Source organism: Alexandromys fortis, unplaced genomic scaffold, assembly GCF_014885135.2.
Source record: "Alexandromys fortis isolate MF-2015 unplaced genomic scaffold, M_Fortis_MF-2015_v1.1 scaffold_85, whole genome shotgun sequence".
NCBI classification, from domain to species: domain Eukaryota; kingdom Metazoa; phylum Chordata; class Mammalia; order Rodentia; family Cricetidae; genus Alexandromys; species Alexandromys fortis.
Window position 1 is genome coordinate 5,890,100 of NW_026067975.1, and position 71,284 is coordinate 5,961,383.

The window sequence follows — 71,284 nt, forward strand, 5'->3', positions numbered from 1 at the left end:
TGTGACTTCCACTGAAATTCATGGTCCATTTACTCAGAATGGCCACCATTCGCTCATTTTGATCAATCAAAACATTTCAGGATTTCTTGAAAACATCAAAAATGGTACTAATAATTTCTTTGACGTCTTGTATTTTAAGGCTTTATCATCTTACAAATGTCAAAATAGGTCTAAACTTTCAGGCTGTTGATGGATGGCTCGTGTTTCCCAAGTTTTTCACTGATAGCTTCCATAAACACAAATATATGTACATATATATATATTCCATTTTTTAACTTAGTGTTTATTGAAACCATTTTTCATTTTATGTAATATTTAATTTTCATATTGCATAGAGGAGTATTCTGGCTATTTCTTTCTTTCCTCACTTATTTTAATGCTACTTATAGTAATTCTTCATTGGTTTAAGGTGACAACACAAGAGTAATCTCCCTATATATAGGTACGAGTTGTTTGATTTATTTCATATTTAATCTTCGACCTCAAACCCAATCTGTCAGTACAACACTCTTGTATTTTAATTATTTCACTTTATAGTACTTGCTCTGTAGTTCTAATTTGCTTTCATTGTTAAGAGTTTATTTTAAACTGTGCATATGCGTGTATGTCTGTGGTGGATATGCGAGTGTGAGTGTAGTTGCCTGTGGAAGTCAAAAAGGGTGTCAGCAGATTCCCTGGGGATACAGGAGGTTGTGGGCTGCCTGGTGGGGTGCTGGAAATTGAACTTGGGTTCTGCAAGAGCATGATGTGTTCTACACCTCGAAGCCTTCTTTCTAAACACTCACCCCTCTTTCCCAGACATTTATCAAGATAAGTATTTTAATTAGAATATAGAGTTCAAAATACTTTGAACAGTTCCACCTATATCCACACCTTTGTAAATCTTTACACTTTTAGACTGTGAATACCTCAACCCTCATCAGAGAGGCTTCATTTTGGAGTTAAGCTGGGAGTCTTCCGAAAGTGTCTATCTCCATTCTCTTTCTTCTGTCTTTATATTTTACTTTCAAAATTTATGTTCACATTTTCCTTTCAGCGTAATTATTTCCGATACACCAGGCTCAGCTTGAGCTGATAAATCAAAAATGTGGAAGGAGAAAGTCAGAAGAGCTTACATTAATACTTCAAATTTTCAGGAAACTCACTGCTTTCTCTCATGCTTTTTATGAATTTCTAATTTCGCCTAGTCTACCTTTTCTTCTTATCACCCTATTAGTTTTCATGAGAGGTCCAAGAAGAGCTCAACATTACATTTCTTCATCCCCTCCCCTCCCGTTAGTCTCCATTCTCAAACCTGTAACGTTTGTATATTTTTTTAATGGTTCAGTTATCCAGAGTGGTAGATTTTCTAAGCAAAAGTATCGTTAGTTCATTATTGATGCTGGCTTTCTGTTGCAGATGTTTAGAACATTTCAGGTAATATATGCCCTAGTTATTCCAGGCCTCTGCTTCATCTCTATAAATGAGGTTATCTTTTAGATAGCTGGAGTGCCATGTTTGAGAGAGCCTGAGACTTCCTGTGGCTGGCTCTTGCTCTCAGATCTCAGTGACCTTTCAACTTTCATTATTAGCTCTCAGAGCTTGTTATTCTTTACAAAGAATGATAACTTTAGTATCATACAGCAAGGATCAGAAAGTCCAAGGAGCACACGTATGTGCCAAATTAATGGCACTGTGATGAATGTATGAGGAATTCCAACGGTTCCACGTGGGAAGGAGATAAAGGACTGTTCCTGCCCAACTAAGAATGACAGAATGTTCAACAGGAACTTGCAATCATTCAGCATTCTTGGTGACAGCCACATTCCAAATATCAGCAATCCTGCCTTCTGCCTGGAAGGAGATTTAACGTGACTTCTTCCCAAGGTGAGAATGTCCCCTATAAGCTCACACTGAAGGATGAGGATGTCCCCTATAAGAAGATCACAGCGAAGGCCTCTAAGTTAACAGTTAAAGCCTTTCAATCCTGAGAGACTAGAGGTAATTCTAATTACTGTGAAGCTTTTTCTCTGCCTCTGTTTTTCTATCATTGCTTATCCACTTTAAAAGATAGAGGAAGTAGAAGCTGGTTTGTTCATAGATTTCATTGAGTTCCATGAGTTACTCTAAGCACAGAGCTATTTTGGTGATTTACCTAATCTTCAGGAAAGTCCTGGGAGGAGTTTACAACCATTGCGTCACTTTTATAGATGAATGCTCTGACGCACCCAAGTGACTCAGAACAGAGCTCACATTTCCTTTGCTGGTGATGTAAATTGTTACTGATTATTTTTTTCTTTCCTCATACAGTACATCCCGACCCACGTTCCCCTCCCTTCCCTCCTCCTCTTCCTGTTCCATCTGTTAACTGATTCTTCAGAGAACATGAACTCTATACTCTTTTCATCATCCTTTCCCAGACAGCCTCAGCTTTGGTGCAATACTAATGCTTGAATTTATAACTGTAGTGTCTGTCACCTACAGGAAACAGGAGCACTGGAACACACAGTACCACAGCCACCCTTTGTCATAGACAGACTTTTTTGTCAGTTCTCTCAGGAAATCTTTGATTTCCAAGCGATCACTGGAACTTTTGCTTAAGTAAAAGCCTTCTTTTTTCTTTTACTGTTGACATACCTTCTAATAAAGTGCTAACAATTATTTTTAGACAACTTCACTAAACATTTGCTTAATTTCTTTTTACAAAAAACAAAACAGATCTGAAATTAACTGCATGTAAGACAAAGTGTTCTATGCCCAATGGAGACCGTTTGAAAAAAAAAAAAAAACAGAAAGAAATGCAGTGACACAGGCTTCTCAGTCAGCTCAGTTCAGCAACAGTGGAGGAGAGAAGTGGAGCAGGGACTCCACACAATAGAATAGGGTGGTTTCCAACAATAAGCTTATCATTGTATTTACAGACACGAAGAGAATGGAAGGTAATGTACATGGATTGAAAATGAGAGGGTAGCTTTGAGAGAGAAAGCCTTTCATCATTAAACAAAGTAAGGAATTTGGACACATAAAAAACGTGACGATATTAAAGAGTGCAGAAAAACGTTCACAAATGTGGGTGGGATCTCTATGGACCTGGAGGATGTTTGAATTTGAATAAAGCAAGCTAAGCTGTGTGTATTCAAAATCTAGATGCCATTGTTTGAGCTTTGAAATTAAATTTGAAAGTTTAATGCTAGGATTTCGAGTTTCTATTTGGAGGTTTTACTGCGTCTCGCCAGTTTGAGACAGTTGAACTGCAAATTCTGTTTTTGCTTTTGCAATTACATAGAATGTACAAAGCATAGAAATCCATATCTGCATCATACAGAGTGACTGTGTGTGTGTGTGTGTGTGTGTGTGTGTGTGCTACAAAGAGACCCAAGGTATACTCCTAAATTGTTCTCTTCTTTCTTTTGTGAGACAGAGTCTCTCACTGAACCTGGAGCTCACTGATTAGACTAGATTTGCTCACCAGTTAGCCTAAGGAATCCTTCCTGCCTTTTTATCACTGGCGTGACAGGTATGTGCTGTGACACTTGGCTTTTTATGTGGATGCAAATGATCCAAACTTAGGTTTATGTGCTTTAATAGTAAGCACTTTTCTGAATGATCCATCTCCCCAGCAGCTGGATAGTGATTTTCAAGCCTTCCTCAGCCCTAGCATCTACTCCATTTGCTGTCTGAGTGATTGAAGTATTCTACAGAGATATTTACATGTTGGCCATTTTTTTTTAGGGTTTCTCTTGCTGTGAAGACATCATAACCACGGTAACACTTACAAAGGAAAGAATTTAATAGAGTGACTTGCTTATAGTTCAGAGATTTAGTCCATTATTGTCATGGCAGAAGCAAGGCAGCATGTAGGCAGACATGGTGCTGGAGAGGGAGCTGAATTCTACATCTAGAACAGTTTCAAGACTGCTAGCTGAGGTGACCAAGCCTCACAGAATTTTCCAGTCAGGACTTGACTATAATTCTAAATTCTCTTCAGATGCCTGTAAGATTATCAGCGTTCCCAATCAGCCAGAAGTAGCCTGGAAAACTAAGCCTACATCCCCCCCCCCAATGGATTATGAATGTTTTTCTTTGTTTAGAGTGTTGGTTACAAGTATGAATAATGGATAATAGGCAAGCGAGATTCGATTCAGAGTTCTTGTTTTGAAATTAAAGTGGGGGGAGAAGTGCTGTGGGACAATGGTTTTACCCTGTGAAGATTTGTTTCTTGTGCTTGTTTAATAAATCACCCATCGGTCAGTAGTTAGTCAGGAAGTATAGGTGGGATGACCAGGCAGGGAGTAGGGGCAGGGCAATGAGAACAGGAGAATTCTGGGAAGAGGAAGGATTTAGTCTGCAGTCATCATCCAGACACAGAGGAAGCAAGATGTAACTGCCTCACCAAAAAAGGTACCAAGCCACGTGGCTAACATAGACAAGAATTATGGGCTAATATAAGTTATAAGCATCAATAAGAAGTTGTAGCTACTAGGTGAATCAGTTTATAATTAATGTAGATCTCTGTGTATTTCTTTGGGACTGAATGACTGAGGGACCTGGTGGGACAGAAACCTCTGTCAACACGTGTGTGTGTGTATGTGCGTGTGTGTGTGTGTGTATGTGTGTGTGTACACACACAGCATTTGGGATGATAATGCTTACCTTGAGAGTCATAGACTAACAAAAATACCAAGATTAAACCTAAGGAACCACCTTTTGAGTTGTTGGTCAAGGTAATCCAAGAGACTTCTAAGACAATATAGGTTATTCCTGTTTCCCTTTGTTGCCTGCCAGAAATTGAAGGTAAGTTCCCATGTACTTTAGACATGCGGCTTGGAAAAGTATAGTTGAATAGAACCATAGTGTCTCCTCCAGGAGGACTAACTTTAATAGTGCTGGAAGGTGCTATGTAAGTTGCCAAAGGAGGAAACCATTAAATAGTCTTACCAAGCTTTGATTCCTATAAACTACAGTAATGATCAGCATGGAAAGATATTCCAAAAGGTGCAATAATTTCACTCACATCTTGGCGGTAACCAAGTAATTGTACTTAAGGTTTGGTGTGTGAGGTCCTTCTTTCTATGTGTTGCTTTCATTGGTTAATGAATAAAAAAAAAAAAAACAAAAAAACAAAAAAAAACTGGCTTGGCCTGATAGGGTAGAGCAGAATTTAGGTAGTTGAGGAAAATAAAATGACATGCTGGAAGGAAGAAGGCAGAATCAGAGAGAGAGGGAGGGAGGGAGAGAGAGAGAGAGAGAGAGAGAGAGCATGGATCCGATGCCAGAGATAGATGTGATGGAACTTCGCTGGTAGGCCACAACCTTGTGGTGATACAGAGATGAATAGAAATGGGGTAAATTAAGATGTAAGATTTAACCAATAAGAAGTTAGGCCTAATGGGCCAACCAGTGTTTTAATTAATACAATTTCTGTGTGATTATTTCAGTTCTGGGAGGCAGGGACAAACAAGCAGCTGCCTCCTACAAAGGTTGGCTTCACAGGAGGCAAATCATACTTGTAGTGTAAACCTAACCAACTACATGGGGCTAGTAAGGTCATGGAACTTAGAAGACAACCTATAACTGACACCTTTCTTAACAACTGAATTCCTGAGTGTATTACAATCTTTATACCTAGAGATGAGTGCAGATCTTATCGCTCATCAACAAAGTTTGTTTTTATAGCAGAAGGAGAACATCACAGAAAGCACAACTCATCGAAATATTGAGGAAAAACTCACTGAAGGTTGCCTGGCCCCAGCTGATACCTCAGTAACTCAAACTCTATTACCTAAAGCTCGGGGTTCATTGCCAAAGAGAGGGTAGAAATGTTGTAAGAGCCAGAGGAGTGGAAGTCTGCTGTGAAATAAATCTTTGATATATGAGAGGGAAGCTGCACCCATGAAATCTCAACAATATGATTGCCTGAGCAAGACCTGAACAGTGACAGCACCAACTGCCATGCTAATGTGGATGTGGGAAGTCTCATGGGGCTCACTCCAACATAATAAGATACAAACAACTTACAACTGCTGAGAGAGGGAACAATTAGTCCTCCACAGGGATGAGCAACCTAAGTGGCTATCTGTTACCAAGTGGTCAACTATAGAGACATATACATACAAGCCACACTAAAAGGACTCAGAAGGTTGTACAGCTGTATGTTTGTGTATGTATATGCATATATGAATATATATGTATATATATGCAAAAGACTATCCTTTTGAGAGGGACATGGAGAGGCGTAGGAGAGGTTGGTGAGAGGAGAGAGATGGAGAAAATGCTGTTGTTATTTTAATTAAATCTGATACAATGTAGAAAGTTGTGCTGGAGAAGCAGCTCAGCCTTAACAGTGTCTACTAATTTTGCAGAAAACTGGAGCTGTTTGCAGCCCCCACTCTGGGTCTCACAGCAGCCTACAAACTCAGTTCTGGGGTTCACACCTCTGTTTGCCTCAAGTACTTGCAATCAGATGCACACACCCACAGACAGACAGACAGAAAGACACACACAGATACATACACATACATTAAAAATAAAGCTAATCTTAGAAACATAACTGAAAGAGTAATATGTGGACTTTGCTCATTGTTTTACTTATTAGATCATTTCTTAGAAATTGAGCCCAAACTGCACATTCAAAAACAAATGCGTAAATTTTCTTTGATCCTAAATTATCATAGTAATATGTATTTGTTTTCAAGAGTCCTTTTCTTTTCACTTTACAGTTTCCCAGTTTTCCTTAATAAATATAAAAATGTCTCCATTTTCCATTGCACAGCAGAATATTGTTTTTTAATGTTTTATTCTCTTCCTTTCCCCAGACTGTAGTTGTTTCTTTACTGGAACAATAGATTGAGAAAAAAAGATTTAGTTGTGCATGATCTTAGATCTCTGCTCTATCTGTCTCTGTTATTTACATATGTGTATATGTATATAAATGTATATATGTATGCATCTTATTGTGAATATGTGTATGTATGTATGGATACATGTACATATGTGTGTTTATATGTATGTATGTGTATTAGTCAGTGTTCTCTAGAGGAACAGAAATGATAGAATGAACTAACATATATATATATGCTATACACAAATATATGTTATACACACATACATATGTGTGCACTATACACACACATATGCAGAAAAAGGATTTATTAGAGTGGCTTATAGGCTGTGGTGCAAGTAGGCCAACAAAATGGCTGTCTCCTGATCAAGAGGCCAAGGATCTTGTTGTTCCTCAGTCCATGAGACACTAGGTGTCTCCGGAGTCACAGTCTGGTGCTGAAGTCCTAGGGAAGTCCTGGAGAGCTGCCTGTTTTCAGTCTGTGGTGGAATCCCAAAGAAGTAGGTTCTAACACAAGCAAAGGAGAGTTTCAGGAACAGGACAGATGGGATTTCCTACCAGAGTGAGGGAAAGCAGGCAAAAAGCAAAGCAAGTCTTTCTTTCTTGAATGTCCTTTAACAAGGCCTGCCACCTATGTGGGCTGCCACTAGAGGGTGTGACCCAGATTTAGGTTGGGTCTTCCAACTCAAATATTCCAGCTTTAGGGTAGATTTTATAGTCCAAGTAATCTAAAGAAGAAAAATCCCTTACAGTGTGACTAGATGCTTGGGTTTTAATTAATTCCAGATATATTCAGGTTGACAACAAAGATTAGCCACCAATGTATGTATATAAGTGAATGTGTGTACATGCGTTTGTGGATGTATGCATACGTATGTGTGAGTGAGTGTGTGTGTGTGTTCATGTGTCTGTACAGGTGTATATGTGTATATACGTGTACACAGATATTATAATGGTACTTAGTTTTCTCATGTTTAAGAATAGAAGGCCAGGCGGTGGTGGTGCATGCTTTTAATTCCAGAACTTAGAAGTCAGAGGAAGGTTTTCTGTGAGTTTGAGGCCAGCCTCATCGATAGAGAGAGTTCCTGGACATCCAAGGTTGTTACACAGAGAATCCCTGACTCAAAACAAACAAACAAACAAAAAAAACAAAAAACACCCCCCAAAACAAAGAACCCTAAAAACAAAACAAAAACCAAACAAGCAAAAAAAAAAAAAAAGAAGAAGAAGAAGAAGAAGAAGAAGAAGAAGAAGAAGAAGAAGAAGAAGAAGAAGAAGAAGACTATTGATGTCGTTTTCTATAATGCCTGTTTATTTTTCTGTTAGATGGAGCAACGCGGAAGAAGCAGTTATTTTTTAGAGAAGTCTAAGACCTGGAGGGTAGAGGTATTTTGGCTGTCATCCTTTTAATCCCAGTGCACACATTTTATGTGGCTTGTGGATGAACGTGTAGCTGTGTTTCTGCTGTTGCAAACAGGCAATTTGACCTTCTCATGCTATTTACTCACCTCATTTCTCTCTGCATGTCATGTATACAAGGACTACAGCTAGTTTTTAAGTTAATTTTGACAAGATGCCATCTGAAAATGCATTAACCAACCAAAACACACAATGTTTGTTCTTAACTAGAAGGCGAAGAAGCAATTGCTAAGTTTGTGTTCTGAAACAAAGTGTCTAAATTCTCAGAGTTCTCCTATGAGAATTCTGAGAAATTGTGAGGGCCATTAGCTCTCTTGTGGCATTGAGAGTTGTGCCAAGAATCCCCAAGAGGTGGCTTCCTATCTGTGCTCCTGTGTCTATTTCTTCTGAGTTGGGTGGACAAGGACGAGCTCTACCTTTTAGCCTCATTTTGCCAACTCAAGTTCAGAAATATAGCTCCAGGAATTTTTTCTCTGAAAAACAAACAAAACAAAACAAAAGCAAAAACCTAAAACACACACAAAAAAAATCCAAGCTACATAAACTTTTTTTTTTTCTGAAATTAGATCTAGGATCTTAATATTTCTGTGAGATCATTACAGCAGCGCTGTTAGAGCTATACAGGCTTGTTCAGGTGTAAATTACACTTTCAAATACTTTGTAGTGGACCTGTGTCTTACCTGTCATTCTGTTAACTGCATAGCTGAAGAAAATGAATATCTCTTTCCTTTAGATGGCTAACTTCTACAATAAGGAAATTAGATTCCCCCCATACTTTTCTACCTTCTCTCTCTTCTCTGTTTCCATCTCTCCCTCTATTTTTGTATGCAATTTTTTTATGGTTTTGCAAGCAAATTGTGGTTCTGAACATTTGTATAGCTCAACTTGCTTTAGTCTCTTATGAGTTGTAGATGCTGTCAAACATTTATATTCATGTACATGTTCTTTTTTTCTTTCTAGAGAGTTTTTGTCTGTGTAGCTTTGGCTGTCCTGGAACGTGCTCTGTAGCCCAGGCTATCCTTGCACTCAGAGATCTGCTGTTCTGCCTCCCAAGTTCTAGTATTAAAGGTGTGTGTCATGTGTCACCATTATTTACAAGTTTTATCTATTTACAACCTAACATAAACCTGAATAAAGTTGTTTAATTTCTAGTTAATTATTAATTTCTAAGTGTTCTATGTATGAGGGAGGCATCAACCTGCTCACTTCTAGTGACTGAAACCCTCTGAGTTCCTATGAGGTCAAGCTCAGGACAGTATCTGCAGAAATGCTTTGAAATGCTGGAAGGATTCTAGGACATGAGACGACATTACTAATAGTATAGTTAGTTTGCAATTGCTGCATCTTCACACAGATCCCTGAGTACCATGAATCCACTAAAAGCTTATTTACTGAAGCTTTAGAATGATAAATGTGGAGTTTGGACTCAAACTAAATTGACGTTTTCCTTAACATTGCATAGGTAGCTACTATTCTAGAATTTTTAGATAGACTGTTTTTGTAATAGTATACAATGACAAGAAATTTGGTGCACAAACTGAAATTTAACTGGTCCACAAAGAGGCCTGGAAAATGGCATTTAAGAAAATATCTAACCATGTGCTTAAATACATACTTGGTTGAAAATCACTTGTCCAGAATAGAGCCATTTCTCTCTATTTTAATTCCCCTTTTCCCTTCTGATGTCACAGCTGGCTCTGCATGGCGCATGCATCATGGTTTTGTGCTCATACTAGTTCACGATCTTAAATGCTTATTTTTACATCAATTCACTAGCAGACCTCCTAACGCTAGCTTGATGATTGAATCACACCAGGAAAGAGATCTGAGCTGATGCAGTAGCAATGGCCATTCTGCACAGGCTTCCGACAAAAGTCTTAGGAACTTTAGATTTTTGCTTAAGGTTGTTTAAGTCTTACTGACAATCAGAAATAAGATTTTGAGACCTACTTTTATCTAGTTTTATGCTTGAATTTTTTTTTTTAAACATAGACCCTTGCTGTGCTGCTCAGGCTGCTTTGGGGTTTACTCACTATATCTAACAAGCTGGCCATGAACTTTCTGCACCTTTCTTGCCTCACTCCCTGGGATGACAGGAGTGATCACACCCAGCTCCTGAGCTTGACGGTTACTGTTGTTCTCACTTTACTTGTTGGACTAACACTATCAGTTTTCATGGAAAAATAGGGAAGATGGGCACTTACAGGGTTGATTGGGATTTTATTGCATCTATTCCCTGAAAACAGAAAGTCCAAAACCTCGGCGGTGTGCATCAAGCGGCTAGAAAGACGGCCTGCTTCTCTGTTGATAAGGAAATGAACATCAAAGTTCACCCTCCCACTGCCGAAACCTGCATGCTTTCGCAGATTACAGAGAGCACAAAGTGAATCACTAATCGAAATGTGCTTTTCCCAGATTCCCCCTGCCTAGCTACAGTGTGTTCACCGTAATGTGAAGTGTTGCTGCCATCTGCAGCATGGAAAAATTACTAAAACCATTACCTTTACCTCCCTTTCATTATTGGGCTTTCAATAAGTGCCGTGGGTTTCAAAGTAAGAACTGTTTCATTCTTTTTACTCTTCCTCGGCATTTTCTATTGCTACCGTTCAAGGTGTTTAAAGACAGCCTGAAATGCACAAAGGACTCGAGAATGAAGTCTCAGTAGTGAAATACTCAGCTTATATTTACTGATGATTTAGTTAGGCTAAATTAATTTTGAGCGTCAGGGAGATGGCAAACAAAAGGAGCATTCAATAAGTTACATCAGGAATTATTCTTCAAATCTACTACTGTTGGCTCAATATGAATATTAATCTTGCCTAAAGTTTTTAACAAAGAGAACTTTTCCAGTTTATGCATTGGCTGCTCCTTCCAGTGCGGAAGTACGCAAGCATGCGCAGATGAATCCCACAACTGTTGGCAGTGTGTTTCTCATTTATTGGGCGCTGCTGTTCCTGTAAATTGACAGAAAGATGACTTCTTCCTTTATTGTGTACTTCTGGCGAATAAAGGACGTCTTTATAGGCTAGCCCTTGTTCCATGAAATGGTAAGAAACTTAGAAGCCTGTTTTCTATCATTAGCTAGCCGGCAAGGCAATTAAGGACAAATTAGCTAGACTGGGTGACTCTCTGTGTATGGATTGCAAGCTAGACTTTTCACAGCTATTATTCAAGGACGGAGGTGCAGATGTCTGGTTTGTTGAACCAAAGTCTTTTAGGTGGGGAGGTGGGCAGGGAAACCAAATCACTTGCCAGTTTCTGTTGCCAGGTCCAGTGGATAACTGCGCAAGACATTGGAACTGACGAAATTCCTTATGCAATTAGCACCTTGCAAGAACTTCTAACCTCAATTTATGATACAGGATCCTAGGCTCAGACAACAAACCGCTTACGTGTAAGTCTTGAAATGTATACGTGTAACAGGTGAAAGCAATTAACCAATTAGCCAGGTCCGGAGGGAAACAGCTTTACACCAGTCACTGTGGGAGAGAATTCACAGACGGCCAGAGAGTGCCAGATAGAGCCTGGCCTCACAGCCTCCAATAAAAAGTTACAAACTTCCCTCCTTTAATTTCCTCCTTACCCTGTGGGCTACATACAGGATAAGAAAATATATTTTTGGATTTGGGACGTTTTCTCATTGTCAGCCTTTCTGCCGAACGTGCTGATACATTCTTTCGCCCCTTGCTTTACGCTGGTTGTCATGGTTACTCACAGGCCTACCCCACCCCCACCCCCTTGCCCATAGATTGCCCATAAACTGCTTTCAGCTGTGCAACACTGTCCTGTCAGGACAGTGGCTGGGTTTGGGATTAGGGAAACACACCTTCAGGCTTTATTAATCTAAAAGGTTAGCTTATACTGCTAATCACAGCAAAGAAATATAGGTTAGTATGCGGCCCCTTCTGTGATTCCCCTATAGTTGAGGTTTTCTCCCTTGTAACTCTGGTAACCTGCCTCTGTTAGAGATAACACCTTAGCCAGAATTCTCTTTTACCCCACCAATCCGACAGCTAACAAGCACTCTCCGTTTGTCCCTTATTCCCTTATCGTTTACTCAAGGAACACATTGTGACCCTGAGAACAGGTTTTGTAACCCCCTTTAAAATGGTCTGAAGTCTGTTGTATTGGATGTATTAAAAACTGCATGAACAAAGAGGCTTGAGAGAACGAGAGCTGGAAATAAAGAGTGCAAGACCTTAAGATCATGAGTGAGTGTGTGAGTGAGTGTGTGAGAGAGAGAGAGAGAGAGAGAGAGAGAGAGAGAGAGAGAGAGAGAGAGAGAAAGGGGAGGGGAGGGGAAGGGAGGAGAGGGGAGGGGAGGAGAGGAGAGGGGAAAAGAGAGTCCTCCCTCCACCCCCGCAGATGGGTAGAAACTTATTCCTAAAGACCCTCAGACAAATTCCTTCCATTCCCACTGCTTTGAAGGCATTTTGTTGGCACCCTGGGTGCAGCGCTGGGGGCTGGTCTCACAGGCTGCAGAACTCCAGTTATGGAGGAGTCATGCCAAAGCCCACTGCTAAGGGGACAATGTAAACACACTGTCCTCAGAGGGAAGATTCTAAGTTCATTGTTCGTGTTGCTTTTCCAAATAAGACTGGCAGGCAGAGTGGAAGAGAATGCCGCTTCTTTCAAGGAAATGAAGATGCTCTTTCCCTACACGTCCAGATTCTCATTCTGTGTTTAAAAGCCCCCGCTCTCCTCCATTTTCTGCCCCCTCCTATTCGCATCCTAAAAAATAGAAACAAGTTGATCAGATCTGTGACGTCGGGCAGGTTACTTAACATCTGCTGCTTAGATTGATTTCTTCATTCAAACCCGTAACTATTTTTTTTTATTTTACACAAAAATTAGATGAGAAATGCATAAAAAGTCTTGTATTCTAAAATGTTCATTAATGCTAGCTTTTTATGTATTTATGAAACATTTTTTATCGTGTTTTTTTTTGTTTCAGGCGAGATAACAAATGTTAAAGCTTTAAATCTCTTATAGTCCAGGGTATATGATCTTCTAAAAGCAGACATTTACAGACAGAGACTTCCCAGGAAGTGAAATTGGATATTAGGCACCAACAATAATGGGCAGCCACACAGCAGTGGCTCAGTAAACGAAACCCTCTGCATTTTCCTCCTGTTCTTTAAGGAGACTTCAATCAATTTAGTTTTTATTTATATCTGCAATATCTAGATCTCTATATGTGACTTCTAGTGGGTTAAGGGCTGACAACCTGCCAGAGGTGGTGATGCCCAGTGGTTTGTCCCCCTCACTTTTTCCTCATATCATGTCTCTGTGCTGTGATCTCCAGTAGAAGTGTAATTCCACATATCATCTGCAGTTAGAAGGAGCCTTAATACTCATGACTGAGTAGTCTTCATTCATGTGATTTCAGTGAAAAAAAAAATGTCATATAATAAGTAGCACACAAAATTTGAGTAATTTTTTCAGACAATTTTTATTTAAGAGCATTTTTTTTCTTACAAGGTAAGCCATAGGTTTAAAAACGTAGTTGTGAAACTCCTTGACCTTACCCTAGGACCGTACACACACACACACACACACACACACACACACACACACACACGTAAAATTATTGGCCCTGCTTTGCTTAGCCACCCACTTTCTGAATCCTGCCTAAGCATCCACATAGGCAGCAGCTCCCAATAAGAATGAGACCCTTTGGCTCTTATACCCATACCCCTGCCCTGAAGAGTTGCCAAGCAACCACAAAGGTTGGTCTAGGTAGAAAAAAAAATCCTTGGGTCCACCCATCCTTACTGTTCTAAGACTTAGCCTAAGCAGCTGCACACAAGGCCAATACCTCAGTCACATGCCTCAGTTTCTTCAATTTTTTATCCTGGGGCCTTGCCCAAGGAACCCTTATGTGTGCACCAATGATATCAAACAAAGCCCTACATTGTCTGTCCCCAGGACTTTGCTCAACTGGTATACATGAAGCCAGTAAGACCCCAGGGATTCTATTACTTTCTGAAATCATCCTAGCCTTTTCACTTACAAACAACATTGAGGGACCAAAAGACTGAATTTCAAGAAACCCCAACATTCTCCAAAACCAGTCAAGTTAGGGTAACAGCAAAAAGAAAATGACACCACCACCCAGCACATGTAAGCAATAAACTCACCAACAACCTTACTCTAGTTTTCCAGGTCCCTCTGTAAAAACAACAGGTAATACAAAAAAATCAAGACAATATAGTCCCTAAAAGACGATCAATCCTACAGCAATATTCCTCAAGCAGACAATGTAGATGGTCCTTAAGATGCAGGTTAAGAGAACAATTATAAGCAGGTTCGAAGAGCTCAAGTTCAATATGGACATTAGTAAGCCCCTGAGTGAACCTAAGGAGGACAGGATAAATGCTGATTAAGTCCAAGAAAACACTGTTGAAATAGGAGCGGCGGGGCTGCGTCCCCGGCACCCGGCCGCCCGCATGGCTAGTTTATACCCAGAAATAATTACATGGAAACTGTATTCTTTCAAACACTGCCTGGCCCGGCTAGGTCCAGTTTCTTATTGGCTAGCTCTTACATATTGTTCTAACCCATTTCTAATATTCTGTGTAGCCCATGAGCTGGCTTACCAGAGAGGATCTTAACCTGCGTCTGTCTGGAGTGGGAGCATCATGGCGACTCCTCCTCTAACCTTCTTTCTCCCAGAATTCTCTTCTGTATACTCCGCCTACCTAATTTTCTATCCAATAAAATGGGCCAAGGCAGTTTCTTTATTAGTAAGAAATCATTCCCACATCATTTCCCCTTTTTCTGTTTAAACAAAAAAGAAAGGCTTTAACTTTAGCATAGTAAAATTACATATAACAAAACAGTTATCAAGTAAGAATTACAGTTACAATATTTATATCTATTTTATCTCTTATCATAACTAAGGAAAACTATAACTATTCATTCTTCAACTCCATCAAAGACTCCAGAAGGATATAATATTACCTAAGTAAACAAGAAATAAGAAAACTCTAGAAATGACAGAGACATCTCGCTGCCTGGACAGTCACCCAAAGTTCCTCTGTACCGTTGGGGCATCCATCTTCGGCCTACAGGCCCATGGTATCCAGAGACATTTCCATGAAGCAGGAAATTTCAAAGACAGTTCAGTCATTTTCTGCTGTGTCCTGCAGAATGTCTCGCAGACTCTTTCATGAATCAGGAACCCCGAAAGACCATCTCACCTTTAGGCAAGTTCAGCAGTCCTCTCTCTGCGGGTTCTCTGTGTCCAGTTTATGCAACAGTCCAGGCAAGAGCAGTTTCTTGCCCAAATGACTATCAAACTCCATAAGGATCCTCTTCGATGCCCATCTTCCTCTTGAAGTAGCTGGTGCTGCCAGGAGCAGACGTGTCTCCTTGTCATGAAAAGTCCTAAGTTATTAAAATATTTTAAATGCCATATTCTGCAGTCTTTGAAAGATATGAAGAATGCCTATCTAACTGAAATATATCTCTATATATCTAGAAAATCTAATTAACATGACTACAAGCTTAACTATTAGCGATGATTATCCATTAACAACCTATATTTCCTAATTATACATTACATTTTTAAATGAACTACACAATCACAATACCTTAATCAAGATCAAAAATACATATACATATAACAAAATTGACCTTAAAATCCATACCAATGCAAATTATTCATATCTATATCATATCCCCCTTTAAATGTAAAAGAACATTTATAAACAATATTTGGGAACATGGGCGTAGTTTTTTCTCTCCAAACTGCTTCCTGCTGAATAGGGGCGTCGTTAATTAGGTTGTTCATGATATAACCTGTGTGCTAGTTTCATCTCAGTTGGCAATTGAGCGAAGCAATTTTTTGAGGGTGTTCACAGCAACCTTTCAGGAGGGCGTGGTCTATCATACCAAATCGGAATAGATGCAATCCACAGGGTCTCATCCTCTGCAAAAACAAAAGAAGACCCTCTCCAAAGCATCATATCCTTAGACCCAAATTCTGAAATCATAATACCCTCATGAAATCCATTTTGGTTTAGCTTGGCAGCCCATATAATGAAATGTCTCTCTGTACTTAGCTCCTTCACAGTCAAAAATTTTAAAGAAAACACAATGTACATAATCCAGACTCTCTGTGAATTTTCCATTTTTACGTGGCTTATTTTTCTTTATTTCTCTTAATCTATAACTATCTGTACTTCTGTACTCTGTCTCTTTAAAGACTTTACCCTTTTTCTTTTTAAGACATTAACTTTATTCTTTATATTCTTTTTCTTCTCTTTCCCAAGCCTACGTACATTTATCCAACAGTGTCTGAATCTGTTTTATTGTGAATCTGTAACTTTTTTACTATCCAGGAGCACTTTGTTTTGCGCCTTTAAATCACTAAGCGCCTTTAAATCACTAAGCGCTTAAGAATCTAAGCTGTGACATTCCTAGGTCAAAAACAGGTACTGTATGCTGGCCCCGCCCAGTCCAACATGGCGGAGCCGCTCGTGCCTCTGATCCTTGCACATTGCACCATTAGCATGGCGGAGCTGCTTGTGCCTCTGAGCTGCGGCACACAATGTCCCCCTTTTAGGCACACAGCAGTCTAGTTGCCATCAAACAAATCGTAGCACTTTAATCCAAATGCTCCATTCATAAGCTCTGTCTCCCGCCGGAGCCAGACAGAGATCACAATGGCGGCACAGCCCAGAAAGCCGGCATTTTAAAACAGCCAGTTTTTTCCTGCTGCCGAGTCAGGACAATTTCTTTGCGGCACGCAACCCAGAAACAGCAAAAAGCTGTCTTAAATTCTCTCTCTCTCCTTTTTAAGCCCTCTCAGGTTTTTAAGTGGATTTAGCCCATCACGTCTGGGCGCCATCTGTTGAAATAGGAGCGGCAGGGCTGCGTCCCCGGCACCCGGCCGCCCGCATGGCTAGTTTATACCCAGAAATAATTACACGGAAACTGTATTCTTTCAAACACTGCCTGGCCCGGCTAGGTCCAGTTTCTTATTGGCTAGCTCTTACATATTGTTCTAACCCATTTCTAATATTCTGTGTAGCCCATGAGCTGGCTTACCAGAGAGGATCTTAACCTGCGTCTGTCTGGAGTGGGAGCATCATGGCGACTCTCTCTCAGCTTCTTTTTCCCAGAATTCTCTTCTGTCTACTCCGCCTACCTAATTTTCTGTCCTATGAGGGCCGAGGCAGTTTCTTTATTAGTAAGAAATCACTCCCACATCAAAACACAAAAAAATGGCTGAATATACAATAAAGATGATTCAGGATATGTAGAGTGAATTCAGTAAACAGAAATACAGGAAAAAATCCTAAACTGAAGTTTACTTGAAATGAAAAATTCAGTAAGTAAATTTAAAAAATGTCAGTGGAAAGCCTCACCAACAGAAGGATTATGTAGAAGACAAAATATTATGGCTGGAAGATAAGGCAGAAGAATTGAATCATGCAATTAAAAAGGGGTAATTTTTAGAAAGAACTCCACCAAGTAATATGCAGGATCTTTGAGATATGAATTATAGGGTTCAAAGAGGAGGGGAAAGTTCTGGTTAATGCATACAACATATCTTCAAAAAGTTAACAGAATAAAATTCTCTAAATCTAGGGCAAGATATGCCCTTATAGGTACAAGAGGCACACAGAACACCAAATAGGACCAGGAAATATCTTCCCATATCATTTAATAATGAAAATGTTAAACATATAGAACAAATAAAGAGTATTGAAAGCTACAAGAGAGAAGTGACAAGTCACATTTGGGCAAACCTATAATAATATCAGCTGTTTTCCCACAATGGAAATTTTAAAAGTCAGAAGAGCTTATAGCAATGTTCTTCAAGTCCTAAGATCACATATGTCAAACTAGTATGTTATACTTGACAATACTATCTGTCATATTGAAGCGAAAAGAAAAACTTACAAAATCAGTCAAAGAAATTTATCTCCACAAAACCACCCCTACAGAGACTACTGAAAGGGATTTCTCAGACTGAAGGGACTGGTCCCCATATCCAAGAGGCTACAGGAAGAAAACAAATGATGCCACTGTTACTAGTGTGCAAATTAGGGCTAGGAAAACTAACACCGCAGAAACAATAAAATGACAGCAATCAATGTAAAACTTTCAATAATAACTTTAAATATTAGTGGCTTTAACTCCTCTATTAAAAGATACAGGCTTACTGGTGTGGGAGAATGGTCTGTATTCTGTCAATTATATTTTAAATAAATGTTGATTGGCCATTAGCCAGGCAGAAAGTATATATGGAACAATCAGACAGGAAGTAGAGGCAGGTCAATGAGAACAGGAGAATTCTGGGAAGAAGGAAGCCCATTCCTCCACAGTCATGACTTGGCCACAGATGAAGCAAGATGTGACTGCCTCACTGAAAAAAGGTACCGAGCCACGTGGCTTACACAGACAAGAATAAGGGGCTAATATAAATTATAAGAGTTAATAAAAAAGCCTGAGCTAATGGGCCAATCAGTTTATAACTAATGTAAACCTCTGTGTGATTTCTTTGGGACTTAACGACTGTGGAAACGAGGCAGGACAGAAACCTCAGTCAACACTAACCAAATGGATTTAAAGACATGAGCCACCTTTTTGCTGTCTATAGGAAACATACTTTACCTTCAAGGGGAAACACTACTTTTGATAAAAAAAAAGATGGGAAAAAGTATTCTAAACAAATAGAAGATGGAAACAAATAGGCATTGCAATACTAGACTTTTATAAAATAAAAGTAAAACCAAAACTAATGAGTAGAGATAAAGAAAGTCATTTTATTCTGTTCTGCACAATCCACCAAGACGACATTACATTCTTAAATACCAAACTCAAGTGCAAGCAATTTCACAAAATAAATATTACTAGGCAGTATGCTACATATTAACCTCAATACAGCATTATTAAGTAACTTCGGCACTCCACTTTCACTGACTGACAGGTCATCCAGACAAGATTTAAAAAGAGAAACATTATCAGAAATTAAGTGTACCCAATGTATACCTCTAGAATATTTTACCCAAACACTATAGAGTACACACTCTTCTAAGGAGTTCAAGGAAATTTCTTTAAAATAGATTATATATTGGGACACAAAATAAACCTCAACAAGTGGAGAAAAATTGCAGTAATTCTGGCCACAATAGAATAAATCTCCAAGTCAACAGAAAAATAATCTTTAAAAAGACACAAGCTCATGGAGATTAAACAATACACTATTGAAAAATGAAGGAGTCATTAGAGAAATAAAGGCACAGAGAGACTCATCTGGAATGAGATGGAAGATTTCTCCCTGTTAGTTAAGTTTCATAAACGAGAAGATGTCATGCAGGTTACTGTGGGTGGGTGTGGGAAAGGCACCAGTAGATGTAAACTTTTCAAACTAATTGTAAATTTTACTCATTACAGTACCTGTCTGCCGGGCAAGATGTGACTAATTATGCAAAAGATCCATGACTATTATGGGATAACCAACTGCTCTCTGTCCAACTGGATGGACTCTGTTTTTGGCAATGCAAGTCCTAGTAAAAAGTGAAAATTCCACACCTTGAGAATAATCTTTTAGTGTTGCTTAGTTAAATCGACACGATGTCAAACTAAACTGCCTCCTAACTATTTGCATTTATAGACATAGATTGATGTTACTTTCATCTTGAATCAGAGAAGCCTTTCTGCGGTGAAAGGCAGTGAGGGCAAAGTCACACATGACTTATCAAGAAGCTGAGAATGAGTGAAAGTTGAATGCTTAGCCACAAACAATGCATTTATACTACCTTCTCTAAGGCTCAAGCAGCATTTGTGAGGAAGATACATGGAACAAATGTAAGAGCTGGGAGACAGGTCTGAAGAAAGGCTAGAAAGTGCCACATTAGAGCCATCCCAATAATGAACTCAGTGCAACTGTTCTTGCTGGTATTGCATCTTCACAGAAGTGGACCTGTCAACAGTCAATCATGACTGAAGGAGGGGAATAGGGTCCTGTTTACTCCACTGAACTAGTTAGTGTTCATTGATTGTGGGAGAAACTGCCATCAGTTGCATAACTTCTGTGACCCAACCAGGCTCTAATAAACAGTTCCAAACAGTCACACAAATGACCCTGATTATCAACACACCAGGTCTCAAAGCAAATCATAAACACAATATGGTAAAGGGATTGGTAGAGGGAGTATGGGATTGACAGAGGAGGCAAGTGAGGGTAAGCCTGGAGAGTAATCAATACAGTGTAACAAAGAACAGAATGGTCAAAACACACATTTAATAAATTTAAAAAACGTAATAAGGATTCAAGGATTCAAAATCAAATGTTATGGATTGAAGACAGTTCAGTTTTTCCTGTGCAATCATGAAGAGTTGAGTCCAGTTTCTATCATTTCACATAAAATTCTCTGTATACTGGAAGGCAATCATAATGCCATTGCCAAGGAAGTAAAGAGAGTTTGTGACCTGGGGCTCACTAGACAGCAAGCTTAGTCTAATTTGTGAGTTCCAGGCTAATGAGAGACCCTGTATCAAAAACCAAGGTGGACAGCTCATGAGAAACATTGCAAGATTGTCCTTTAGCCTCCTATATGCATACCAAACAACAACAAAAAAACTCCACAAAACAAAACAAAAAGCCATCTACAGATTCAATGAAATGCCCATCAAAATCCCAGCAAAATTTTCTTTGCAGACCTCAAAAGAACAATACTCAACTTCATATAGAAAAGCAAAAAACCCAGGATAGCCAAAACAATCCTGTACAATAAAGGAACTTCTGGAAGTATCATAGTCCCTGACTTCAAACTGTTACTACAGATTTACAGTATTGAAAACAGCCACAGGGGAAATGGAAATGCATTGAAGACCTGAATATCAATCCACACACCTATGAACACCTGAGTTTTGACAAGAAGCAAAAATGTAAAATGGAAAGTATATTCAAGAAATGGAGCTGACATAACTGGATATCAACACGTAGAAGAATGAAAATAAATCCATATCTATCGCCATGCACAAAATTCAAGTCCAAATGGATCAAAGACTTCAACATAAAACCAACCACACTGAACTTAATAGAAGATAAAACAGAAAGTATACTTGAACGCATTGGCTCAGGAGACCACTTGCTAAATATAACCCCAGTAGCACAGACACTAAAAGAAACAATTGTTGAAATAGGAGCGGTGGGGCTGCGTCCCCAACACCCCGGCCGCTTGGCTAGCTTATGCCCGAAATAACAACACACAAACTGTATTCATTTAAAGAACTGCTTGGCCCATACTCTAGCCCTTATAGGCTAATTCTCGCACCTGGACTAGCCCATTTCTAATGATGTGTGTAAGCACCCCAAGGTGCGCTTACCAGGAAGATTCTAGCCTTCGTCCATCCTGGGAGAGTGTAGCATGGCAAGCATGGCGTCTCTGCTCCAGAGCAGAGCTGTCGGGTCTCTCCGGGAGCAGAGCAGAGTCTGACCTCACTTCCTCTTCCGCCCAGAATTCTATTCTGTTTACTCCTCCCATCTATGTTCCAGCCATGAGGCCAAGCAGCTGGTTTATTATAACTTAACCAATGAAATCAAAAGATTGATATATGACACTCCCACATCAAACAATAAATAGAACACTCTGAAACTGAGAAGCTTCTGTAAAGCAAAGGACACAATCAACAAGACAAAACAGCAGCCTACAGAATGGGAAAATATCTTCACCAAACCCACACCAGATGGAGGACTGACCTCCAAAATATACAAAAAAACTCAAAAATTTAAATTTTTATGGAAAGGAAAAATATGTAACTTGAAAAGTTAAATATTATAAACAATAGTTCCAGACCCTCTCATTTTAACAGAGAAATAACGACATATAACTACTGAAATAGAAATGTTTAAAAACTGGAGAGATGTCTCAGAGGTTAAGAACATGAGTTGATCTTCCAGAGAACCTAAGTTCAGCTCCAGACAACCACACTGCATCTCACAACAGTGTATAATGTCAGTTCCATGGAATCTGATGCTCTCTTCTGGCCTCCATAGGCATCAAACACTGAAGTGGTGTATAGATATGCCTATAGGAAAAAAAAATCAATGTACATAAAGTAATAAAGTAAATAAAATAGTAATTCTGTCAAGTTATGAAGACATTAAAAGTTTGTTGTTTTTGTAGTAAAAATTACAAATATAAAACTTTGTATGCATACTAATTAAATTTCAAGTGAGTCAAAATTTTAGAAAGCTGTTGATATGTCACCTGGTTTTTCAGATTGTCTAGCAAATATTCTTCCTTTTTATTTTAATTTTATTTTTCATCTTCAGTCCTCATGATCAAGCTCAGATCCTTGCATATGCTATGAGAGTTCTCCATCACTGCACTATAACCCACCTTTAGCATTGTGCGATTGCATCTCCCTATCTCTCTATCTATCATAACTGCTTTGGTGATTGACATGGCTCGTCTTGAGTTTTCTGTGATACACTGGCCTCAGACTTCAGATTCTCTTGTTTTCCAATATGAAGATTATAGGTACATGTCACTGTGCCAGTTCAAATTTCTCTTTCATAAAAGAAGTACTGGTGACTTACGGGAAGCTTTTAGTGTTTTGTTTCAAGGTTCTCTGGCTCACAAAGAATACTCTGTTAAAATCTATTGGCATTGTACTTCCTCTTGATGATCCCACTACATTCAGTCTTCCTGTGTTTATCAGTCTTCTGAAATCAAACTTGTCCAGCATGTTTGACTCAGAGACTTGGCACTTTCTTTTTCAACTGGCAAGAATTCTCTTTCCTAAATGCTCTTATCTCTTACTGACTTCTTTTCCTCTATGTTCAAATTAACAGCTCTAATTATGTCTGTTTATTTATCCCGAATTACTTTTCTTCCTGGGTCTGGAAATACAAAACTCTTGCCCTTTTAGGAGAGAACTGATTAATACCTTATCATCTCAATGGACAACAATTAAAACTAGCATTAAACTTAGATAGTCAAGGACTGGCTTTTGCAAAAGTATGTACATCTACAAGGCAATGTGAGCTATCATTCATAAAATTACTAAACATCAGAACACCAGTTCAATTACGATATTATTTTCTGTTTTTATTTGGGGTTGTATGAGGTTGAGATGGGGCATGATTTTGCAGCCAAGTATGGCCTTGGACTCAAGTGGTGGTTTGGATGAGAATATCTCATATAGTCTCAGGTATTTGAAGATTTGGTTCCCAGTTGATGCCATGTTTTGGGATGTTCAGGAAGAGGATCCTGGCTGAAGGGCTTTGGAAGCACAGGGACAAGTAGGGTATAGGAATCAGAAGTGCTACCCAGCACCATGTACATCCTGAATCAGTGGCATTTGCTATGCTTTCTTCCCTCTGCACTGCTGCATGGATCCAGGCCTGACTCTTTTGGTTTGGTTTGTTTGTTTTTAATTCCTGAGCTGTCCATTCTTCATTTTGAAGTGTCTGATCTTGTAACTGGCAGAAACTTCATAACAGTTAGCTATAATGCTGGTTGATAAGATGGCTTTTGCTAATTTAGAGTCTATCTGTATGACTATTTAAATCTCTGAGATGAGTCTGCTCAGTACTTTAGTTAATTGCCTTACAGAATATAATTGTGCCTCTGCAACTTCAAGAAATAGAAGCTATCTATCTTCCTCCAAATTGTTACACATATCATTTACTTGATCTCCAACTTTTCCGATATAAATAAAATATTTTTACTTTAATAAGAAAATTAACCAAGTCTGAGATGCATGAGATTCTCTCTCAAAAATGTGAAAAAATGCATTATAAAATAATACTTATACTTTATCTTGTTAAGACTACGCGTAAAAATTTTAAAAAGAAATAAAATTAAGAAAGTCAAAAGGAACTACTTTTGAAGAGATATTTTAGAAATTCAAGCCCTTTGATTAGTAACCACCCTTAGTACTAGAGATACTTCAAAGCGTTTTCTAAACATTGAATTCCCATCAGTGATGCTGCAAGCTTTAGCTCTCATCTTTCATGCTTACCATTGCGGTAACTTCAAAAGGATAAGAAGAGAATGGAAATCTCTCAAAGTAACCTTGTACTCATGCTAGTAATTGCGTATTTAGCTACCATGCATCCACAACCAGGCTAATTGTATCATTGCACTGTTTTAATAAATATAATAATTAACATTTAGTCATAAAAACTAGAATAGTCAAGCCATTCAGAAATTAAATTCAGAGCCCAAGGGACATCTAGAAGAAAATGAAAAAGAATTAGAGAGTGTCAAACCTAGACATCTTCAAAGGAAGGAGATCATTTAAACTTGCCTTTTACTTACTGAAATGCCTTCTGCATATTTTATTGTTTTCATCGTCATGCTTGCTATAATCCAGCAAGTGAGTGCTCAAAGAACATAAAATCCTACAAACAAATAAAGTGAACATGAGTGAATTTGTAAAAGAGGCAACAATTAGGATCAAGAGCTTGACATGCCAGTTTTGATTATGTGAGTCAGTGATGTTCCTAATGGTGTTTCAGCAATTCATGATTTATTGGAAGAAAAAACTATGTTTTAAGTTTTGTGATTCTCAAATGTTGAATTTTCTTATTGTAAGGAACTTAAATACTTATCTAAGTAATCCCAATATCATCAATCAAAATTTTGGGGGGTTATCAAGACCGTAAAATTCAGTTGTAAACATAATAAGGCAGAGGAAGAAGTGATAACAATCATCACCTTTGCAGTGTTTATGACCTACCTTAGTGACACATTTAAGAAGCTGTCTCAAAACATATACTAGGAAGATCACAAAGATACCATGAGGTTCTGATTTAACAAGAAGTGGATGAGAGTTCTTTCTATTGTCAGTTAAGTATGTGTCTTTCTTAGTTGTTGGAGCATTACCCATTCATACTGGGGAACTATCTAGATCAGTCTTCATTTGAGTTTATTGAGCCCAGAGGACTCATTAGATGTCATGTTCAAGAACTGACCCTGGTGCACCCAGGTGAAATCTGCAATTCCACAATCTTTGTGCCACACAGAGAATGTATGATGTACTACATATTGATGGGATCGAAACAACCTGCCTATATCACATTAATCTCCCAAAGAATGTGAGTCAAGGACGGAAAACACACTTGTCAAAGCACAAATATTTAGAAGGGTTCAGAAAGTCAATAAAAAGAAAAATCAGCAAGGGTTAAGATCTGAGAACCATCTATTATTTACCAGGACCATTTTGTCACCAGTCTGTCTGCCAAGTAGGTCAATAAAGAAGATCACAGATGGACTGTTTTTAATAGAGAAATAAAGTGAACAACTTGATCAAGATCTAATGAACAAGAGAAAGGGTATGTGAATGTGTGTTTGTCTGAGAATGTCTTTCTCTCTGTGTGCGTGTGTGTGTATAAGTGTATGCTTCTGTGTGTAATTGTTTTGTGTGCATGCTTGTCATGTGTGTGTGTTGAAAGGTTACTGCTGAATGTGTAATGAGCAAAAATAGGAAGGATAAACAGGAAGTGATGAAGACCTATGAATTAATATTTCATGTCAGGAAAAATTAACTGGAATTACTTTGATTTGTAGATAAAGATAGGGACCAACTACTAATGGTAGGAAACAGTTAAGCCTATTTCTCAAAAGATTTTGAAGAAATAATTCTGATATATATCTCTATGTATATATATGTATATATAATATATATTACCTAGTTTATACTTAATTCTCTGTGTCCATTAAAAATATAACCTTGGAATTACTTTTAGTTAATGTTGTTTATGAGCATCTTTAGTGGAGACACAATAAATGGCTTGAGTTTATTCAACAGCATCATAGATTGCTGTAATCATTAGGTTTGAGATCTTAAATTCTGTGCAACAAAAAAGGAAGAAGGAAGATGTTGGCTTATGTAAAAAAGAAAGAAAGAAAGGAAGGAAGGAAGGAAGGAAGGAAGGAAGAAAGAAAGAAAGAAAGAAAGAAAGAAAGAAAGAAAGAAAGAAAGAAAGAAAGACAGACACACCGGCAGGTTTCTGTGAGTTCAAAATATTCATGATAGGGGGAGATCCGAGGCAGGAACTAGTCAAGCATTTTGGCAAAGATGTTACTTGACTCCTGTGTTATCAGCCTGAGCAAAACGTAAAGCTCTAAGTTCTGGTTTCCAAAGGACGATGATCCTATCTTAAACTGTCTTCTATGTATAAAGCATGTTTTGTGGGTCAAGACTGGGTTGAGGAGGATAAGCTCTATAGAGGTTGGCACATAAGGACAAAATTCATCCATGCAGCTTAGACCAAACTTACAAAGAGAAAGCAAGCACCAATCATTGCTGCTTTGAGTGTCACATCGAGATCTGCAGGGACATGTATCCCAAAGTTGTCAGCGTTTGTGAACACGTCATTGACAAATCCTGACCAGTACTTGGAAATCTTCCCAACTGTAATCTTTTCGTCAACAGTTTGCACCTTTGAAAAGAAAAATAAGAGCTATGAGCTTTGCAAATAAAAAAGAGAATAGTTGCCGTTTCTCAGTGTGTTTGTTTCATGGTGTATTTGAGCCACTGTATTGTTCGCCACCTCAAAAAGTAGCTCTACGGTGTTTGTGCCTGCGTATCAGCACCAGTGTGAATACTCACCTCCAGAGTGTTCAAGGATTTCAGATGCCACAGTTTGTAGACCATTCTAGTTTGCTTTCCTTTTCGTTTTCTATGTAGATGGAGTAAATAATTAAGGCTACACAACCACAAGATGGCAGCAGGTACATCTCTTAGTTATGTAGCTAAGCATGAAGGTACCTGTGTTCAGATTTTAAACCTGAACTGGCCATCATAAAGTATATGGACAATACTATGTGTGTTTGTGTGTGTGTGTGTATGCACATGCATACACACGGAGATATTAAAAATTTCTATTTGGATGCATTCCATATTTTCTAGGTATAATTCATAAATTTAAAAAAATGATTAATTCTGTAATTAGTGAAGCTTTTAAACCGAATGCATTGTCAAACTACACTTTTAAGTTACACTCAGACATTTGTCAACACATTCCTTCTAAACAACTATAAGTATTAGAAATCACTAATTAGTGTGTAAACAGGAGATTAGGGTGAGTCTGACATTGAAACCTATCACGCCCACTGAGTGAGGAATCCACATCTGATTCATCAAATATTTATTTCTTTATCCTGATTATTGTGCTGATAAATTTATTTAATATGGACCTTCCCTTTCCCTAGGGTGATAGAAAATTGAAAATAGGGGAGATGTCTTAGGACGTAGCTATAGCATGGAAACTAAACCCTGGTATTTAAACTCACTTCAGTCACATTATTAAGAAGTCATGTAGCCAGGAAGTGGTGGCACATGCCTTAGTCCTAACACTTGGGAGGTTGAGGCACGTGAATCTCTATGAGTTTGAGGCTATCCTGGTCTACAGAGCTAGTTCCAGGACAGCCAGTGCTACACAAGAGAAACCCTGTCTTGAAAAAAACAACAAAACAAAACAACAAAAAACACATCACACCCTTTCACAATTCTGGATCTAGGACAAGTCACTTAACAAAGTCTGTTTTCTTGGTGTGTATAGGTTCCTCCAGAAGTCGGGAAAACAGACCTATGTGGGATCCGTACAAATAATGAAAAGGAGATACTTTAAAACCGAATGGTTTTCTCACATATAATGTATGTGTACAATAATCTGTTAAGAGCATATGTAGTTGCCGGTTAAATTTCCAATGGCTCATTTTAGTATTCAGTACCAGAAATCTGAGAGTGCATTATTATACAGTCTTTCAAATATAGCTTTATATAGTGACACTTTAGTGCAGTATGCTTCTAAAATGAGACCTGAATGGGGCTAAATTTCCATCAAGCAGGCCAACAGGAAAGGGCATAGGTAATTTTGATGATCAAAATGCACATATGCCCTCTGTCCCCCATGTGCTCTTAACTCCCTATGAATCAACCCCATCAAACATAGGGTTACCAAGACTTTTAACGGTCACAACATTTTGAACATATTGGGTACCTAAAAATCACAGTCTCTCTGTATGTATGTATGTATGTATGTATGTATATATATATATATATATATATATTCTTGATGTTCAATGATTTAGAGGCTGAAATTAAAAATAACAAGACATTTATTGTTTTATGTAAGGAAGTACAATAGATATCAACTGTATTTGGCAAATAGGTCCAGAATTCTAATTTTATAATTCTCATTTTTATTTGTTAAAATTTCTTTGAATTACATGTGCAGTTGTTTATGACAGATAAAATGGGCCAATCAGTATATTGTCATAGCATTGTTTTTGCTAAAAAAAAAAAAAACATGGACTTAGAATCTCTGGACTAATGTCTGTTAGTTGTTATTGGCATGGAAACATGATTTATTAGAGTATTACACTAATATGCAGTTCTTAAAATGTATTTAAGTGATACATTATGATTTTGAGTTTTTTTGTTTTCTGTTTTTCAAGACAAGGCTTCTCTGTGAAACAGTCCTGACAGTCCTGGAACTCACTCTGTTGACCAGGTTGTCCTCAAACTCACAGAGATCCACCTGCCTCTGCCTTCTAAGTTCTAGGATTAAAGGCATTTGCCATGACTGCCTATCATAATTTGGAATTTTTTAACTAATTTTTTCATGTACATTGGGTTTTGCCTGCATGTATGTCTGGGTGAAGATACCAGATTCCTTGGAACTAAAGCTACAGACAGTTGTGAACTGCCATGTAGGAGCTGGGAAATGAACCCCAGTTCTTTGGAAGAACACTTAGTGCTCTTAACCACTGAACTATCTCTCCAGCCCCATGATTTGGACGTTTTATAAATTGAATTATGTTGCAAGAAATCAGGACCTAAGCAAAACTTTGTCATTCATACCTCAAAGTCCACATCTCCAAAACAGCCACAGGTTGCACAAGGACCAACAATTTTCAAAATATCTTCATTGTCTGCATTTTGGATTGTGAATGTGGGTTGAAAGGGGTCCCACTTTTGTGCAACATAACCAACTATAGTACCAGGAGGGGCTTGTATTTCTAGCTGTAAGAGAAAATTGTAAAAAATGACATTTTCGTAAGGTTGTTGCACATCAATTACAGAAGAATGCCAACTTACTTCTACATAGTATTTGTTATGAAATCACTGATGTATTATAATAATCATTATAAATATTATTTAGGAAGAATATTGCTGTTTTCTTTTGACATTTTATATTGTGTCATGGAAATGATAAGAATTCATTCTGCTGATGTGTGTCACACTCCCCTCTAAATGCCTTTGTGTCCTTGGCACAGCTGTCGTCCCACCTCACCTGTGACAGTGAGTGAATCATAACTTTTTTTTAGCATGGACAAACTCAATTACTACTTCTCAGTTGTATCCATAGCACAGATCCATTTTAACCTTTTTTTTCGGTTGTTGAGTGTTCACATTTTTTATTTCTGACATTATTTCAGCATTTGAGTGTAAGCCAAGTAGAATCCTTTTGTAAGATACTTTGGAATGGGGGCAATAGGAAATGTTTCTTTAGAAGGAAACAAGATATACATACATATATATTCATATATGTGACACACATATAGTGATATATGGCATATGTCATACATATGACATACATGTCATAGTCATACATATATATATATAGTAAAAGCACACAATTCACTCTTTCCCAAAGTACTTTAACTTCCTATGAATCAAGCTTGCCAAACATATATAAATATATGACATTTATGTATAAACATATATAAACATGTGTAATATATAGAAATATATATTTTATACTTAATGTCTTAGATCTCAAAACACACACACATATAATCTGCTGAATAGAGGATGAAGTAATATTAGTGTCCACAGAGACATCATATCAAATTGAGTAGTTTTCTACATCAATAAAAATTATTGTTACAGCTTTATTAACAATGACAATGACATTATGTTCTAAAACAAAACAATTAAATGACATCACTCTATTGCATACTGTGGGTTTATTGAATATGCAAATGGTAAATGTTATCTGAGGAGAATAACACCAATGGAAGACGGCATCTTAGTAGAGGTTAAGTGTCATGGCACCTCCTGGGCATTGCTACTCTTAGAGAAGATGACTGTATTTGTGTAGTGGGCACCTGAAGATATTGCAATTGCTTGCATAATACACTAGTTCAGGAGGTCATGTCTTATTTTTACAGGAAGCATGAACTCCCTTTAGCATTTAATCTAATGCTAGCTAATGTAGTTTTGGGTTACAAATGGAAAAAGTACCTCACCAAATCTTCATGTTTTCCTTATCCTAAAAGGGAAGATATAAATTTAAACAACCCTTATGTTGACTGTCGCATAGCTCCAGATGAATGTCACTTAAAGGAATGATCTTAAAAAGGAAAGATGCTCAGAGGCGGTGACCAACCTCTTGTAGGTAGCAGGGACACCAGCAGCTGTTACACCTTAGGGGCCTGTTCACTGTAATCACCTCTCGACCCGAGTTGTCTGTGATCCTCAGGGTGCAGGCTCTCAGCGTGGAACACACATTACGATTAAAACAGATGCTTTCCTCCACTGCAAAGTAAATTCTTTGTCCCAAGCTGTTTTTGATCTCGTATTTGTTGGAAGTCTCAGTACCGAGTATCACTATCAAAAAACACATCATATGAAGGCATGCTTTGATTGGCATCACCACTTGTCAAAAGTCAAGGATTATTAAGAGAACATAGAGTTGCTGCAGATATACTGAACTGATAGTCTCATCTTCATACACATCTCTTTCCATGTTTAGATGTTAGAGCAAGAACCAAGAACAAAACTAATAACTAATTTTTATTCTAGAACTATGAACAAACATATTGTGACACCTTTCAACCAAATAACATTGTGTAAGGAAGAAATCATTGCTCAAATAATAACCCTATTGTTCTTCTGCAAGTTATTTGGACAATTTACAGTAGTACTTTTTTTTTTTTTACTGTATCTAAATTTTCTTTTAGCATCCACAGTAGTGGTACTGGCCAACTTCTTCAATTCTGCCATATTTTGGAGTAATATAGAATCTTATAAACAGAAAACACTCAAGTAATTTGAAATTGTTAATCATCCTTACACACATCTATCTACTGATAAGGTGTGTGCCTATTTTATTGAGGTGATTGTGAAGGAATAAAATGATAGCATTTGTGTTGATTACATTTTAATATGCTCTCAACTGTGATATCCCCTTCTCAGAATGTTAAGAAATTTCAATGGGATATTGATTACTGCTTGCCACTTTAAGACTGATTTTATTAGAATATGGATGTCACTGTTATGAAGGACTTACTTTTATACTTTAGTTGTGCTTAAACTAATAAGTTTAATTTTGTTTAAAAAATAGGTTAAGCAATCATTCAATCTTTCTACCCATTGTTTATAACATTTTCTTTTGAACAGTAAAGCCTTTTCAAAAGTTTTAATAAATGCAAACTCCAATGTACTTACTCCCGAGAAGTTCCACCTGCTGATGAATGATTATCAGGTCCAGCTGCAAAGGATGATAGACAGGAAGTGAAACCATTCTGCCACAGCCCTTACTATGCAGCCTGAAATCTGTCATTTTCATTAAAACATTCCAAACACTCACAACTTATAAGGCAAAGACTTAACCATAGGAATCAAAGCAAATTCTGAAAAAAAAATTATTTAACTTTTATTTTGGATCTATGAACAAACATATTTGTACTATATTTCAATTAATTTGATATTTCAATTCAAATTTGATAAGGAAGAATTTTTTACTCAAATAATCACTCTATAATTCCTATATGAGGCTATGTTTCACTTACAGGATGTGTGGCCTGTCTTCACCAAATGTTATTGTCCAACTAATAATTTATAGAACTCTTAAAATTCCAAGTCAGATTTGCCAAGAACAAGAAAAACAGCAGTGGTTATGCTAACTTTCTGAAAATGAGAAACAGTATTTTAAGAAAGTTTTAAAAATAACCTCTGAATAGTAATATTGAAGACATTTTTAAAATGTCCCCAAGTTTCTTGTGACGAAATGAAGCCACAGGATGGGCATCCATCAGTTGGCTCCGTCAGTTGGCACCATGCACCTCTCAAGGAGGAAATATCTGTTTAAGTTGGAAGATGACAGTTTATAAATAGCTCTTATTCTTATTTTCCTTCAGGCTAGGGAAGACAGAAAACTTTCAGACACCAACAGAACGTCAACTGAAGCGGAATAAGTGGTCTGTTACCAAATACCCGCCACAGCATTTGGGCTAGGTAATTAAAAAGAAATTAAGCAAAAAAAAATTTGCAGTTTACGGATTTATTTGTTATCGTGTGTGTCTGTGTGCATGATGTATGTTGTACATACCGCAGCACCCATACAGTACTGAGAGGATACATTTTAAGGGCTTGTTTCTCTTCTTCTACCTTCATGTGCACTCTGGGAATGCAAGCCATGTTGTCACGCTCGGAGTAGATGACCTTTACCCCCTGGCCATCTTGTCAGCCCATATAGGACCTTTGCAAAGGAAATATGTAATGTGTGATTTAGAACAGCCTCGGGTTTTGTATTTTTAGTTGAATCAGCTCATAGACCTACTAAAGCCAAATCACAAGCCTTGACTGCACTGCTGATTACCACATTTCTAAAGGTTCATTTCTAATCCAACCAACATTATTGTCACGGTATGCTCTATTCATGCATGTAAACTCCACAGGATTCTTTAAGCCAAGGCATTTTTTTTTCATCAACTTTGGTATTGATTGTAAATCTACAACTCCAGAAAACTTGAAGCTGTACTCGCTTTTTCATTGTCCTTGTATATCCTGAGGTGAGGGAAATATTTCCTCTTGTCCTACTGATGATGAAAAAGGACAATGTGACCTCTTTTTAAAATTGCAAATATTTTTTATAGATGTCATTTCATGACTTGAACTTTTCTAAAATCATATTAACAATCGTGGTAAAGCATCTTGAAGTGGAGTGAGATTTTGAGTGTATCACATCCCTTTTGCTTTCTTGAAGAAAATGGAGATTTCCTTTGTGGGAAAAAAAATGGGGAAAGACCTTCAGAAAGTATGTGGCTATTAGCTCTGAGAAGAATCAAATTAGGACTGGAACACTAAGATTAGGGATAAGATGTCTGAGTTTATCATCTTTGAATATTGGTGTCATGGATCCAATTCTAGTCTTAAATTTTGAACCTATAGAGATCTACTACAGAATGAAAAGGGAAGCTGCATCTCTGATTCCCAGATGTTAACTGAATGATGCACATGAAGTATTTGTTGAACTATAGACTTTAGTATATTGTCTTATTGGATTGTCAAGAATAAATAAAAATGTCAACTAGATGGACATCCCAAGAAATTAGGAACCAGCTCTAAGAACACAGCATGCAGCTAGCCACCAGTGCTACTCCATTGTCTCATGGCTAACCTAACTTTAGGGACAAAGGAAGCAATTCCACAGTGACACCTTAATCTCTGCCCCCTGTTTTCCTCTCATCTTTGTCATCCTGCATAATAAAAAGTGAACTAATCTCTTTCTGTGGACAAGCACCCTTCCTTTGACAATGTTGATTTGGTTATTATACTTTCCTTTGAATAGTCCTGAGCTACTAATAAACTGTCCTAAATGGACCCTTTCCATTGTCTCCTGCTGGCTGATGTACTAAGAATCAGTAGAAATTTTAAACAGATTAAAATATACTCCAGATACCAGGACAAATAAAGTGGTTTTAAAATACTGAGTCAATGAAAACATGACAGTTTTTAATATTATAACTTAAAATTTAAAATAAAGATTACAAGTATTGATATCATTGAATAAATTTAAAAATGAATAGAATGTTTGTGTGTGATTTTACCCTTCTGTTGATAACTGAAAAAATGTTAATATTTATACTATGATACTAAAGGAGTAAATATTAGTCAATCTAGAAAGTATCTACTAGCTTCTCAGATCCTACTATAAATACATATATTTAGTTTCAAATTGTTTGACACAATGTTCTTGAGAGTTAATTCACAAATAATATAGTAAGAGTTTAAATAACCTTCTAGTTTTTAATGTAGAAAGATTTTTCTTATATTTTCCTGGTTTATTTTTGAAATATGCAGTATTTCCAAATATTCGTAGTTTTAACTAATTTGTATGTCTTTCAGTTGAAAGTTATCACACGCAAAGTTGTTTAACAGACATTCTTATACAGACTTTTATGAAGTACATAGAGCTTTCACTTCTGCGTGCTAGCATCTTAGATACAGACAAACACTCTCCACCGATCCAACCACAAGCCCTTTGATCTACAAGGTTGTCCTGCGTGTAACATATGTTGGTGAAATGGTGGCACAAAGCCCGCAGAAATAACCAATCAATATCTGATTAGATTTAAGGCCTAGCCCATGAACTGAACCATACCAGACACTGCCTAGGTAACCAACAACCTGAGACTAGATATCCCAGGGATCTAAGGTAAAAACAAGTACTATTGTTCTTTTTTTTTTTAATTTAGCAATAAAGTGGCTTATAAAGACAATCATCTATACTCCTAGATCAGTTCCTTACTCAGTCATCATCAGTGAAGCTTCCTCCTGCAACATATGAGAACAACTACAGAAGAGACTCACAAACAGACATTATGCAGAGTGAGAAATCTTGGAACACTCAACCCTGAATGATGTCTCCATCAAATCCCTCTCCTTGGGTCTCAGGAAACCCTAATGAAGATGAGGTAGAAAGAATTTGAGAGCAAGAGGGGTTGGATGACACCAAGAAACCAAGGTCCTCTAAATCAACATCCTTGAAACCATAGGAACTCATAGAGACTGAGGCAGCACACACAGGATCTGAATGGGTCTGCACCAGATAGTGCCCAGGGCTGAAAGGAGAACTGGACACATGCCCCATCCCTAACCCAGAAGCTATCTCCAACTGATAATCACTTGCAAATGAAAATCTGGTTTTCTCCAATGGAGTATCACTGGGGAAACAAATTATTCTTAAGGGTAGGCTGCATGCCCAGCAATAGATGGCCAACAGAAAATGAACTCAATGGCATCTTTGGAGGTTCCTTGACTCACATTGTAATGTTAGGACTTTCCCTTTTAAAAAAGTTATATATCTTTTTAGTTTTTATGTGTGTATGTGTGTTTTGTTTTCCTTCTCCTCTTTTAAGACAACAAATCCTTTATATGCATATTATGGCTTATACTTTAGTGTTTTTCTGGGATTCCCAAGTGTGTAAATGAGTGGGATTATGTTTCCTGTGCCTTCCCTAGAGCTCTTTCCCTTCTGTCTGTTTTGTCCAATTCCAATGTGGTAGTTTTAAAAATCTCATTATGTATTATATCATATTATATTATAATTATATTGGTATCCCTTAGAAGCCTGTTTATGTTCTAATGAAAGACAGAAAAGGAGTGGATCTGGAAGAGAGGGAAAGTGGGGTAAGACTTAGAGAAGAAGAGGATGGGGAGAATGGAATCAGGATTTAGGATGTGAAGAAAAAGCATATTTTCAACAAAAGGAAAAACAGCACACACAAAGTCATTTAACAGGCATTCTCCTAAAGACTTACACGAAATACTTTTGAAATTCCCACATATCTTTTTATATGTACAAAGCTTAAAGTGAACCCATATTCTTTTAGTACACAATGAGTAAGTCATTTCCTTTAGGAAAAAATGTTAACAATTTATGGCATCTTTTGTTTTCTGAAAAAATATTGGCAGACGTATGTTTTTAGAAAATGCATTGCATTTGAAACTGAAGCTCCTGAGTTCTTCTGTCTATTTATTGAAGGTTAGAACATGTATTCACGTCAGGCATCTGGCCACGGTATGTCATCTTTCATGGGCAGAAGAAGAATATGTGATGACCATATGTGATCATCAAACCTCAGCCCTCTGGCGCTGGTATATCACTTTTATATTTGGCAAAAACCTTGCCTGACAACACTCCCAAACAGCTTGCAGCAGTTAATCAACTCTAGCCAGCTCTTACAGCTGATCCTTTCTGCAGATGGAAGATGGAAGATGGTAGGTTAGCTTTTCCAGCTCCTTTCCATAGCTCCCTGAGCTCGCCAGTCTCTATAGAACATTTGTCTGCCAGTGGGTTTCTGGGGAAGGCATCTGCAATTATAAACATTTTCCCAGGAACATATGCTGCATGCAGCTTAAACCCTATCAGGCATAGCAGAAATCTCTTGTTCCTTAAGGAAATTAACACCGAGATTTGATTTTGATAAAATAGATAGACTTTATGTTTGAAGGAATGCCAAACAAGGGAGCGTGGTAGCAGATGTGCTGACATCTCAATATTAGTGTTAGAGTCATTCTAATCTTGTGTAGGGTGATGTGTTAAAACAACAATAATACATTCACATATGAACAATTTCTATTTATGTGCTGCATGACAAAGATTTTTTATGTGCCCCAGCTCGAACAGCAACCGTACCTAATAGTGAGATATAATCGTTCAAGCAGGTTGACCTAAAGACTCAGGAACATCAGAAGAGAGTAATGTGGCCTTGGTAAATTGTTTTCCCTTGGATTTTCACATTGCTTTTGAGAGCAGCTGAAAAGTCTCAACTCCTTGCTGAAGTCTCCACGACTGCCTTCTCCCTTAAAGATGTGTGTTTTCCTGGCTTTCGTGCTTTGCTTTGTACTTTTTAATCAATGTTTTTTGTTTGATCATTAACTAATGAAATGTTTGAGTGACAGGGGTAGGTTTTATGCTTCTTATGTACCTTGAATATCCAAGTGTTCAATACATGTCTAATTAATAGCCGTAGGTGGCCTAGTCTAATAATTCCTTGAGAATGCCTCCACACCTTGAGCAATGAACAGAAAGTAGACAAACATGTTAAACAGCAAAGCCAAAGCTATTTAGTCTCATCACTCTGTCAAGCAAATAAGGACGGGTGACAATAGCGTCGAATAAAATCCCATCTACATAACACATATAAAGTCAGTACTTTATAACTTTATGATTTATAATGCATTCTGCATTCCATTAAATTATTGGTTGAAAAACAAGAAACCGAGTTTGAATTGCCTTTAAAAGGAACACAAGAGTAGAAGTGGAAAGGCATGCAAACCTGGCTTAAATATTCTAGACCAGGGGGGAGACTGGCTGTTGGCAGGAAACGACTTGGCTGACGGTCATGAGGCTGCTGCCTTGCTTGTTTCCTGGGAGGGGAAGAAGCTGCCCGACAGTGTTGATCTGGGTCTGTAGATCCTGGAAGAAAACCAGGCAGTCTTCCAGGCTTTTGATTCTGGGAATCTGCAAGAGATGAATATCTATATGTGTGCTAAAATTTAGGTTGCTTTTGCTTCTACTTAATCTTCCGCCCTCCTTTCCTCCCTCCCATACTCCCTCCCTCCCTTTCTCTTTCCCTTCCTTCCTCCCTTCCTTTCTTTTCTCTTTTTGATTTAGATTGAAGTTGCTCCTTGATTGATACATCTCTCATGTCAGTGCACTTTGCTTTGTTTTTACTACTCCATACCACCACCCCTTGACTTCTCAGCCAGAGAAAAAGGAACATAGAAGAATGTTGGTAGTTGTGAGAATAAGTTAAATAACTTGACTTAAATAACTGGCCTGGAGATACATTGCATGTATAAATATGTTTGTGTATAAGTGCAAGGTAACACCTGTTAGCCTGTACTCATAGCTTAGACTTGAATTTTTCCTCCAAGTTTTCATTACTATTTATTTATTTATTTATTTATTTATTTATTTATTTATTTAAAGGCAGGGTTTCTCTGTAGCTTTGGAGCCTATTCTGAAACTTGCTCTATAAACTAGGTTGGCCGTGAACTCAAAAATATCCATTTGTTTCTGCCTCCCAAGTGCTGGGATTAAAGCCAGAATTTCCTTTCTTTGAATATTATGGGGCTGCCTTGTACTTTATGAAGTTACTCTGCCCAATTTAGTAGTCATAATATTGTAGCCCAGTTTAATTGAATGACTCTCATATTTCAACCTTCATTAGAACCACCTGGAGTGCGGACCTATCAAAATAGGTGTTGGTCCTCTCTCCAGCTATTGATTCAGAGATTGGGGTGGAAGGTTTGCAAAGTTGCCTTTTGATAAGATCTTAGGTAACACTAATAGTCCTCATAGTATGAGGATATCCTCTGAAAACCCACTGTTAAACTGAGTAAGCTTAAAGAAGCTCATAATTTATCTGTGTCTTAGTATATTTATATAGAATTATATAAAGGTCACTTTATTAGTTCCCTGGTATGAATATTACTGCTGAGTAAATTTGCTTCTATTTCAGTCATCTCACATTGGACTCTGTGAGTTTCTTATTTATTGTGTATTAGTCTATGTGATGTTATGCATCAGCCCTAGGCAGGAGAATCTTTATTTAAAATTCTAAATGTTAGCTTTCTACTAGTTCCCCTATTTCATTCTCATAAATATCATTGTGTTGTTTCCCTCATTAGATGCTAAGTTTTTTTTTTTCCCATAGACTACTGGTGTTCATGATTCTCATCCTCATAGAGTGTCAAGGTTCTTTTTTTTTTTAGAAAAATATGTGAATAAATTTGAGTTGTTTCTCAATGTTGTGTTGCATTATCTTAGCTGTTGATTCACAAGAAAGCGAATGGCCAAGTTTTCTTTTTCAAACTGTAGTAGGGTTCATCATGAAAGCAAGCACAGTCAAACATCACATTGCTTAACAGCATTAACATTTTCTGAGAATATATCAATCATTAGGTAATTTCATTGATGTGTGAAGGTCATGGTGTATGTTTAAAAGTTAAAAGTCTCTAACATTATTGGGTAGCAACATTTTATGTACCATGATCTTTGTGGTCCATCATGGACAGACTGAAGTCTTGTTAAGTAACATGCACATGAATGAGATGAAGGAATTGCTTCTGGATTGATACAAAGAATAAATTTATAGCAGCTGCATAACCTTTGAGTGATTCTGTCATTGAGCATATAGTAAAACTGGGGTGCCATATAAATACTTAATATAAATTATATGGTCTTATTTCTACAAGGATACCCAGTTTTATAAAAAGTTTCTTGTTGTCTGAGGTATTTTTCTGTATCTTGTAATCACACAGTTTAAAAATGCAGTAGAATTCTTTCCAAGATAATAAGCCTATCTTATCATTAAGAAAACCCAAGCGTAGTCTGAACAGGGATGAAGGGACACAGACAAATGGCCCTTTGGACAGAGGAATAAATTGATTCTAGTAATGACAAGCTTGTTAAGCTTGTGCATACAGGAAGTGTTAATGAGGGGCAATTGCCAGATGACTCATTTATTTATTTACCCCTAGGTTGTAGGAACCGGCTGGGTTTATATTAATATTGATGTCGGTTGCTTAGTTTGCATTTGTCTGTGGCATTTGACATCCGTACAGGACTTGCCTGAGAATTAAACAAATGAAGAAACTTGTCCTTTGGCCCCTCTGTAAGAGAACTTGTAGGTGATGAGGCTGCAGTTGCTTTCCCACAAGGACTGCCCATCCCTGGCCTGAGCTCCCAGATGTCTCACCCTACAGCAGGTTCAGAGGATGCCTTTCTTTGTCTTTGTTTTTACCACTTGAAGAGGTTCCAGATGATACACATGTCTTTGGATCTATGGCATTGAGCTCAGGCTTCCATGGACTTGTCTATGAAATGCCCTGTTAACCCCGAGTCTCTCAGGAGATGCTACAGGACAATACAGTTTCATAGGCCAAAGACCACTATGGAGTTATGGTCATATCTTTAAACATTTTTGAAAAACATGGCCTCAAACATTTTTGGGGGGTAAAAATTAGATAAGGCTATTGCTCGAACAAGATTTTCTATTTAAACAATATCTTCCTGTCTCTTTGATTTTATAATAAATGTTCTGTCCAAACCGTGGGCTAAATGTTCTCAATTGGCCAGAGGGATGTTTGTTTTTGTCTTAAACTTTGTCTCTAGGTTTAGTGCAGCTTTAATTCACAAATACAGTCTTTTTCATTACTGAACATCACTTCTTTTTGGCAGATTAATCATAATCTTGCTTTCCGGTCACATTTTCTTCAAAGACCCGGACCACCAGATGAATAGAAATCTCCTTTGAATTGGTATCGGGCTTTGAATTTCTATCTACTCTTTTAAAAATGTATAACTGAACCATAAATAATTTACACACTCTGCAACTCTTTCCTTCCAGGCCGCTCTGTCGCTCCTCTTAATTTATAAAACGAGAGGTGTTTGGCCTGTGATAGTTTCAGTCTTCAAGGAATGTTTGTCACGGTTTGTGTTTGCTTGTCGTCAGCATAGAGACTGTTCTGCACACATGCGGTAAAGGTCACTATTTTTCTCTTTCTGATGAAGTTTCTCATCTCTTTACAAGCTTTCCCGGGGATTCCCAGACCCACATTAAATAAGAATGAAAAATATAAAGACTACCTAATTTGTTTAATAGATGGCAGCGATGTGTACACGAAGCAAAAAAGAATGGGCTCACACTATTTGGACTGAGTCATCTATTTAAATAATTTAGGGGAGGTTACACTTGTGACTACTTTTAAATGCTCCCTTAAGTTTCACAAATCAAACTTACTCATTCTGAAACTTTTCCTTAAAGAGCTTAATAGTGCTTTGTTTTGATAACTGAATAAAAATGGATTATAATTTTATTTTTAGAAATATCTTACTGTGATTGTGTATTATTAGCCCTGATAAAACCTTATCTCTCTCTTTTGAAATCTGTCTCAATTAAAACACATATTTCAATAGTTTTAGGGTTCTAAGTGAAATTGCACCCTTTTCTCCTAATGTCCCTAATAGATCTTCTTGCTTAAATTGGATATTTTGATCATTTTGATTGATTTTTTTATGCTGAATTTACTACCAAAGTATTTTTAAAATATTTTAAGTTCATAAAGCACAAATGTTTAGTTCTGCTGCATCTAGTTGAGGCTTCGCTGATATTCTGTTCTTCACTGGGCTGAGTGCCACGTGACTTTGAACAACAAATGAGCAATTATGAATGTTTGGATAACATTTTTTAGAAGTCTAGGTGGAATCCTTCCTTCAGATTCATTTAGACTTAGAATTTCATCCCATTTCTGTGTTTAAATTAAACCTCCTTACTCTCAAAGTTGCTTTACAGCTTTTCTTATTAAATTGCTAGGTTTGCATTTACAGCAACAAAAACACATTGTACAGCTGGACTCTGTACATTCTTTTGGCTAAAAGTGTGGGGTGTGTGTTTTCAGTTAGGACAAAGTAAACCTTCAAGTAAAATAATTCAAATACCAGTGTTCAAAAGCAATAAATGACAGCTTTTTAAAGTACCAGCCAGACCGGTTATAATGCTCCAATATCCATGCACTTGTCGTTATAACATATACGAGGCCAAATTTAGACGCTGGCTATGTTTACCCTTACCTTTAGAGGCCATGGCAGTCTGAGTCCCCTTCAAAGGCAGGCAGGTGGAAAGTCTTTTCCTGTTTCAACACGGAGAGAACAGAAGGAATAAAGCTCCCGACCCTTGCTGTCCGCTTCATGTCAGCTTACAGACAGCAGAGGCACAGCGCCTGGTTGGTTCTAGAGTGTTTGATTTTATCTGTTCAGACAACAGGAGGAGATGAAGCCATCACCCTAGGTAAAAGACCTACTTGGAAGAAGCCATATAGCTTGGTAGCTGAAAGAGTTACTTAGAAATAGCCAAGAGAAAGGAAAGCACAGCATTTATATCGTTGTGTTCTGGAGTTGGATGTGGTCTGTTACATTCTCAGAGTCAGAGGCTGTGTAAGTCATCCTATACCCTGGAAGGCTGTCGTAGATGGAAATACAATTCCTGATCTGTTCAAATGTTAGAGCCACATTTTCCCTCATTTTGTCATGTGATTTTTGTCTGACCCATACCCCACAAAACAAACAAGAAACCAGAAAAGGATAGATCCCCAAGCTCTTACACATGTAAATATTTTTTTTATTTTCAGTTGTGAATGAAACGTGATCAATCATGGGGACTGGGAAACACAAAAGTTTAGCACCTTGATGGAGCTAAGCAAAGCCTACAGACACTTGACTCATCGGGTACTGAAAATGAAATTTCAACCTTCAAGAGTCAGCTGGTGGTTGTGAGTGCAGCTTCTCAGGAGGATGTTGGACTTTGTTCACCTCGTCAGTCGCAGTGATATAGCACTGGATACACTAAAGCACTGTCTGCTCTGTCATACAGTTGCCACAGAAGGTATAGGGACAAAAAAAAAAAGTTTAAATAGGGTACATATTACAAGCACAGATTTTCTTACTTGATACGCAACTTTTTGTTGTTGTCTTATTTTGCTTGTTAAGTCTGAGCCTGAATCTAATTATCTTATTTAAGCTGTTATTCCACAGAAAATCTATATTTGTATTTTTTTAAAAATCAAACTTCATAAATTTTATTGGCACTTACAAAAAAGTTAATAGAAAGAAATTAATTTACACTATCTTACCAAGTGTTTTAAATTGTGATCATAACTGGACAGTCATTTAGACTATTCTAAAGAGTATCCACTTTGAAATGAAAAGAAAACCAGGATTAAACATTTGGCCTGTAGAGGGCACACCATCCCTGCAATTGCATATGGTCATGTGACCAACAGCTGAGCTCTTTATACCATGTTTGGCAACCTGGCATTTCTACCTGCTCAAACGTGGTATGGCTCTTTGCAGTGTGCCACTGCCTTCTTCTTCTCTTGTGCATTCTCTCTGTGTGGCCAGTCACCGATCCAATACTGTTTGCTTCTTTTCAGATTCCTCTCCGCTGCCTCAGGACTCCCTTCTATGCTCTTTTTGGATTCATATTCTTCCTCAAGGAGATGCACTGGCCCATCTTTTATGAAATTCAGTTGTTTCAAATGTGCCAATGGTTCTCAGTATCCTAATAATCAACTACTGTGGCTTTGGGCTTTGCACAAGAGAAGAAATAGGCAGTTAGTCTCCTTCTGGAGCAATTGCTGTCCAATTTCACCTTCAATGCTACCAGTCCTAAGAGTGCTGTGTTCATAGTAGAACAGAGGTCCCCATGATAGTTCAAGATGGCCACACCCTCCACCAGGGGCAGTGGCTTCTCTTGCTATGGTGATGAGTTTTCTCATTCCCAATTTTGATTCTTGTAAGCAGAGCTATTACAAAATGAGCATGTCTAACAAAAACAGCAATGGCAACAAAAAAGAAAAAAAAATAATGAAGAAATACTGCCAGATAGGAAAATCAAATAATGAGCTGGCAGGAAAACAAACAACAACAATGAAGCAAAATTATGTCTCCTCAAGTGGATATCTGATGGCAGTCCTCTATTTACCATGATCACGTTTCATTCACAACTAAAAATAAAGAATTATTTACAAGCGTAAGAGCTTGGGGTTCTATCATCTTCTGGTTTCTTGTTTGTTTTGTGGGGTATGGGTCAGACAAAAATCACATGACAAAATGAGGAAAAATGTGGCTCTAACATTTTATTGGCATTTGCAAAAAAGTTAAAAAAAAGTTAATATGTTTGAACATATAAGGAATTGTATTTCCATCTATGACAGCCTTCTAGAGTACAGGATGACTTGCACAGAGTTCTCTGACTCTGAGAACGTAAGAGACCACATCCGACTCCAGAACACATCACACACCTAGGTGACTGCATGATGATATAGATGCTGTGCTTTCCTTTCTCTGCTATTCTAATTGCATATGAATATGACTAAAACAAGACTCGTTATGGGAAAGGACATACCTAAGTGCAGTGGGCACATAATTTTCTATCAGTTAAAATGAGGACCCATGCAAATTCTATTACCTAGCAACCAGCTATTCTTCCTCCCAAACCCCATAAAAGGAAGTTCTAAACAATAACTGGGCCCCTACATACCCTCACTTATGTGGCCTGTTGTCAATCTTTAGATTTATTCATTTTATTGACTTGATTATTGTGTGTGTGTGTGCTATGGCAACTAGGTCAAAGGACAACTTGTGGGAGTTGGTGACAAGCACCTTTATCTCTCAGAGATGAAACCATCTGCATCTCCTCAGCAGTCACTGAGTCATGCATTTCTATTCATAAATCTAGTCTTTAATTTTTTCCATGTCCGCAATTACATTATGGAACCAAACAGAACATAAATAAATAAATATAAATAAATAAATAAATAAATAAATAAAGGAAAAACAGATACGGGGAAATATCATTGTTGGTATTTTTCCAGAGTTGTAAGATACAGAGCTATCCATGAAATTTGAAAAAAAAAAATAGAAAAAAAACAACCTTTTCATGTGAACTGATGTTTCTTATCGTTAACACTACTATTCATTTACACAGTTGTGCATAAACATCACACCTGAGTGCATTTATTTACTGTTTACTCAAACCTGCTCTTTTGACACAGCATTTAGTTAATGTATGCATTTAGAAACACTCATTAACTTGTCACTGTGTTCATGGCATCATGAAGAATACTGACATCTAATGACATGGCCCCACCCCGGGGAATGTGCACCTTAGTGCACTATCACAGCAGAATTCAATAATCTACTTATTTCTGACAATTAAAAGTCAGTTTCTATCTTCTGAAAATAAAATGACACTACTCCTTCCCTTTCTGAAAAACCACTTAATTAGTATCAATGATGTGTCTTCAAATGAGATGGACAATTAATTGTTTCACACACACACATGTTAAATTCCAACCCCCCATTTTCTGTTACTTTCCAACAGGAGAGTAATAGCTATTGCAATATTCATTTGTGAGTAATGAGAATAGTAAATTGCATCACGCTTCTTTGCTGTCAGTAAGAAATGTTTCAATCTGCTTTCTCTCTGATGGAAAAACAAACGATAACAATTTAAAGGACCAGAGAGAAAAGAACCCTAGGCATTCAGCAGAATAGGTCTGATGTGGTTCCTCACCATGCTTACCTAGAGTTCACATTGACTTGGATGGAGTAATAAAAGATTGAATTGGAAGACCTGTGCTCAGTGTCTTCGTTTGTCCATGTGGATAAATTGTCTCCCGCCAGTAGATTGCAAATCCCACAAAAGAAGCAGACATTTACCTAGCTTATTGCTCTTTACATTGTCTCAGCCTTGTACATTTACATCAGCAAGACTCAGGTATGATGGTGTTTGAACATAAATCTGTCTTCATGGCCTTGTTCTAATACTCCCTGCTATGCACAATGAAAATTTTATCATCTCTGGTGCTATTCTGAGTGTCTAAGAGGAAAGAGAGCATTTTGAGACCTTCTGGTTTATATAAATTTGAGAGAGAGAGAGAGAGAGAGAGAGAGAGAGAGAGAGAGAGAGAGAGAGAGAGAGAGAGAAGAAAGAAGGGGGAGGGCTGGAGAGACGAAGCAAATAAAGAGATGAACAAAATATTACCAGTCTCCAGAGACTTCAAACTACCGAAATAAGAACGCCTTTGCCGTTTCAAAGTCTTTCATTTGGTCATTATTTGAGTTATATTTACCTTGTGGCTACTTTTTCCTCTCAACATCTGTCTCCATCTTCACAAATATCACCAAAACACTGCAACGAGCCCTTCAGTTACTGCAGCCTCTAGCCCGGTATCTCTGTATAGAACTGACTTCACTGGCTGAAGCTGTACCACACAGAGCCAGGGCAGCTGCAGTTCAGAGGCAGCCAGTTAGACCAGTTGTTTTGTGCAGCACACTTTCTTCCCTTTTCTAGCATTAAAAATAGCTTCCCCGAGTTTCAGTCCCCCAGGAGCAAAGTTCCCATGAAAATAGGGTAATTATTGTAATAAATATACATTAAATATATAGGCAAAACATACCAGAGTCAATTTATGTTTAACAGTGCATGTTTATTATTTACTTATTGTGCTATTTATGGGCTAAGTCATTGAGAAAACTGCACATTTGAAAGGATGCTTTGCTAAACAATAGCTAAGAGTGAGATGAGATCCTATAAATCACAGTGCTGGGTAGCTGTTGTAAACTTGACATGGACTTAGACATATCTGTGAAGAGGAAACTTCAGTTGAGGAATTTGTCTTCTTCAAATTGTCAGATGAGCAGGTCTGTGGGGAATATACTTGCGGGCTAATGGATGTAAAAGAGTCCAGCCTATGATGGGGGGGGGTGCCATCTGGGAAAGCAAGCCAGTAAGTGGCACTCCTCTCTGCTTCCGTTCCTACTTTTAGGTTCTTGCCTTGAGTCTTTGTGTTGTTTTTCCTAGGTGATGTAACCAGCTGGCCAAATAAACTATTTACTTGCCAAGTTGCTTTTGGTAGTGGTGTTTGCCACAGCGATAGAAAGCAAACTGGGACAGCCATGTGAAACCATGCTTCACAAAATAGAAGCAAAGGTTTTGTGGGAATGTGGGAAAACAAGGCCTATATTTGTTATGATGTTAAAAAAAGCAAAACAAAAACAAAACACTGTTTCTCAGGAGTCCTCCAATACAACATTTCAAATATTTTTGTCTCCTCTCCAGCATTGATCTTCAGGTAGTAGAACTGTTTGGGAAGAAATAGTTGGTGTGGTGTTGTTGGAACTGTGTTACTGGGGCTAAGATTTCATTTACAAGCTTTTCTGTATGACTGGTTCACAAATTTTCTCTCAACAAACACCCATGCTTCTTGTCTTATCCTTATTACCAGTTGATGACTTTGTATCTTAACTGAAAAAATTTCAGTACCATTTTTCCCTGACACAGAAGACATGTGTATGATCTGTCTTCTTCCCTCCCTAGTTCACACTTCTGGGTCCCTCCTTCCTGTGTGGATAAGTTATCTCATTGACTCATCCACACTCAAGAACCTTTGACCAGGACAATTTTCTATTTGTCTCCGAATTTCAGTGCTAACATTGTCTTGTCTGTCAGTGCACACACTGAAATTACTTCTATTGCAAACATTTATTTTTCCCGATTTGTTCCATTTTTTTAGTCATGGGTTTTTATGTGATATTCGGTGTAGTAAATCTCTTCAAAAGAAATTTCTGCACTTGCAGCCTCTGGCTCTCTTTCTAACATGTTCTCTGAAGTACCCCTTCAAACCTTTATCTATACCATGCTACAAACGTGATTTTATAAGGCTAATGATAACATTCCTACTATTATTTAGTGACTGAGAACAATTTCTTCTCTCATCCTGCTGGCAACGCTCATTGTGTCACACACTTTCCTCGATAGTCATTTAGCATATCACATTTGTAGAGTTTGCTCATAAGAAAAACCTTTCTATTTTGGACTGATTCAGATTTTAAACCTTAGTCACTTTCTCTATTCATTCACTTCTGGGATGATTTTATTATGTTTGATTTCTTTAAATATATTATGTATGTTTACTGCTCCAAAATATCTCAAGTGTAAGCTTTTCTTTAAAATTCCCCACTTGTATACTGCTTCTTCAGGTTCAAAAACAACTTCTTAATTTTTTTAGTCCATTCATGGCAACCTATCCCTGTTAGGTGAAATCATAAATTCCTTCTTAGCTATATATCTCTTATAGGAATCATTTGTTTTTCTCCCAACCAATACCCTACTCTTGCCATTCCCGTTCCTAGACAACATGAAAACCTCATGCTTGGATTATTATATTAGTCTCCTAAGTGTCTTCCTTTATCTTTATTCCTGCTTCTAGTGTTGATTTTCAAGGCAAAAAGCAAACTTCCTCACTGAAAATCAGTTTTGATTGTACAATTCAACCTAAAGTGAGCCAGAAAGATCTTATACTACCTAGTAATTTAATCACTTTTTTTTTTTTTTGAGATAGGGTTTCTGTGTGTAGCCTGGCTGTCCTAAACCTTGTTCTTAATCACGTGTTCTAATTCAACTTCACTTGCTCTGGCATCTTTGTTACTGCTCACACCTCCTTGGAATTCTCCCACTATGGACATCTGTTCTAAGTGGTTCCTCTATCTAGAAGGCTAGAAGGCTGTTAAAATATTTGTGGGTGAACTACCTCACCTCAATGATGACTTTATTCATCACCATCATCTAAACATGGTCTATCCTAAGCACACTGTTTAATATTCAGACACAATCTTACATTTTAGGGTTTACTTACTTCATACATGCCAGTTCTGAAAACTCATGCCTTTAAATTATAGGTCACACTGGCTGGGTATAATACACACAGATTGCATTTTATTTCCTTTATATCACTGTAGCATCTGTTCTTCTTCATTTTGGATATTTATGTGATACCACCACACAGTAGGTATGATGACTATTCTTGGTTGTCAACTTGACTACATCTGGAATTAACTGGGTATAAATGTGAAGGATTTTTTTCCTTAATTAAATCTTTGATGTGGTAAGATCCACTTTTAATCCAGATACTTTGAGGTGTAAAGATTTACCTTTAATCTGGACCACACCTTTTATTGGTAACCTATATAAAAGACATGGAAGAAGGAAGCTTGCTTTCTTTGACTGTTTGGTCTTGCCTTGCTAGCAAATCCATTCCTTTACCGGCATTAGAGCCTACTTCTTCAGGATTCTGGCTTATAATGAAAACCAGCTGAGACATCAAGCCTTGTGAAATGAACAACTACTAAATTATTTGATCTTCTGTTGGTAGACAGCCATTGTTGGGCCAGCTGTATCACAGCCCATAACCCATTCAAATAAATTCCCTCGATATATATATATATATATATATACACACATTTTGTATGTTCTGTTCCTCTAGAGAATCCTAAATAATATAGCAGGCATTCTCACCTTATCAGTATCTCGATGGCCTTGCCTATCTGACTGGAGAAGTATTTCTTTATTACCTGCTTGTTCATAGCATTTTTAAAGCATTTTTGATTCATATAGTCCTTTATTCTTTTGAGATAAATCTTCTCATGACTTTGTTTTCTATTGTATGTGTTTATTTGAGGAACGTCTATTAACATTCGCAGATTTATGGCCATTAGTACTTCGAATTCTACTCTCAGGATTTTGGGTTTTCCACTTTATTGTATCTTCAACTGTTTTATCTTGTAAGTGGAAGCAGTTATTTCTGGCTAAATATTTCTTTCTTTTAAACATCCTTCTTTCTGGAGAAAATATAATGAAAAGTTTTGGGCTCTTTCAATTTTATTCACCTCCTCTGAAACTGATGTACTTCAGAGGACCTAGATATCTAGAGTTAATGACTTGAATTTTTCTATCTTGGCAACATACTTCTTCAAGTGTCTGTTTTACATAGAAGGGAATATTTTAAAATAATAGCATTAAAGGTATGGAAAGAGACTTTGAAAAATCACATGTCAGGATACAGAAGTGGCTCAGTAGTTAAGACCACTTGCAACTCTTCCAGTGGACCCGAGTTCAATTTCTAGCACTCACAAGGCAACTCCCAGTTGTGTAATTTGAATCCCAGTAATCTGGTGCCCTCTTCTGACCTCTGTGAGAAGCAAGCATGGGTGTGGCACACAGGCATACATACAGGCAAAGCACCCATACACAAAAAATAGATACATTAGCAAATAAATAAAATACATGTGTTATAGGAATTGCTGACTTATACAGGTTGGTTCAACTTATGATTTTTTTCTTTTTAAAATTTAGGAAAAGATGATAAAGAAACCAATAGATATTTTTTTAACGGTAAAATTCAGTCATTGCCCCCTCCTCCTTTGGGATAGCTAATACAAGGTTTACACTATAGAGATGATGATAAAGCATCATTCAGCAGCTCTTTGTCAGCCACAGATATTCTTTAAAGTGCCATGCTACTATTTTTTTTTTAGTAGACTAGGAAATGCATTTTGAATATATGACATTTCCATCATCAGTCAAAAATCTGCTGTGTAGTAGCTTAGGTAGTTATTTGAAGTTAGTATTATTTTTTATACTGAGTACCAGAAGTTAATTCTTCAAAAGGAAGCTAAGTAACAAATGAAATTATATGGCTACATATATTCCAATAGTAAGGAAATAGACACATGGCCCTGGATTTCTTCATATTAATTTTATTGTTTTTAAGTTGTTGATTTATTTTCACTAACAAATTTTATAAAACAATACGAAGACATCAAAAATGCTTATTTTATGTACATTAAGTCCCTGTCTTGGAAATTTTACTTTTATTTTTATTCATACTTTTAGTCCACTAATAGATTTTAAGCCAATTTTTAAAACATATAGACAATAATATATTCTAGCTAGCTAATCAGGAGCAAGGCAGACAGTCTGTGAATTCATGCTGCTATAGATTGAGATATTCCACCCCCTTTTTTTTATGAAAGAGCAAAAGGAGGTTTCATTAAATTTCAAAGGCCTGTCTTGTGTCCGGCCATCAATGTGCTATTATTATACTTAATGTCTCATTCCTCACAAGGGATTTTTCCCCCTCTTTTTAAATCCCTTGTCACTTTCCAAATCATCATTTTCAGAATCTACCAATCAAAGGAAATTGTGATTCTTTGAGCCTCTCAGCTGTACTCTTTGTAACCATGGAAACCAGCCAAACTGTTACCAAGGTTACCTTCCTGAAGCCATCATTGCAGTCTCATTATCACTTTTTCCTAAGATTAATAAACCCATTGATGTTTAAAATAAATAAAGCTATATTTTTGTATAATTTATAGACTATAAGACAAGTTTTAATTTTCTTCCATTTAAAATTAAATGTAAGTGTATGTGTGGCTCAAAGTGAAGGAACACGTACTCATGGGGTGACATTTTGAGCAATTGATTGTCTGACAAGAGAATTAATTAGACCTTGGTGCTGAGAATGGTTTCCTCTTAGTGAGTGATTAGAACTTAAGGTTATTTGTCCTTTGTTTTCTTTTCTGCCACGTGACTTCATTCTGCAGTATGATATGTCATCATACTATAAATCTTTTACTGGTTTTCAATTTTTTTTAAAAATTAATGAATGGCTAAGACACAGAGAACTTGCTCTGGGTAAACAATAAAAACTGTATTTATAGAAATCATAAAATCATAAAAGTAATTGTACATTTTTCTTTATTTTAAAATGTAGTCAAATAAAATATTATTTCCTTAAATCTAATATATTTTAAATCTAATATAATTTAGTTACTAAATAGTATTTAAGTAAATAAATGAAGCATTAAATTAGGACCAAATTATAAATATTTTCAGATATTTATAATAATCAGAGATAATTTAGATATATTAGAATTTTGTAACATCTTTAATCTTCTGATCTGTATTTTCAAAATATCTTTAAATATACCTGCTATCTATTCAAAGAGGGGTAAAGAAGACAATGACCCAGTGATGGGGTTAGGATAAGACGTATTTTTGCAGTATCTGAATGGTTAGGCATTGCTGTCTGGAGCACTTAGAATAACCTTCAAATCACTGTTTTTGATTTTTTCAATTGGGAGTGATGTTTTTCATCATAAAGAGAAGGTATAGGGTTGTTTCTCCTAATTAAAGAGAAACAGAAACACATGGAATGAGTCTTTTTTTTTTCTGTGAGAGTTTTCTTCTTCATAACTTTCTCCCTTCAGAAGACCCCATTGCTATGCTTGTCCTCTGAAGGAGGCTTTCATTAACAGATCAGATATCATAAATGTGCAGCCTGCCTCCCAGAAAGGGCATTGGGTGCCATGCCTGTGTGTACTCTGAGAGTCACTCCCAGGACTCAGGGAAAACTGGAGATGCTTATTATAACGTGGTTGCTTATAAACGTCGGAGTGTTGGAGCTAAAAAGATTCCTTCTTGGTCCAGAAGTCAGTTTCTCAGCAGAGAGCACGTCGTAAATTACCATATGATCCAGAAGAAGAGGTGACTGGCTTTCTGGAGAGCATGAAGGGATTAAGGGTCATGAAAGACCTATACACTAGCTTATGTAGCCCTCTGTCCTTCACTTCTTGTCTCCTATTAACTTTAAATTGATGTAAGAAGTCTCAGAACATGAAGTAAACAAGGTCGCTTATCTGGCATAGAGCTGGATGTAGGTAGGTTTTAGGGACAAAAGATGACATTTTTCTTCTTTTCATTTTTTTTTTTTGGTCTGTACAGTGTGTGCGTGCGCGCAAGCATATGTAGGTATGAGCAAGTGTGTGCATACTTTTTGTGTGTAAATGTGGGTAAAAGCATGCCAGCACAAGTTGTAGATCAGAGGATGAGTTCAATGACTTTGACGTTGGTCTCTTGGCGTCAGTCATCACCTTCCACCTTTCTAGAGACAATCTCGTGTCCCGGAGCTTCTGTGGGTTCTTCTGTCTGTCCATAGCACTGGGGTACCACTGTTTGCTCCGCCCAGGAACACACCAGGCATCTCCATGGGGTCTGATGATTCAAACTCTGGTGCTCATACTCAGCCGCCAAGTACTTTATACACCAAGCCATCTCCTCAAGCCCTGGAAGACTCTTCTGACTTTTTAGAACTAGAATCAATTTTCAGCTCTCAGAAAGATTATTGTAATTAATGCAAAAATCTGCCTCGCCGTATTCATGACAACACTGGGCACCACACAGCCTGAAAGGCCCTGCCTCAAGGGGGACCTGGATTCCAAACAAGGAAACTGCCTGGACGTAGTATGTGTGGTATCTCTTAGTGAAATGCTATGTTGGAGAACAACAGGAAGATTCTGTGAATTTACATCCCATTTCTTCAGAAGCAACATGGATACAATGCAGGAGATGGGAACTGACCCCAAACCGAGCTGCAGATTTCACACTCCAACTCTGAGAATTATTTATTCCTTTTTAAAGCTCCAATTTGGGATTTGTGTATGCCTGGCTGAGAATGCATAACAGAAATTGTCTTGGGGGCAAGACTAAGGCTTTTAAATAAGGAACTTTTTTTTTCTTTTAGAAACAAGCCTGTATGTGGCTGTCAGGTGTTGTGTTTGGAGGAGGAAACAGAAAGGGAGAACATTAATAGACCTGAATATTTTGCATCAGATTTTGCTGTACTAAGGGACTAGAGATCCATTTATCTTGATTTAGCTAATCACAGCAAAATAAGGTACATTTTCCATTTTTATTAATGATATGTATTATTTTCCACACAATTTGGTACCAACCATGTTTCTTGTTGGCTATTCATAGAAAGTAGGCCATAAAATAACACAAGTTAGGGTTAGGAGAGAAAAAATATTATCAAGACTCAGTAGATGGTTTTCCAAATGTGTCTTATTAAATCCTCAGTTTCCAAGAAAAATCTCTGTGCTCTGTGGGCACCAGCCACACGGCAAGAGTTCTAGTGGGATTCAGAGCTGAGACTGGGAACTCGGTGTTTTTCAGAGAGTTATGGTTGATTTCATTGGCTTTAAATATGTTCTTAAGACAAATGCCCAGGAAGACTAAAAGTTACATGATCTATTTCTCAGTTTGCATTCAGAGCTTCTCCTAAGGTGTCAATGGCACGAAGATTTCTGACCTTACTGTTAGGTAGACATGACAAAACAATCAGGTTGTTTCTCCTAGAAGACCTAGAGGTGTCTATTAACATGTGTCTAGTCAGAAAATTAAGCAAACAGGTGATCAGACACAATCTGTTCTTTCAGAGAGTGAAAGGAAGAATGAGTAGCCTGGGATCTCCCAGGCCAAAGATCACATTCATGGTACTTCTTGAGGCTAGCCCTTTCTGTCTTCTGAACACCCTTTTTGGCTGCTTTATTATGCCGATTGACAGAACAGCACTGAGGAGTTTATAAGCAATTATAATTTCCATGTACAATTGCTACATTTTGAAGAACATGCTGTGTCTAAGCATAATCTTTGTTTCTGCAAGACCACAACAGTGAGAAACCTGACTTTTCATTTACATAAAAAACCTGGGCCATGCTATCACTGAAACCTTGAAAGGGTGAGGGGGCAATACAAGACAAAACAGCTTCAGCTTTTGTTTGTAACTAAAGTATGGTTTTGGAAGTGGGTCCTATGCATCTGATAAAACCTATCATATTCTCTAGTCTGCTTCTTTAAGGAGAAAACATACTTTACTTGAGACTTCTAAGTTTTAAAAATTATTATATATATATAACAAACACATAGATATTTATCCAAGGTTTCCCCATGGCCTTAAAGTACTTACAGTTACATGAATTAGTGAACCAAAGAACACAGAAAACAGTCCATTGACTTAGGTAGAAACAAAGAAAGTAATAAATAGCAAGGAAGAACATGTGGACAACGAAGTAAAATTTGGTCGCGAGTATTTCGAGGTAAAAAAATGGAATTGGGACTTATATATGACCGGTGTTTAATTTTTCCGCCCAAGGAGATTTTTAAAATGACTCAGTAGCTTCCCTAACATTCTTCTCAGAAAGGTTGTTTAAGGAAAAATCAACAAATGACAGCTGCTTGGGGATTGAAAGGGGCCCTTTGATTTATCTCTTCAGCTTCGAGCGAATGGACAATTTGATGAATGTAGCCAGGAGGGGAAGTCTACAAAGAACACGTCATAATCCATTGTAATGTTTAATTGACTTTCCCCTCCTTGAGAGGAAGTTCTTAAATCTATGTGAAATGCTCTGTCCAGGAATTTTAGTATCACTTGAAAGAAAATGTGATGCCCAGCCTCCCTTTGTGTCCCTGTTAGTGGCAATGCCAACCCCTTTGTCTCTTTCATTTCAAAAGCAGCTTCCTAAAATATATGTCAATATTTGCCTTTTCTGCTTCCTATCCCCACCTGCCACCCATTCACTCTGTGGAGAAGTGACCTTAGGCTTCCTTCCAGTCAGCAATTCAGTGCCCATCCCTCTCACATAGCTGTTTCCAAGGTAACAAGACCCTCTGGTTGCCAAAACCGAATGTGCTTTGAAATCCTGATCCACGCAGCCTCTCCCCGCCCTTGACTGTTGACAAGTCCTTTGTTTTCAAACAGCTTTCTCCTTTGGCATATTTGACATTGTTTTCTCCTGGTTTGTCTTTCTTGCCTTCTAATTGTGATGTTACTTCTGCTACATCTTTGTTGTTCTTTTTAATTCTATCAATAAATATTCTCTCCCTGAAGGACCTAATCTACATGCTGGCTTTAATTTTGATCCCCCTCCAAATCATGCTATGAATTCATAAACCTTGTTTTGAGATTTGTATAAAATGTTTATTAAAATGAATAAATACCCATTACAATCATTAATCGTTTATAAATTTCAAGCCTACAAAACATTCCCTTAGTATACATTAGCATCGCCAACAGCAGCAGCAATTTCTCAATAAACTGCATTTTCAAGCAATCTGAATCTCTGTTTTGTTCCTGTCTAAGGTATAGTTGTAAATCTGCTCAGAGAGTTTAGGCTCTAATGCAATACACTTACGGGCTCCTAGGAACTGCTCAGAGAGCCTCAGTTCTTACAGAGATCCCCCATTCATGTGTGTAAATGTGTTTAGGTAGGGTCTACAATGTGTATGGCATAGTGTGTATGGTGTGTATATGAGTGTGTATGGTGTGTATATGTGTTTGTGTGGTCTGTGTGGTGTATGTATGTGAATTGAGTATGTGGTATGTGCGTAGTATGTGAATGATGTATATGAATATATGTGTGATGTGAGTTATGTTTCTCTGTGCGTGTGGTGTATCTATATGTGTGTAGTGAGTGGCATGGTGTATGTGTGTGGTATATGGCGAATATGTGTGTGTGGTGTATATGTATGGTATGCGTATACACGTATGTGATGTGTGTGTAGTAAGTGGGGTAGATGTGTGTGGCATAGATGTGTGGTATGTGTAATATGTTTGTGTGTCGTTCTTTGTATATGTGTGTGTGCGGTGTGTGTGGTGGTGTGTATGTGTGGGGGGGGGTGGGCATGGTGTGCTATGCACCATTCTTTTCAGAATATGAAAGAAGAGAAGTAGAGTTTATTGAAGGAAAGAAATTCTTAGCATGCGTATGTTTACTAGGTTTAATATTATAATAAAACATGTGTCTGATATTATCCTATGTAGGTATCACAGTTAAGTTACTGATCATATTTAATACAATTTTTAATTGTGCTAAGACAAAGGTCTCTGATGTTTTATGCAAGGTAAAATTTTAAGGCAGAAGGGTGTAGTTTTTATCAGACTTTCTGAAGGGCCTGTCTCCTAAAAATGTTGAGAACTACAAAGTCAGTATTCCTTGTTCTGCAATATATTCTGTACCATGAATTGAATAAAAGAAAAAAATATCTCAAGTAAAAAGAAAATATTTGTTTCTGAAATCCATGTTGCACAGAAAGGCATGTTTTCTAGCTCTGACCCTGAGGGACGGTTCTATTTGTGTCTGAATAGACTTTTCCAGCTTTGGAGGGTAGCTATGGCCCATGACAATGCAGCTCACAATGTGCGCTTGATATCGCTAATTAGGGTGCAAATTGTGGTGGTATTTCTGGTGACCTGGCCATGTGCTCAATAGATGCAGAAATGAGCACCTCAACTCTTCTCACAGAGGCCAGGGAACATCTGGCAGATGGTTACTGCTTTCAGCAACCATTAAACGGGATCACAGCTGAACAAATGACTTACATACATAATATCGGAAAGCACATTTGGAATTCTTTGCCACACCCATGGAGATTAATCTTAACGAAAAACTACATTAATCCACCCCGTGCATTGTAACTGGTCTAAAATAGAAAATTCCTTCTCACTGTGAAAAAAAATGGCTTTATCTATTTTCACATAATGCTGACAAAACATCTGGGAAATTTATTGATAGAAGGCGGTCTGGTAGGACACCAAATTAATTTCAATTCTCTGAGGTATCTTATTTTAATTAACAAATCTACACTTCTGTCCTATTAATTAGTATGCTGAAAGAGTAAGCATGAGATGAGTTTATTTCTAACAAAGCATTTATCTTCTATAATAATAAAAAGGGCATTAACAGTTCCAATCAAATTTTCTTTATACATTTAATAACAGTCTTGAACGTCTACCCAGAAATGCAGTGTACGGATTGTCATTTTAATGAAGAGCTTAATTCTGAGTATGCTGTATCCCAAATACTTCATTATTCTGCTACCATACATCTAATGCTGGATTTTTGAAGATTATTAATGAGCACGAGTTCTTTTCCTATATTACATTTATAAACTTTCTGTTGGTTATAAATCTTACATTTATTCCGCATCTTTTTCTCCTGGCAGCTGTGAGATATTGTGTGTATAGGCATGCACACATGCATACAATAGACAAATGTGAGAAAAGGTTTTTAAAAATATTTTAAGCAACAACAGACTAGATTAGCTGTGAATCTGATGTATGGAAAGGGCTGTAACAATGGAAAATGTCAAGCAATTTCAAATAAGGTTGTGTCCACTCACAAAAGATACTCAAGTGGGTTGAGGTTAGAGGAGCCAGTCATTGATAACTTAAGTGATATTATTCTGCAGCTCCACACAGGAATTTTGGAATTGCTCATTTGTTGCCAGCGTGTTTGTGGTTAAAAGCACTGTAGAACTATCCTTAAACAAAACACAGTTGATATCAAAGTGAAAATCTTCCAAGTTTGTATATGGTTACTTGCTTTGAGTCTATCATATGCATGGTCTGTACTGTTACCTGATGAGAGACAGAGAGGCAGCTAGCTAGTATTTTAAGTTCATATTAGTCTATTCGCAATAAAAATTCTAAAAGGGAAAGTTCTGGGTGCCGAGGATTCCATTCATTAGTAAAACACTGAACTATCATACAGAAGTCCATGGATTCAAAAGTGGAACCACGCACAAATGCTAAACACACACACAAACACACACATACACATACACTAAACAAAAGCAACCAGTTCTTCTGCCAAAAAAAAATTCAAATATGTTAGAGAGACAGGGGAGGTTGTTTTCCAATAGTCAGCTAACCTTGCATCCTACTGTTGAACAAGGATATTCAGACACAGAGCAGCATACATAGCTTGTGAATGGGACTCTCCTCTTATGGGTCCATACGGAGCCCCAATCTCTGCCTTGTGCCTACTTCTTAACTGTGTCTTCAATGATGAGTGTCTGGATGTTGATGAAGACATTTGCTGATGTTCATTGCTTATCTTCTCCTTTTAGCTGCCCACTCCCCTTCCAAGGGCTCGTAGTTTCTGGTGGATGTTAATTTTTTTAAATATGCACACTTTCTCTCCACTAGAACTGTGATGTAGCTGTGCACTTGTTTGTCTTTAAATTCATTCTTTTCTCATCCCCTGACCAGAGGGAAGGCCATTGTCTACTGCTCAGGAACCAGTGCATGTTTTCCTTCTGACTACTTCTGTCTTCTACACAAGCAGAAGAACTAATTCCACTGGGGAGAATTCACTTCTTTTCAAGGTTACTGATGAATGAGCCTGCAGTATAGTCACTCTCTGTTGTCAGTTTACCCTGAAATCCTGAACTGCTCTGATTTCTTTCTCAGCCCATTTATCATCTGTGTAAAGGAGGGTTTCTTAATTTTTTGAGTTTATCTTGTATTCTGCTACATTACTGAAGTGTTTATGAGTTGTAGAAACTCCTTGGTAGAATTTTGGGGTTGCTTATGTAAACTATCATATCATCAACAAATAATGAGTGTTTGACTTCTTTTCTGATTTGTATTCCCTTGATCTCCTTTTGTTGTCTTTTGCTCTAGCTAGAACCTCAAGCACTATATTGAATACATATGGAGAGAGTGGACAACCTTGTCTTATTCCTGATTTCAGTATGATCTCTTTGAATTTCTCTCCATTTAGTTTGATTTTGGCTGTTGGCTTGCTGTATATTGCCTTTATTATGTTTAGGTATGTTCCTTGTATCCCTGATCTCTCCAAAACCTTTACCATGAAGGGATGTTGTATTTTGTCAAAGGCTTTTTCAGCACCTAATGAGATGATCATATGTTTTTTTCAGTTTGTTTATATGGTGGATTCATTGACAAATTTTCATGTGTTGAATGATCCCTGCATCTCTGGGATGAATCCTACTCATCATGATGGATTTTTTGACATGTTCTTGGATTTAATTTGCCAGTATTTTATTTAGTATTTTTGCATCAATGTTCATGAGTGAGACTGGTCTGTAATTCTCTTTTATAGTAATATCTTTATGTGATTTAGATAACAGGGTAATTGTAGCCTCATACAAAGAGTAGACATTCCTTCTGTTTCTATTTTGTGAAGCAATTTGAGGAGTAGTGGTAATAGTTCTTCTTTGAAAATCTTATAGAATTCTTTACTGAAATCATCTGGTCCTTTTTTTTTTTTGGTTGGGAGACTTTTGATGACTTTTTCTATTTCTTTAGCAGTTATAGGTCTATTTAAATTTACTTAACTGGTTTTGATTTAATTTTCGTAAGTGATATTTATCCAGAAAATTGTCCATTTCCTTTAAGTTTTCCAGTTCTGTGGAGTACAGGTTTTAGAAGTATGATCTGATGATTTTCTTTATTTCTTCCATGTCTGTTGTTATATCCCTGTTTTTATTTCTGATTTTGTTAATTTGCATATTCTTTTGGTTAGTTTGAATAAAGGTTTGTCTCTTTTGTTGATTTTCTTGAAGAACCAACTCTTTGTCTCATTGATTCTTTGTATTGTTTTCTTTGTTTCTATTTTGTTTATTTCAGCTCTCAATTTGATTATTTCCTGCCATCTAATCCTCCTGGGTGAGTTTGATTCTTTTTATTCCAGAGTTTTCAGGTGTTTTGTTAACTCACTAGTGTGAGATTTTTCCAGCTTCTTTATTTAGGCATTTAGTGCTATGAACTTTCTTCTTAACACTGCTTTCATTGTGTCCCTTAAATTTGGGTATGTTCTATGGCATTTTCATTGTATTTTAAAAAGTCTTTAATATCTTCCTTTATTTCTTCTTTGACCCATTTGTGATTTAGGTAAGCATTGTTCAGTTACCATATGTTTGTAGGCTTTCTGAAATTAGTTTTACTGTTGAATTCTAATATTCAGCCATTGTGATCCAATAAGATACATGAGGTTATTCCATTTTTTTTTTGTATCTTTATTACCTAGAATGTGGTCAGTTTTTGAGAAGGTTCTGTGAATGTGCTGAGAAGAAGGTATATTCTTTTATGTTTGGATGGAATATTCTATAGATGTCTGTTAAGTCCATTTGTGGCTGCCTCAGGCCTGCTCCCATAGAGATCACTGGCTTAGGCCTGCTCTGATGAGGTTGCTGGCTTGGGCCTGCTTTGGCAGAGGTCCCTGGTTTGTGTCTGGTGCTGCAAAGGTCTCTGACTCAGGTCTGCTCCCTTGTGCCGGTTTCCACAGAGGTTACTGGCTTGTGTCTGGAGCAGAAAGGTCCCTGGTTTGGGCCTGCTCCCTTGGAGGTCGCTCCTTTGTACTTGCTCCTGCAGAGATTGCTGACTCGGTCCTGCTCCAGTGGTTCTCAAGGAGGTTGCTTGCTCTGACATCCTTTCACGGAGGTCGCTACCTTGGACTTGCTCTGGCGGGAGTCTGCAAATTTCATTTTTTTAAACAGATGAATGATATTCTATTGTAAAAATGTACCATCACATTTAATTTTTCATTCATCAGATGATGGGCATCTGGGATGTTTTCATTTCTGCTATTCTAAAAAGAACATTAATAACATGGATAAGCATGTTTATATTAAACATCTTTATATTAAAATGTAGAGTCCTTTTGGTATATGCCCAAGTGTGGTATAGCTTGATCTTATGGTAGATTTATTTTCAGCTTTTTGGAAGCTTCATACTAATTTCCATAATGACTTTACTAGTCTGCATTTCTACCAGCAATGTTGTGTTTTCCTTTCCCAATATCTTCACTAGTATCAGCTGTCATTTGTTTTATTAATTTTGGACGTTCTAACTAGGATAGAATAAAATCTCAAAGTCATTTTAATTGCATTTCCCAATGGCTAAATGTTCACGAAACCCACTCATTCATTCCTGGCACCCCAGACCCGAATAATTACACAGAAGCTATATTAATTGCAACACTGCTTGGCCTTTTAGCTCAGGCTTCTTATTCTTATTAACTAACTATTACATTGTAAATTAACCCATTTCTATTAATCTATGTACCACCATGAGGCTGTGACCTACTGGTAAGTTTCCAGCATCTGTCTCATTTGGCATCTCCCTGACTTTGCTTACTTCTCTGTATTTGTGTTCGAATTTCTTGCCTGGCTTTTTATCTGCCCTGTCATAGACTGAAGTAGCTTCTTTATTAACCAATGCTACTAAAATATTCATAGCATATAGAGGGGAAGCCCACATCAGCTAAAGATGTTGAAACATATTTATGTGTTTCTCAACCATTTGGCTTTCAACTTTGATAATTCCTCTGTTTAGTTCCATGTGAGATATTTAACTGCATTGTTTGTTTTCTTGATTCATTTTCTGAGTTCTTTGTGTATTCTAGATACTAACCCCCCCCCATTAGATATATAACCGACAAACATATTTTCCAACTCTGTAGGCTATTTCTTCACTCAAAGGAATGTATCATTTGCTGTAAAGAAACCTTTTACTTTTATGAGGCCCCACTTATTAACTGTTTGTCTTAATGTCTGTGCTATCAGGGTTCTGTCTTGCTTTTCTTATGCCTGTGAGTTTGAGTGTAGTTCCTATTTTCATTTCTATCATGCTGAAGAAATAAACTGAAGAATCTACCAGAAGGTAAGAAAACATCCCATGATCATAAGTTTGTAGGATTAATATTGCCCCAAATGGGCACCATACAAAATACCACCTGTAGAGTCAAAATGACCTCCATAAAAAATTCCAATTTAACTCTTTAAAGAAATAGAAAAAAAAACAGCCTTAAACTTTGTATGAAAAGATGCGCAGGATAGCTAAAGCAATTTTGAACAATAAAAAACCTGCTTGGGAGGTGTCACCAATCTGAACTACAGATATCACAATAATATAATATGATATTGGCATAATAGGAGACATATTGATCAATGGAATAGAACTAAAGACCTGAACACAAATCCATGCAGCATGGAACATGATTTTTGACAAAGAAGCCAAAAATGTACACTGGAGAAAAGATGGCTTCTTAAACTATGTAGCTGTATGTAGAAGGACTGAAAATAAATCCATATTTTGCAACTTGCCTAAAACCTGACTCCAAATGTGTCAAAGACTTCAATATATGACCAAATAGCCAATATAATTCTTATGGATGAGGAAGATAGACACAGTCAATTATTTGGTACAGATTCAGGGATACTCAGAATATGTGCTTTAACACCAGAGAAACTGATTCTTGTAGTTTCATGTGAAAAGTGTTTATGGTTCTGACTCAAATTTTGCCATCTGATAGGTCATCATCATTGTCTGTAAAGGTGCTTGGCTCACTGAGGGGGCTTCCAGCACTCTCTGATTCCTGCCTTGTTTTTTCTGTGCCTGGAATTCCCAGTTTTTTTCTCTTCTTGGGAAATGTGGAATGAAGGACTTACTGAGAAGCAGTAAGGGATGTTTTGCTCATTCTCTTGGTTTATCAAGTGGTGAATAATTTTAATATCTCTACAGAAAGCAAACAGCTTTAAAACATTCCTGCAGTTTCAAGTCTGTTACAATTTACAGGATCCTCAGGTCAGTCTCACAAAACCTCAGATGGCTTGACTCAGAAGGACCATATTACAGTCTTTGTGTGCCCGAATGATATTATTAACATGGGATTGCGTGCTTGTCTAGCCTTGCTCATTTTCCCTCTTGGCCCTTTGAAGACTTCTACAATTAGTGAATGGAGACATTTGACATCACACTGATACACAAGCAACTTTATTCCCCAAAGTCCAATAGTCATTTCTCATTTCTCATATTTTGATCAAGAGGTGTTTCAGCTGCACAGAGCAAGACATGGGGACTGAGCAGAGTTACCCCATTGAACTGGAATGGTTATTAGGAAAATACAGGTGAAAGTGACAATGTTAACAAGGATACAAAGAAGAAGAAACCTTGTTGGTAAGCATGTAAATGAATAAAGCAACTGTAAAAGCATAGCAGTTTCTCAAAAAAAAAAAAAAACAACCAACAAACAAACAAAAAAACTGCAAAGCTAAAACTAAGTCAACCATATAATCAGTGTATGTAGCCAAAAGAATGTCAGCACAAAGAAGAGATGCAGGCATGCCTATGGTGATTCTGAAATTATTTACAGAGTTCAACTGTGAAATAAGCCTGTTATTCAACATGTGAATGGATAAAGAAAATATTACATAAAAGCATAAGTAATTTCATATTATTTAATAACAAGAAAGTAGAATTCTGTCCTTTGTAGAAAAATGGATATGATTGGGAGATATGTTATGATAAGATAAAAGAAGAAAGGTAAGTATCATGTGTTTTCTGTCATATGTGGAAAATATAATAGAAGAAAAATACATGGATTTCAAAATAGAAGAGGGATTACTAGAGTGTTATGTGACTTCCTGATGAGACATATACAAATATCTATTCATTCCAGATAGGGCTTTAATCACAAAAAAGGAAGAATTCCATCCAAGTAAAGCTGAGTTAACCAATGGGTACACTGAAGTTATTTGCAGGATTCTGGGTGAGAGGCTTATTAATAGGGGCATTATGACTAAATATGCAGCTGCTTTAATAAAAAGGCCCCTCCAAAAAAAAATACCAGAACTTTCTAGGAACTTAAACTTGTTTACTTCCCGAGCCTTATAAGTTTTATCACCTTTCTGACTCTTAAGAAAACTTCTTCTTACACAATATTTCAATTTCAGAGAAAATTGGTATATAACTAGGAGCTGGCAATGACTCAGGTGGAAGAATGAATGAATGCAATTGATTCAAGATGTACACCTGTATGAAAATATAATAACAAATTCCATTAATTAGTACATAAAAGAAATGCCAAACGCCATCTAGGTGGTTTTATACCTATCCTATATGCAAACAACTTCATGGTACATTCCAAACATCTATGCACTTATCTATTTATATCTACCATATAGTTGATAATGTTATCCTAAGACTAGAGCCTCCAAGGACCACAGGAACAATGCATTCTCTTCTTGAAACTTACTGACCTAAAGAGTCCAATTAGGAGGAAAGGAGTCCCAAGAGCAGGCAAAAGAATCAGAGATTTGCCTACACCTACTGTTAGTTGTCCCACAAAACACCAAAATAACAGCCGTAGCATATACGCAGAGGACATGGTGCAAACCCATGCAGGTTCCATGTTTTACTCTTACTAGGTTGCCTTGTCCAGCCTGGAAATGTAGGGTCTTGGCTTGTCTTATTATACCTTGTTCTGTCCTGTTTTGCTATAGTCTCTTGGAGGCCTGCTTTTTTCTGAAGATGAAATGGAGGGAAAGTGGATCTGTGGGAGAAGAAAGAGGTCATGGGGAGCTGGGGAGGTAGGGAACCTGTGGTTAGATGTATTGTGTGATAGAAGAATCTCTTTATCAATAAAAAGGAAAAAGAAAAAAGAGAGTAAAAAAGAAAAATAATTGCATTGTAAATATTTGAAGTTTTCAACACCATGTGTGGAATATAGTAAACAACAGGATAGTTAGCATAAAAAAGGGAACTAGAGGAAAGGGTGATTCCCTAATATGAATGTCTTGCAAAGAGTAGTTAAATAACCCTCATTATAATACATGAAACCAAATTATGATAAATTAGTGAGTTATTTGTTTTTATGCTTGATGGAGGAGGGTCATCTTTCTATCTGTTGTTTCATTGGTTAAGTAATAAAGAAACTCCTTGGACTCTGATAGGAGAGAAAATTAGGTAGGCAGAGTAGACAGAACAGAATGCTGGGATAAAGAAGCTGAGTCAGGAGTCACCATGATTCTCCTGCTCCAAACAGATGCAGGTTAAGAAATGGGTTAGGCAGTGTTTAAATGAATACAGTTTCCGTGTAATTATTTTGGGGCGTAAGCTAGCCATACTGGTAGCTGGGCGGCAGGAACACTGCCTGGCCCATTAGTTCCAAATTCTTATTGGCTAGCTCTTACATATTGATCTAACCAATTTCTAATGTTCTGTGTAGCACCACGAGCTGGCTTACCAGGAAAGATCTTAACCTGCATCTGTCTGCAGATATAACTCTGAAAAGTTATATTGAATATAAAAAGTTATAATATTCTACTAACATATTATTTAATATATCTGGCATATATAAAAAACAGAAGACATAATTCTGTCTTTCTCACTATATGTCTCTGTGTAGATTATGTAACTAAATAGGATAAACACCAAGTCCTGTGTGTGTATACTTAATGTTGCATGTAAAATGAATTTCTCTGCACAGAGTTTTATGACTTTTTACATATTACAATTAATATGTGGGAAGCACACATATTAATTGTCAGTATTTTATAGTTAAGTTAAAATAGGCCATAGTTGTGACCAGAGAATTCTCAGATGAAATAAAAATGGCTGGGAAATATCTTCAAATTTTCAACTTCCTTTGCAATCAGGGAAACATAAATTAAAACTGTTTTGGAATTGATTCCACTGATATTTTCATTGATCTCTGTCATATCACCTCCCTCTCCAGATCTCCTTCTTCATGTTTCCCATCATTGTCCCTTTCCATTTTCCTAGCTCCTGCAGTTATTCTGTATTGTATACTCAAGTCTAATCATTCAGAATTAGGATCTTCAAGTAAAAGAGAAAGGCAGTGTTTGTATTTATGGGTCTGGGTTACTTTACTCTGTATATTTTCTAGTACCAATATTCACCTTCAAGTTTCACAACTTCATTTCCTTTATGTCTGAATATAGTTCCATTCTATATATGATGACATTTTTATAATCCATCCAGCAGTTGAAGCATGGTTAGCTAGGCTCCTTGCATTTCCTACCTATTTCTACTAGAAGAAAAATCAACATAGTCATGCAAGTAGGATATCAACATAGTTATATTGTAGTGTAGGATATCAAGTCTTTTGGTTATAAATCAACAAGTAGTGTAGCTGGATCATGTATTAGAACTGCTTTTATTTTTTTTGTTTGTTTATTTTCCCTTTGGAATACTCCACAATAATTTCTATGGTACCCGAACCAATTTGCAATTAAAAAAATAGGTGATGAAAGTTTTATTTTCCCCACATGCTTGCCAGCATTTTCTGTCAGTTGATATATTTCATCTTAGCCATTCTAACTCTGGTAAGATGAACTATCAAAATAGTTTTAATTTATATTTCCCTGATTGCAAAGAATGTTGAACATTTGAAGATATTTCTCAGCCATTTTTATTTCACCTGAAAACTCTCTGGTCACAACTATGGCCTATTTTTTTTTTTATTGGGTAAATTGTTTTATGGATTCCCTTTTCTTTTTCAGTTCATTATGTTTACTGGATATTAATCTTCTACAAGGGGTATAGTCAGCAAATATTCTCCCCATTTCTGTATAGGCTTCCTTGTTGCTGGATAATCATTTCCTTTATTGAACTAAATTTCTAGCTTTGTGTGTTCCCATTTGTTGGCCTTAATTCTTGAGCGAATGAAGTGCTGTTCAGAAAATTTTGCTGGCACCTACACCTTGTAAGGCAACATCTCCACTTTGTTCTAGAGATTTCAGTTTTTCAGATTACAGACTGAGGTATTTGTTTCCATTTAGATTGTGTGTGTGTGTGTGTGCACGTGCATGCACGCACACGCTCGCAGAGTAATAGTTACAGGTCTACTTAATTCTTCTTTAGATATCTGCTTTCCCAGCATCATTTGCTGAAGATGCTGTGTATTCTTGGTATCTTTTCCAAATATCAAAAACTATAATTATGAGCACTCTTATTGGGGAGGGGTATTCTATTTTCGATCCATTGACCTGTATTTCTGCTTTTGTGTCAATATCAGATTTTTTTTTATTTGTGTGCTTATGTGTTTTTGTTTTGTTTTCTTTTGTTGGTTGGTTGGCTTTTAAACTATAGCTGTAATATAAATATAAATTGAAATCTGATATTGTTACTTCTCCAGTATTATTCTTTTTGCTCTGTATTACTTTGGCCATTTAGGGTCTTTTGTGCTATCATATAAACTTTTTTGTTTGATTTTTGTAAAGAATATTATAGTGTCATGGGGATTTTAATTGGGATTTCCCTCTCCCTTTCTCCTTCCCTCCCTCCTTTCTTCCTCCTTCCCTCTCTTCCTCCCTTCCTCTCTCCTCTCCTCCCTCCCTCTATCCTTTCTTCCTTCCTTCCCTCCTTCCCTCCTTCCCTCCCTCTCCCTTTCCTTTCCCTTCCTTCCTCTCCTCTACCCTCCCCTCCCCTCCCCTCCCCTCTCCTCTCTTCTCTTCATATACCCAAAATAATTACACAGAAACTGTATTCTTTTAAACACTGCCTGGCCCATTATTTCCAGCCTCTTATTGGCTAGCTCTTACATATTGATCTAACCCATTTCTATGTCTTTAGTGAATTCACTTTGACATCAAGACTTACCTTCTTGGTTTTTATTTATTCTTATGTTTGGGTTGTTGGACTTCAAAAATGTGTTTCTTTTTATCCTCTTTGAGTGTACTCTAGTGTTCTGGTGTTTAATCCTCTTCTCTTTGAACTCCTTGAACTCTTTTATCTTTTTTATAATTGTTCTTTTAAATTCTCTGGGATTAACCCAGGTAATTCTCACTATATAAGATGATTCTTATATATTTTCTATATTCTCATATTTATAAAAATATAAGAATATTTTTATAGGATTATAGAAGCTTGTTTACTTGATAGGTGTGTGTGAAAATTAATTGTTTAATTGTTAGTAATACCACGAACAGAGATGTTTCTTATGGAACATGTCCCTAGCTGTCAGGAGAATGTCTTATCTGTCTATTATAGGCATTTCTACTGTAACATAATCAGCTTTCTACAGAACATTGAGCTATTTGCAGTCTCAATGACAAGAACAGCGGCGTGGTCCCGAAGGCGTTCAGTAGGATTATCCCACCAGGATAGATGTGTTTGGGGAAGCCATTGAGTGTGGTGTCAGTCTAGTAGGGATTTGGAAAGTGCAGCTCACTGTCCCAGTGTTCAGCAATGGCTGGTAAATCGCATCTACTGTAATTTTATATTGATTATACAAATGTTAAAAAGTTTTCACTTAAACTAAATGGTGTGTCTAAATTGGCACATTTGGCCATAAAATAGGATTGATAATGTGGGTTCAAGTAGTCACTTTACTATGGGTGGAAAGGAAAGGCATTTGCTTCACATTTCAATTTTAAGGGGGAAATTTCCATTCTCCAGGATGGGCTTATTTGCATTTTAATGGTGAAATGTCTCCATCTTGTGGCAAGTTTGGCTATCACACCTTCCTCTTAGACTGTAATTGTGACTCTTTAATCCGGTGTCCGTATAGGGGAGGTGTGGTTTCTAACTAAGTTGATATTTAATGAAGTAACACATATTTAAGATCATTAATTTAAAGTTGACACCAAGATAAGTTTTACAGGGTGATTTTTTTCTTTTTTCTGCCATGGTTTGATTTTGCTCTTACTCTGGAGGTCCAATTTTCTCCTTTTATTGAACAAATTATTTAAGTGATATAAACCTTTCGGAAGTGTCTAGGGTTTGAGTGTATCTGAGTGTATGCATGTCTGTTCTTAGAGTGACTACAAGTTATAATGCCCATTTATTTGTATGCAATTTGGGGATTATTTCTAATGCATAACCCCATTTTAAACAATAGGTGGCATTAAGATGTCGTGTTTTGTGCTTTTTCCATGAAGGCATGTATTTTGTTTCATAATTTTAAGGCTTCTGTTTTTCTTTTTGATAATCCTGCTTCTCGAGATTCAAGATAACATGTACTTTATTTTGACACTACTGGAAATGAATTTCAGCCTTAATGCATTTTTTAACTTCTTAAAGGAACAATACTATAATATCACTACACTATTTCAAAATATGCACATATTTCAAATGTGATAAAATCCAAATATATTTCTCTTAATTCAGAAGTAATTTCAAAAGATAAGCTGCTATGTTCTCATTAAAAGGAGTTTTTGTTTCCATTTTCAAGTATTTTAAGCCATTTTTACATTTTATTCTACCATAAGTGCTTTTCAGTTATACTTCAGATTTTTAAATAGAAATAAGTTTACTTGAAAATCACGTAACCATGTACTGTTTTCATGAAATCTTGAAATATTTAGACATTTATGGAACTCATTTTGTGTTTTTACAATCACCTAATATTTTGAAATTAGAACCTCTCTCATATATAGCACTTAGACACTTCCTATTTATGAGCTTTAGATTATAGATAGGGTAACTTCTACAAGATATTATCTTGAGATAAAATGAGAAGTTTTATATAGAAAGAGAATATTGTAGAATGAGAAACATGTTTTGCTTCCAGCCAGTACTAGGAAATTGAGGGGAAAATAACTCTGTTTCAAAAAAATTATTCCTCCAGAGCATTTGTCAGTGATTTATATTTCATTGCTATGACAAATATGTACACATATATGTATGCGCACACTTGCATCAGTTTTTTATTGCTACAGTCTAGCTCTTGATAAAAATTAAAATAGAAACTAATAGTCTACATTAGTCTTTAATTTGATTTTCCCTATCATGGTCATCTTTTGTCAGGCAAAAATAATCATCACAATGACTTTGTTGTATATATTGAAGTAATAAAATATATTTATAGATCTTGAAAGCTGCACTAATCAAGTAATTATTATCCCTCTGTGTTTTTAATGTCAGTTTAATAAGGTGAAATTAGTCATGAAAGGAGTGTTTATGTTATACACTTGTTAAACTCTGCAAATCCGGACATTGTTTTCTTTCTCATGTCACTAGTGTGCTCTCACTGGTGCTTTCTGGTTAGAGAAAGACTTCTTGTCAAGGCCATGCTATTCATTGCAAGACATTTAGCATCCTTGAACTTGGCCACTTAGAGCCAAAAGCAAATACTTCCCACTGAAATAAAAAGTATTAGCACTGGTGTAGGAGGTCCTTCTGTCTTTGTGTTGCTTTCACTAGTGAATAAAGAAACTTCTTTGGGCCTGTTGATAGGGCAGAACTTAGGTACGCAGGGAATACAGAACTGAATGCTGGGACAAAGAAGGGCAGAGTCAGAGAGATGCTGTGGAGCTGCTGCCAGGGTCAGAAGTGCTGAATCTTTGATAGTAAGCCACTGCTATGTGGCGATATACAGATGAATAGAAATGGGTTAAATGAGGATGTGAGAGTTAGCCAATAAGAAGCTAGAGCTAATGGGCCAAGAAGTGATTTAATTAATACAATTTTGGTGTGGTTATTTTGGGGGAGGCCGGGATAAACAAGCGGGCCCTCCTTGCAATATAGCACCTTAAATGAAGCAAGCATGACTGAAGGTTGATTCTTAAAACTGTGTAGGTCTGGTGTGTGTGTGTGTGTGTGTGTGTGTGTGTGTGCGTTTGTGTGTGCGTTTGTGTGTGTGCATGCACTCATGTGTGCATTTGTGCCACATTGTTTGCATACATAGAGGTCAAAGGACAGACCTTGCTCTTGTTTGAGAGAGTACCTTTGTATATGCTGCTGCAGATCCCAGGTTAAATGACCAAGGGCTTCTGCAAAACTTTTGTCTCCACCTGCCTCCCATCTTGCCATTAGATTAAAGACAGGTATTTTAGCTTTTGGCCTTGTGTGATTTCTGGGGGATCTGAACTCAGGTCCTTCCTCTGTAACACAAGCACTTTACCTGCTGGGGAGGCAGGTGGAGACAAAAGTTTGGCAGTTAAATATTTAACTTATGATTATACTGTAGAGTAAACACAATGATGGGTTTTGGAAATTAACTCCAAATTTACCTAAAATGAAAAAGGTTTTAATATAAATTATGTCAATAATATCTTGAAATGAAAATAGTTCAAATATGTTGTTGCATAAGGTATAATATTTTGCACTTAATACATTAACTTTCCGTATTCTTAGACTGTCTAAAATGATATGTGTAGCTCCTTTGTGAGATTATGCTGTCTCAGACATGGTAACATTTCTCATTCCGAGTCATTTGCTGTTCTAACACTCCTGATATTTTGATATTCCCATCCTGGAGGAACTCAATGATCAGACTTGGTTCATCGAAGGACTGTTTCATCATTTTAGCAAAGGTTACATTATCTAAACTGCTGAGGAAGACAGAAAGACGAGCACCTTTTATTACCTTTTCAAGCTTTTAAGATGTAAGTTAAAACGTAGAATTAGAAGCACCCACATTATAGTCTTTTTTTTTCTTTTTTTTATTTTATTGAGAATAAGAAAAAAAATAGTTTCCGCCTCCTCCCAGCCTCCCATTTCCCTCCCCCTCCCCCCAATCTTCTCCCCCTCCCA

General features: G+C 37.2%; 1 protein-coding gene across 2 annotated transcripts; it reads right to left on the reverse strand.

Annotated features, from left to right (window-relative positions):
• Window positions 1-24,572: 24,572 nt before the first annotated feature.
• Plscr5 (phospholipid scramblase family member 5) lies at window positions 24,573-41,604 on the reverse strand. Of its 2 annotated transcripts, none has more exons than XM_050157261.1 (7): window positions 41,592-41,604; window positions 37,327-37,475; window positions 31,673-31,715; window positions 30,612-30,832; window positions 29,081-29,242; window positions 26,493-26,654; window positions 24,573-24,611 (listed from the first exon to the last, which is right to left on the reverse strand). In XM_050157261.1, exons 1-7 carry the CDS (start codon window positions 41,602-41,604, stop codon window positions 24,573-24,575), a joined length of 789 nt encoding a protein of 262 aa, XP_050013218.1. The 2 variants fall into 2 exon arrangements, with proteins under 2 accessions (XP_050013218.1, XP_050013217.1); XM_050157260.1 differs by having other exon boundaries at window positions 37,291-37,475.
• Window positions 41,605-71,284: the final 29,680 nt, after the last annotated feature.

What these genes read in the sequence shown, in the direction of transcription:
- Plscr5 (XM_050157260.1), bottom strand. An exon ending in GTCTAGAATATTTAAGCCAG is followed by an intron (nt 31,716 to 37,290) that starts GTTTGCATGCCT and finishes CATCCTTTGCAG; the next exon opens with CTGGACCTGATAATCATTCA. An exon ending in GCAGGTGGAACTTCTCGGGA is followed by an intron (nt 30,833 to 31,672) that starts GTAAGTACATTG and finishes GTTTTTTGATAG; the next exon opens with TGATACTCGGTACTGAGACT.